This window comes from Rhinolophus hipposideros (assembly GCF_964194185.1).
Source record: "Rhinolophus hipposideros genome assembly, chromosome: 5".
NCBI lineage: Eukaryota > Metazoa > Chordata > Mammalia > Chiroptera > Rhinolophidae > Rhinolophus > Rhinolophus hipposideros.
Genome location: NC_138051.1, coordinates 61,160,466 through 61,232,554, shown reverse-complemented (window position 1 = coordinate 61,232,554; position 72,089 = coordinate 61,160,466). Strand labels below are relative to the sequence as shown.

Genomic DNA, 72,089 nt, shown 5'->3' with positions numbered 1-72,089 from the left:
GCCAATTCCAACAGGAAGCCAGTAGGCAAGAGCGTTCATTGATGCAATTCATAAGGTCAGCCTACTGGGGCACAGAACAAAGAGAGAAAAGGTAGAAATTAGGTCTGGATGGGCAAATGAAAGGCATCAAAATAAACAGCAAGTACAAAGCCTTGAGATAAAAGAGCTCGTTCAAGGAACAAAGGGCCACAGCACTAGAGCTTAATGCACGAGGTACAGGATGAGGGCAGAAAGGAAGACAGTCCCAGGTCACGTGGGGTCTTGTATGCCGTGGTGAGGTGTTGGTGTTTCATTCTGTGCCCAATGGGAAGCCTCTGGAACGTCTGGATGAGAGATAAGATCAGATTCTCCCACTTTTGAGGCCTGCTCTGCGTGCTGTGAGAAAGAAGTAGGCACTGTAGGAGCCATAAGGGTGGAGGCAGGAAGAAAGCAGTGTAGATGGCTTGCAACTAACACACCCCAGAATTAAAATGTGCAGAGAAATTAGACTTCCACTTGGTCGAGAGCTCATCTATTCCTACCCACTATAGGGAAACAAAAGGAAGCCGGGGATAAACTTTAGACCAATAAAATAATTTTTAAATAGTCCTTTCAGGTAAAACTCAGTCTCTTTAGATAGACATGCTTAGTCTCTAAATTGCGGCACTACTACTGCCACCCAGGACAATGTACAGAGGGAGAGAGCATGCATGACCTTGTGGACTTGAGGGAGAGTCCTCAAAACCATGCAGGGTCCTCTGGTTCCTCTGGCTCTCTGGCAATGTCCCTTGTCCCCCATGTCATTAGCACAAAATAGTGTCACTAGGGGCTGTGGCTGAGGCTGCAGCTGGTGTATATCTCGGTCTGTACCAAGCTCTGAGGTTGGTGGGACAGTGAGTCCATGTTTCACTATTGTTACCTTGGCTCTCACTGGCATTTCAGACCCATCTCTGTGACTCGAAGTCTCCATCTCAACAGACTCTGTCAGTCCTGCTGGCTCACAACTCTGTGTTCATGCCTCGGGAGAAGAGAGGAAGGCTTAGGGACACAAACTACACTCTCACTCTCCTCGACCACATCTCTGAATTTAATGTCATGTGGTCACCTTCCAGGTTGGCCAAGAAGTGGTAACTTTTTCCAGCTTCCCAGACTAGTAGAAGCCAGGAAGGAGCCCCTCTGCCCTCTGTATTCCTCCAGGCATTGAACAGACTTCTCGCTCTGGGCTGTAGGCCCAAGGGATCAGAATCCCTAAATGACCATCTACCTCCTCTGCCTCCTTTCTGTCTTCCTCCTCCAAAAATTTATTTGGGCAGAAGTGCAGGCTTCATTACCACAGCCCCAATTTCTAAACTCCAGGCTTATCACTAAGCATTAATGATGAATAGTATAAACATTCTGTACGTTATGGGAGAAATTTATAATCTAATCTTGCAGTCCTGATCCTTGCTACGTAAATGAGAACTAAAAACATTTGTAAAATCCTGTCTCCCCCAACCAAGACTAGCTTCCTAGCCTATTATCTTCCTGTATAACCCTATTTTTGAATGTCAAAAGCCAAATCTTACTCTTTCTTTCATTTCGCATTCTTTTATCCCTCTCTGAGCAGTGATATTCTGGAAAAAAAGAAAAATACATTCAATTTTTCCAAACTATTGCTATCATACACCTGTTAGGAAGCTATCTGAATGGTCTGGATGTGAGAATAGCGTAGTTTTCTATCTGGTGGAAGTGGAGTAGAGAGCAGGAGTGAGAAAAATAAGCAGGTTTAGGAAATATTTCAGAAGTAAAACTAATAGAATTGGCTGATGGATTAGATGGTAGGGAGTGAAAAAACTGGGGAACCAAGAATGACTCCTAAGTGAGTAATAGACTGATGGTGGTCCACTCTACTAGAATGGGGAATACTGGGGAAGAAACGGGTTTGGGGTCAAGGCTTCTGTTTTCCACTTAGTAAATTTGAAACTCCAATTAGAAATCCAAGTGATGAACTCAAATAGGCCACTCAAAAAGGAGGTCAGAGAGATGATAAAAATTGGGGAGTCAGTAGCATACTGATAGTGCCGAAAGCCCAATGCACCTTATGAAGAGAGGCTAGGTCCATGCACAGACTGTATCAGGACTGGGAGCTTCTGGAGTCCAACCCATGTCAAGTCAGAGGCAAAATCCCAACCCAATCCAAACCTATGTCAAGGCAAGCTCTCAGATTCAGTGTAACATTTAAGGTCCAGACTCAGGCACCAAAAACCCGTCTTGCTTTTAGAGGAGAGAGAAAGTGGCTATGTTGAAACCAGGTCATCATTTTTGTACAAGCTTTTGTCCCAGAGAAAGTAAATACTTATTGGAGACCTGTTGCCATGGAGAAGACTCCCAGTGCAAGCATGAGACCCACAGAAAACAAGGTACTCCCTAATAACTGACTTTCCTATCAGCCAAGGATCTTATAATGAGCTAACTTTTCAGAAGCCACCTAGAGGGTGGGCTCTCTAACTATTCAAAAATCCCTATGGTTTAATTTTTGGCCATATTCTGTAATAATTTTGTTGTTGGGTGGGAACGGGGAAAAATGGATGCACAGGCCTCTTTAACCTCATGGGGGAGGAGGCAGACTGGAGCGGCAGGGTTGACAGAACTAATACTATTTCTAAAGAAATAGCCCCACCTGCTGAAACAAATGTCCATCTGGCTTCCCTTAGAATCACTCTTCTGAAACAGTAAGTTACCTCCTCCATCATCAGCGAATGTAAGACTGACAACTAGGAGATAAGCTTGAGAAGAGTTTAGGGAAACCTATGTAAATGTCCCCTACAAGAACCACAAACATATAAAGTGGTAAAGAGAACATGATTTCAGAAAAGAGAACATGATTCAAAAATCTACATGTTTATGTAGGTAGGGTGAAAGAGAAAGATAAAGAGAGAAGAGAGGAGGAGAGAGGAAGGAAATGAAGGGAGGGAGAGGAGAGAAGGACGGGAGAGAGGAGAGAACCCTTTTTCAGGAATTATTACTACTTAAGTGTAACCCTCTTGCTCCCTCTGGAGGTCAAGGGCAGAATAACATGTTTGTAAAAGAAAAATAATCGGTAACAGAAGCCTTGGCTTCATTGTTCATCGCAACTTTCTTTTTCACTTTAAAATACATCAGTTTTAAAATAAAAGGAAAAAAATGAAGGCAAGAAATTAAAAGTCCTCTGGCTTTCTGGCACTTTCTACATACTCTTAAATGCGAAGCCCAAGAATTGGAGGTGCTTTATAAGCAAAGCCAGACCTATAGCACTAATCAAATAACTAAGATGGGCCTTATAAGGTGGGGAAAGGGTACAATATTGCATTAGGCTTTATTAATCTATTTGTCAAAAAAACTCGTTGTTTATTTGAAAACAGGAGGATTCTTTAGGATGGTGTTTGTCCTCACCTCAATGTAGTCATTCTGGGAGAACAGTGTCTGGACTTTGTTTTAGGTTTTCTGTATTTTAACAAGGATATCATTGCTGCCAGGCAACTTTGTTCACTAGATGTAAGCACATACAAAAGTTAAATTACCTCATAATTCTAACGACTACTCTGGCAACAATCACACAATTACAATTCGTCTACCTAGATCCAGCAGCTGAATTAGGAAACAAGTCAAGGAGCCAAAGACAATGAACCTTAATAAAGCCAGTGCTAATGAGGCTATTCTTCAAGGTATTCGATACAGTGGTTCCAAAGTAGCATCGAGCCTTATTTTAGAAAGCTTCGCTTCAGCCTAATGATTGTACAATACCACTGATACTGACAACAGTTGGACAGAAAGAGCAATGCTTCATAGTTGTGGGTTCAATTTGGGCAAGAGTGTTCTATAAATAAATGGCCAGCAGGTACATTTCTTTAGCTTTCAAGATTATTGGTGCAATAATTAACTATTCTTTCAAAAGAACAAACACCAACCTGGAACATTACTTGTGGCCGCAGGCAGTGAATGGCAAGCATAGGACAAACCACACCATGACAAAGTACAAAAATGAAGTTGTAAGGTGATTTCATACAATTTAGTATATGATTAAAGTGACCTTTCAAATTGCTAGGGCAAAGATGGACTTTTTAATAAATTTTGCCGGGGACAACTGGGTAGCCAATTGGAAGAAAAGGTAAGTTTCAATCTGTATTTCATGCCATAGAAAAGAATAAACTCTTCATGTATCAGATTTCTAAGTGCAAAGAAATAAAAACAATACAAGAACTAGAAGTAGATAAAAGTAAATTCCTTTTCAACCTCGGTGTAGACACAAAGACTTAAAATATAGGGGCAATTAAAGAAAAGATTGATAATCTGACTACATAAAAATAAATATAATGCATGGCAAAACAAACAAATAAACAAATAACCCACCATAAGCAAAGACAACTGACAAACTGGGAGAAAGTATTTGCAATAGACATATTCCTAATATGTAAAGAGCTCTTCAAAATCAAGGACGAAAGGACAAAAAAAAAACTAGTAGAAAAAGGGAAAAATGATATGAAGAAACAATTCACCCCAAAAAATATAACACGGTCCTCAAGTATATAAAAAATGTCATAGTTAGAGAAACGTAAATTAAAACAACAGTGAGATACCATTTCTTATCTATCAGACTGACAAAAGTTAAAAAGTATAATACATTCTGTTGGCAAGGCTGTGGGGAAATACTCTTGTATATTGCTTGGAGAATGAAGATTGGTACAACAATTTTAGAAGAAAATTTGACAACACTTAACAAAAACTATACATGCACTTAATTTTTGCCCCAGCAATCTCACTTTTAGGAATCTACTATAAAGTTAAATTTCCAACAATACAAAATTAATATGCACTAAGTTATTCATTATAGCATTGTTTGTAATTGCAAAATATTAGAAGCAACCTAGGTGCTCAATTCCATATATATAGGAGAGTGGTTGGAAAACAATGATATATATCCACACAATGGAGTACTATGCAGCTATAAAAAAGAATGAGACCTCTGTGAATTTATATGGAGTAATTTCCAAGATGTATTAAATTTAAAAAGCAAAATGCAAAAGAATATCTATAGTATGCTACCTTTAATGTAAGACAGAAAGGGATATGAATATATATATACGTATATATATGTATATATATACGTATATATATATATGTATGTATATATGAGACTTCATTTGTACAAAGGGATGAACCATAAATAAATAAGATTGCCCATAGAGAGTAGGAATAGGGCAGAAAAAAATAGGGGAAAAAAACACAGCAGTGGGTGGGGAGTGGGAGGGAGCAAAACTACCATTATACTTTAACTCTGATTCTTAGAACTATACAATGTTTCACATAACCCAAAAATAAGTAAATGATTAAAATGAATTAGGAGGTGGGGGAAACCCAAAGTAGAATAAACAGCAACAAGTGAACTTAATTTAACTGTATTACAGAGGAACAATATACTCACATGAGGGAAGTGGAAAAGCAAGAGCTATTCTAAGGAAAGGAATTTTCACTATCTACTATAAAACAAAGCAGAGACAAAAAGAACTGCGTACAAATATTGTACTCTGCTTAGTAAATTTGTTTTTCACTGGCCTATAGTTAGCAATTCTGAAATCATCTTATGTGAATACTTGTTCTGAACAAATAAGTAAATATATTATGGATAAGGGGAGCTGGTTTCTCACTATCAGAGAAAGACATTGCAAATAAGGGTAGAAGGCAGGGTGCCAGTGGAATAGAACTGGAATTGAGGTATCAGTATGAATTCATAGTTTTTTATTTTTTTAAAGATTTTTATTAAAATATAGCTAACATACAGTATTAGTTTCAGGTGTACACCATAGCTATTCAACATTTATACACATAAAGAGGTGATCACCTTAAGTCCTGCAACCATCTGACACCATACCATGCTATCACAATATTACTGACTATATTCCCTATGCTGTACTTACATCTCCAGGACTTATTTGTTTTATATCTGGAAATTGGAACCTCTTATTCCCCTTCACCTTTTCCTCCCCTTCTTAAATTATCCATTACAGTTGACATTCAATATTATTTTATATTAATTTCAGGTGTACAGCATAGTGGTTAGACATTTCTATAGTTTAAGAAGTGATCCCCCTGACTAGTCTAGTACCCACCTGGCACTATACATAGTTATTACCATATCATTGAATATATTCCCTGTGCTTTACTTCACATCCCCATGACTATTTTGAACTGCCAATTTGTACTTCTTAATCCCTTCACATTTTTCATCCTGCTCCCCAATCTCTCTCCTATCTATCACTCCAATAAATCTAGTACCCATCTGATACCATACACACTTATTAAAATATTGACTATATTCCTTATGCTGTACCCTACATCCCCATGACTACTGTGTAACAACCAATTTGTACTTTTTAATCCCTTCCCCTTTGTCACTTGCCCACAACCTCCCTCCCATCTGGCAACCATCAAAATGTTTTCTGTATCTATGAGTTTGTTTCTGTTTTACTTGTTTATTTTGTTCTTTAGATTCTACATATAAGCAAAATCACATTGTATCTGTCTTTCTCTGTCTGACATACTCCACTCAGCACAATACCCTCCAGGTCCATCCATGCTGCCGCACATAGTGAGAACCCATTCCCTTTCATGGCCAAGCAACATTCCATTGTGTATATGCACCACCTCCTCTGTATCCATTCATCCATTGACAGACACCCAGGCTGCCTCCGCATCTTGGCCATTGTAAACTATGCTGCAATAAACTAAGTAGTGTTTGGGTTTGTTCAGATAAATATCCAGAAGTGGGATTACTGGGTCCTTCTTTGTCTCTTGTTATAGCCTTTGTTTTAAAGTCTGTTTTGTCTGGTATAAGTATTGCTACCCCAATTTCTTTCTTTTTTTTTTTTCCATTTCTATTTTCATGAAATATATTTTTCCCATGCCTTTACTTTCCATCTATGTGTGCCTTTCAATCTGAAGTGAGTCTCTTGTGGGCAGCATACATAAAGATCTTGTTTTCTTATTCATTCAGCCATCCTATCTTTTGATTGGAGCACTTAATCCATTTACATTGAAAGTAATTGTTGATAGGTATGTAGTTATTGTTATTTTATTATTCATACTTTTTATCCTTTTTTTTTCATCCTAAAGAAGTCCCTCTAAGATTCCTTGTAACACTGGTTTGGTGGTGATAAACTCCTTTAGCTTTTTGCCATCTGGGAAGCTCTGTATCTGTCCTAGATTTTAAATAATAGTTTTGCTGGGTAGAGTAATCTTGGTTGTAGGTCCTTGCTTTTCATCACTTCAGGTATTTTCATCCCTTCTGGCCTGCAAATTTCTGTTGAGAAATCAGCTGACAGTCTTATGGGAGCTCCCATGTAGGTAACTAACTGCTTTTCTCTGCTTCTTTTAAGATTCTCTTTGTCTTTAACCTTTGGCTTTTTAATTATGATGTATCCTGGTGTGGACCTCTTTGGATTCATCTTGTTTGGGACTCTCTGTGCTTTCTGGGCTTGTATATCTATTTCCTTTGCCAGGTTAGGGAAGTTTTCTGTCGTTATTTCTTCAAATAGATTTTCAATTCCTTGCTCTCTCTCTCTTCTCCTTCTGGTACCTCTATGATGCAAATGTTGGTATGCTTGATGTTGTCCTGTGGCCCCTTAAACTATGCTTTTTTGGGGGATTCTTTTTGCTGTTCTGTTTGGGTATTTTCTGCTATCTTATCTTCTAAATTGCTAATTTGATCCTCTGCTTCATCTAATCTATTGCTGATTCCCTCTAATGTATTCTTTATTTCAGTTATTGTATTCCTTATTTCTGACTGGTTCTTTTTTATGTTTCCTATTTCCATTTTTATGTTTCCTATCTTTATGTTGAAGTTCTAACTGAGACCACTGAACATCCTTATAACCAATTTTTGGAACTCTGTGTCTGGTAGACTGCTTGTCTCCATTTTGTTTAATTCTTTGTCTGGAGCTTTGTCCTGTTCTTTCATTTGGGATACGTTTCTTTGTCTCCCCATTTTGGCTGCCTCCATGTGTTTGTAGGTAGGGCTGCTACATCTTCCAGTCTTAATAGAGTGACCTTATGTAACAGGTGTCCTGTGCGGCCAGTGACAGTCTCCCTTGTCACCAGAGCCAGGTGCTCCAGATGTGTCCCTTGTGTGGGTTGTGTGTGCCCTCCTGTTGAAGTTGAGTCTTGGTTGCTGTTTGCAGTTCAATGTGAGGGACTGACCCTTGAGCTGATTGGTTGTGAGGACTGGCTGTGATTACCTTGGAGGAGCTGTGGTACAGGGGCTGACCCTTCAGAACACTTTAGCAGGGCTCTGGTGCCTGCCCAGTCTGCCCTTTGGGTACGTGATCTCTGGGGACAGCCAGGTGATGCTCTGGCTGGGTAAAGGGTGTATAGGGACTCTATATTTTTTCAAGTATTTCTGTAAGTCTGCACTTATTTCAAAATAAAAAGATGTTTAAAGGATTTTAGCGATTCTATGAAGTGAAGACATGGCACATTTCTGAAGGGTACTACATCTGTAATATGTTTTTATAATTATTGGGTTGAAGCTCTGCAAATACTCGTGTAAATTCTGTAGGAAGAATATTGGACACCAGAAAAAACATGAGCAGAACAATATTGTGTTTAAAATATCATAAAATAAAGTACAGCCTATTTGTCTATTTAGCAGATTTGGGAATATAGGAACAAAATGTGCTATTTGTGCTATTTATATTCACAGAGATATAACCGTACTTTCAAGTCAGTAAGTAATCACTAGATGCATACTATGCGCTCAGAATTGAGCTGGGTCCTATGACACTCACAAAATTTCGTTGGACATCTACTATGCACCACTGTAAATCCTTTAGGTTCTACCTCTTGGAGTTAATGCTTGCATGGCCAGCCTTAACCAAAGGAGGCAGAAACCAGTGGATAAATGCTTCCCCATTTTGTACCATAGGCAAACAGTTTTGAAACACATTCTAAAAATATCCCATCAATATTGAACAGTAGTCATCCATAAGAATGGACAACTCAACAATGTATCAATGTATTTCCCTTCCTCCTTGTTCAATTCCCCTGATCCCTCATTCTAGCTCAATGGGATCACTTCCAAACAAACTACTTGCTCACCAGTCATTATATCTGGGCTCTGCTTTGGTTGGGGCAGGAGGGAGCAAAGCAGGATGGGGGTTGAGGGAAGGGATGATGGAGACTCAAGCTACGGAAAATATACAGCCTTGCTCTTAAGTACAATTTCCAGACACAAATATAAAATAGACTAGTGGGAGTATATTACTCAGTACATAAAAATAGTCATAAAGATGTCTGCAAATGAGAATTCTACCCTGTGAACAATCTGTTCCAGACAGAGGTAGATTATGAAGTGATTCCTGAAGGAGTAATAACTCTTTAAGAGAGTGTTAGAATAAGCAAAGAGGGCATTCCACATCCATGGAGAGACAACTAAGGAGCCAAATCAAGTTGGGTTTTCTTTTTGCCACATGGAAAACAAGACTGTCAAAAGACTTCAGCAGCTCTGTTCAAGGACTTCCTACGTACACAAGCTCTTAAGTCCATCATTAGCCAGGAAAAAAGTGAAAGAATTTTGACGTGGGAAAGAAAAAGATGTATTTCAGGCTTGTTTATATGAAATATAAGTTCTACATTTTTCTAAGGGAGAGATTTCCTTTGTGGAATACCAGATAGGAAATATTTGGTTTATTTATGCAAGGAACAAAAAAAGCAGATGAGCCTAAACAAAAAAAGAATTGAATAAAATTTCCATTCTATTAGTTATGGAAAATAAATTCAGCCCTACCGATACTTAAAACAACTTTTAACAAAACAGCTACCTAACAATTTATTCCAATCCCAATCACATTATTTTATATTTCACACAAAAAACTTTTGTTGTCCTTTTTTCTCCATTTTGCCCTTTCTTTATGGCAATAGTTGTTCATTTTCTTTAAAAGATATATTAGCTACTTCCCTTAAGAAGAAAAAAAATAGGAATTGTGAGCTAAGACTATGGTTAGCCAGTGCCCAAGTTCCTTGCCAGTCTGAAAACTCAGCTGGAAATATAGTCAGCCACTAAGCATAGTGTATCTTAAACCTAGACTTTGAGAATCTGGTAAGATTTTGAAGATTTGCAAGAGAGCTACACCTGGAATGAATAACCCCTCCCACATGTGGTAAACACATACCCAAAGGATTTTAGTGTAAATAAAAAATAAAAAATGTTTGACTCAGAGAGTTCACTCTTATCACCCACATTTAACACTCCTGATGAGGATGACTTTTAAGTTTCTAAATCCCAACCTCATAAGACAAATTCTCCTCAACATGTCAAATAATGTTGCTTTCATTTATCTTTTTCAGTTTCTCAAACAATGGGATGCAAGCTTTTAGGAAATATAGCCACTACATACAGTTATACAGTTTGTGCACTGCATAACTGGCCAAAGGGGATGTGAGGCCAAGGAGGTTTGGCCCCAGGAATAGCATGCATATAAATATATGTATGCAAAATTGTTCATATCTTTGTGGAGCTCAAACCCTATGAAGCCCAGATCACAAGTTCAGACACCCTGCTCTATTCATTCCTATCCAAATAAATGAAGCACATTACACAATAATGATTAAAAATTTGTTGCTGCGACAATCCTACCTCGGGCACAAAACTAATTACAAATATGCCTTTTCAAAGGTAAAAGAAAATTTATCTTTACCAAGGCAATTAACTATTCTGTCCTCTGCTACCAAATATAAGATTTTTATCTAAACAAGATCTTACGACAATAGCTCTCGAGTATTTTCTCTTCTGTCCCATGAAAGATCACTCTCTGTCTGGCCTTCATAAATTTAATAAAGAACTAACAATATCGAAACTACATCCAGACGTACAAGTCTCAACATGTATAACTTCGTGCTATCTGCTTCCTATCATTTTGAAGTTTCATTAAAATGCCGGGAATTTATCAGTGGAGACTATCAGTGATAGTAGCTTAACTCAGTGAAATGACACAGGAAGATACCCTTAGATACACACATTCACCTGCTAAACCCAACTGATTTAATTAAAAAATATGTGTATAATAAAAGGGAGGAACAAAAATATCACACTTAATTTTAGGATGAAGCTGTAAATTCAAACTCAATTCTGAGTATGTGATATCATCCCCCCTATGCTTCAGTATAAAGAAAGGCTTAACGTAATAGTTAAATGATCTTCCCAATAAATGGGTTTTGTTAATCTTTAATTTTTCATAAAACACTCCTATAGTAATGGTGAAGAGACTTTTAAGTGTAAACCCACAATGCCAAAAAGAACAGAAGAGTACTTCTGTTTCAGGCAATTTAGTGGAGTGGGTAGCTTAAGAAAAACTACTGGGTCAGATGCCTAGAAGTTCTGGATAAAATGTTTTATAAGTCTAAATTCATAGTGGGCATTTAAGGAGAAACTCTCCATGGGCCAAAAATGAGCCCAAAACTTGAATCCATTGGGGCAGCTAAATGCAAGAGCTAACAGCTACCACTGGAGCTTCTGCTAAATTGGATTTGTACGTTTTCAGTCTTTATACAAACAGGGGCACTAGAGAAAAAGCCTAGGGTTACAGTCAGATGAGATGAAGCCCACCAATAACTCCCGCAGAGACAGATGAACACGAAAGGAGATAGTAAGGAAATGTGCCTGTTTTACTTTAACTCTGGAAGAAGGGAAGAGTTTCCCCTGGGAGTTCCTTTTGACAAGCTGGCCCTGCACAAAGGTACTACTGTTGGGTGTGAAAAACTTCAAGGTGAGAGTTTAGTTTAAAACACTCCCAAGTGACTGGCAGAAATAAATGCAAATACTGAAGAACTCCAACCTGGGAAATTCAAATCTATCTCTCTAGTGACAGAGGCACCAATTTTTCTGGGACTGCTATTAAACAGCTTTGTAAAGCCATACCACTTACTCAGAAAGTCTGCTTATCCATACTGCCCTCAATTTCCAAGAAAAGTAGGAAAAACAAATGGAATTCTGAAACAATTTAGCAAAGCTCTCAGAGACTCTCAAAGCTCTATGGTCTAAGATATTCTCATTGGCTTTAATGACTCCTCTGGGGTTCAAAAACTCTTGCTTTATGAGTACATAACAGGCCTGTCCAGGCATTTAGGAATATGACATCTGATTCTAGACTCCACACACTACTAGCAAGAAGACATGACCAAATATTGCAAGAGGCTCATGTGATACACCCAGTCTTATCAACAGGCATGAACAAAATCCCCCTAAACCATGCATAACCTAAATCCCAAAGATTTGGTCTTCCAGAAGAAACAATTTACTGATGAACTGGTTAAAATATACAACCAAATTAACTATTGGGATTATACACATTTTCCTCTGGGAGGAGCCATCCAGCTTTCCTTGGTCCCATTTCCTTGTAATTAAATCAGATGATTTTTCTGGGTAACTTTTATTAGATGACTTTTTAGATGGCAAACAACACAAGGATAGCTAGCTAGAAATCTAAAACCCCCATCATAGCATATCTAGAAAAAAACACTCCTGTGTCTACCAAAACTAATACTTGGTACCTTTTGTAGGAACTAGCTTTGCTGCCCGAACTTTCACAGATATAGAGCTTGGAAGAAAACTAGGGAACAAATGGTGCAAATTTGGAAGCTATCTCACTTTACCCAATTTTACTGGTAAAATCCATTTTTTTCCCACTTTAGATCTGTCTAATTGTCTTGACTCTTAAATTTTATCACCTGAAATAAGACTCTGTAAGTGGCCACAAATCATAAAACAAAACAAAAAAACTATTTGACAACCTCATTGGGGTATTCTGACCAAAAACAGATGATTGAGTGGCCACAAATGACTAGATTTATAACACAAAATTGGATTTGTAATACAAAATTGGATTGTAACACCATCAGATCTGTAACACAAAAGTCTATTGGCTACTACCTGCATGCAAACTGAACAGGGAGTTGTACCTTGGTAAATGGATACCTGCCCTCAGGATAGTCTGACATCATCCAGGGTCCATTTTCACTTATCAATTTCTCTTACAAAAAGAGATTAGATAACTTAATGAAAGGAGAAAAAATTGGACCTTGATTTGAGAACCGAAACCCTAAAGACTCATAAAGAATTCTGGATTGCTTTTTTTCCTCTAGACTCTTCATTTACAAGAGGCGTAAAAGTAGAAGGCATAGAAGTAGGAAGACATCTGACAAAGAAAAGCAAAAGAGCTAGACAAAGCCATGGCTATAGAACTCCACATCTGAGAGGGGCAGGAAATTTAACTGAATAAGAGCCCATTAGATATAATATTGGTGTCTTGAGAGAGAACGAGTACCATTTTAAGGAGAAAATGGTGTGCTGTATCCCTCTCTAGCACAAAGAAATCATAAAATTAGGTAATTTAGCTAATGATCCCATATCTGGTACTGCATACTCATGAAATCTGTTCTTCTGGCTTAATTTGGGCACTCTTGGCTCATGACTTAGAACACTACAACATTTGATGGTTGCTAGATGGGAGGGGGTTGCGGGAGGCTGAGTGAAAAAGGTGAAAGGATTAAGATGTATAAATTGGTTGTTACCAACTACTCATGGGAATGTAGGGTACAGCATGAGGAATATGGTCAATAATACTGTAATAACTATGTATGGTGTCAGATGGGTACTAGACTTATTGAGGTGATCACTTCATAAGTTATAGAAATGTTTAATCACTATGTTGTACACCTGAAACTAATACAATATTGTATGTCAACTGTAACTGAAAAATAAAAAAAAAAATTAAAAAAAAAGAATTCTACAAACTGATCATAATCCTTCTCTTGGCACTTGTCTGTTACAGGGGCTCAGATGGGTGACCACATATTTTAAATGCTGCCATGCAACTGTTGTCCCATCATATGGTTAAACAAATACCAATGAGAAGAGCAGAAAAACCCAACATGCATGTTGAGGCAACCATCTGGGAAACCTGCTACATTATCATGACGCCATAAACAGCAGTGAAGTTCTGAAGGAGTTGTGACTCCTTCAGCTCAAGCCAAAGAATGGGAATAAGGAGATGATACTGAGACCTGAAACCATTTGCACCCACACGGTTTACTGTCAACATTAACAATTTTACTAGTCGATTGCCTTCATTCACATGGCATTAATATTCTAGGAAACCTGCCCAGAAAGCTAAAGTCTAAATTATTTTCTTGTTCATTTCAAGAACTTCGTCAGTCATTTATCTGAAAACTAGACTACTACTTAACTAACCCGCAGCAACAGATAGCACTGAGTTTACTTTTCAAGATTCACTTTAAAACCCCAGTACCAACTTTGTCGAATCACAAAAAAGCCCTCAAATCCAAAAACCCATCTTAAACCAGACCCTAAAAGAACTGAAATAAACTACCTCTGCTCTCCCTCTCCCCAAGACACTAAGACTCTCAACATAGTGATTGTCCTTTCTGAGTAAGTAATAAACTCAGCGTTGCTTGATCAATAGGATAATTTTGGTGTATTTTCAGGAAGCTAGCATTCGACAATAGATTAGAAAGCTTAAATTATAAGGTACCATACAAAAAGTCCCATACATTAGGGTAGCATGATATAGAGGTTACTACACTGATATTCCCCCAAAGTAAACTTTAAGGGATACTAATGCCTTGGGATTTTTAGTGTTATTTTTTTTTAATTAAAGTTTATTGGGCTGACAATTGTTAGTAGTTACATGAAGTTCAGGTATACAATCCTGTATGACATCATCTATAAATCACATTGTGTGTTCACCACCCAGTCAGTTCTCCTTCCATCACCATATATTTGATCCCCTTTACCCTCATCTACCGCCTCCCTACCCCCTTACACTCTGGTAACCACTCAACTATTGTCTATGAGTTTTTGTTTCTCATTTGCTTGTCTTGTTCTTTTGTTGTTTTTGGTTTATATACCACATATCAGTGAAATCATACGGTTGTCTACTTTTTCTGTCTGACTTATTTCACTTAGCATTATAATGTCAAGATCCATCCATGTTGTCACAAATGGTCCTATTTCATCTTTTCTTAATGCCGAATAGTATTCCATTGTGTATACATACCACAAATTCTTTATCCATTCATCTATCAAAGGACATTCTGGTTGTTTCCATGTCTTGGCCACCGTAAATAAAGCTGCAATGAACATTGGAGTACACGTATCTTTATAGATAAATGTTTTCAGATTTTTGGGGTAGATACCCAGGAGAGGGATTGCTGGGTCACATGGTAATTCTATTCGTAATTTTTTGAGGAACCTCCACACTGCCTTCCATAGCGGCTGCACCAATCTGCATTCCCACCAACAGTGTATGAGCTGTATTTCTCCACAGCTTCTCCAACACTTGCTACTATTTGTCTTGTTGATGATAGCCATTCTAACGGGGGTGAGGTGATATCTCATTGTGGTTTTTATTTGCATTTCTCTGATTAGTGATGTTGAGCATTTTTTCATACGTCTATTTGCCATTTGTATGTCCTCTTTGGAGACATGTCTCTTCAGGTCCTCTGCCCATTTTTCAATTGGGTTGTTTTTTTGTTGTTGAGTTGTATGAGTTTCTTGTATATTTTGGATGAGAGTGTTAAACTTTTAAAAGGGGTTCTATCTTCAAATAAATCTGGGAAATATAAGGATGAATAAAAGTAAACTGGTCTTGTTGGTACAGGGACTTAGTCTACACTATGAACATGGTCCAGTAAAATTCTCCAAATTTTATGGTCCAGTAAAATTCTCCAATTTTAGGATATGTAAAAGAAATTGACAACTCTAAACTTTACTATGGTAAGGTCATTTTAAATAATCTATTAAAATCTAGCATTTTTAATTTTAAAAACATTAAGTAGAATAATATACTCTCAGAATAAAGAATAGCCCTGTAATTTAATGAAAAACTCATCATACTGTCCTGCTCCTGTGTTCTGTAATTTCTTTGTAAGGGCATATCCAAGAGAGAATATGAAACACATCATTATGCGCAATGTGCATATCCACAGATTGAAAATCAGCCTGAAGGCTGAGGCCATTTAACAACCTGAACTCATACATAAACATCGAATATAACTAAGTATTTTCACATGCAGTATATAACTGAAAGTTATCAAGTAGTTGGCTTCTCCATCAACGTGGTGTTGAAGCATTCATTGACTAGGAGCTTGAAATTGTTATCAAAAAATATAATCATTCTTTTTATTATTATTTTTAGTTTCAGATGTACAAAACAGTGTAGTAGTTAGACATTTCACCCCTCACAAAGTGATAATCCCTTCCCCAATGTATTGCCCCTCTGGCATCAAATGCAGTTGTTACAATTCCATTGACTCTACTCCCTATGCTGTACTCCATGTCCCGTGACTATATACATATTAAATAATAGTTGACATACAATATTATTCAGCTCCAGCTTCAGGTGTACAGTGCAGTGGTCAAGCATCTAGACCATCCATGAAGTGGTCTCCCTAATAAGACAGGTGCCCATCTGACACCCTACAAAATCTTTACATTATTGATTATATTCCCAAAACTGTCTTTCATGTCCCCATGGCAATATTGTACTTACCAATTCATGGTGTCTAATCCTTTCCCCTTCTCTCTCATATCCACCCCCTCCCATATAGCAACCATCAGTTTTCCTCTATCTCTCTGAGACTATTTGTTTACTTTGCTCATTTATTCAGTCTTTAGATTCCACATATAAGTGAGATCATATGGTATTTTTCTTTCTCCGTCTGACTTATTTCACTTAGCATAATGTTCTCTAGGTCCACCCATATCATTGCAAATGGTAAGATTTCATTCCTCTTTATGGCTGAGTAATACTCCATTGTATAAATGTACCAGTTTCTTAATCCAGTCATCTACCGATGGGCATTTTGGTTGTTTCCAAGCCGTGGCTATTGTAAATAGCGCTGCAATAAACACAGGGGTGCCTATATTTTTTTGAATTAGCGTCTTGGATTTCTCTGGATAGATACCTAAGAGTGGAATTGCTGAGTCATAAGGTAGTTCCATTTCCAGTTTCTTGAGATAACTCCATACTGATTTCCATAGTGGCCGCACCAATCTGCAATCTCACCAACTATGCACCAGGGTTCCCTTTTCTCCACAGCCTCACCAGCACTTGTCATTTGTTGATTTATAGCCATTCTGACCAGAGTGAAGTGGTATCTCATTGTAGTTTTTATTTGCATTTCTCTAATGTATAATCACATTCTTGACAGGTTGGCAAAATAACTTTGAAAATGGTTCAAGTTACAATTCAAGTTATAGTCTATTAAGCATTAAGGTTATTCAACTGGAATCCTCTCTAATAACATTAGATTAAGAAACATTCCATATCAAGCTATTTGCCTGTGAATTATTATTGGCATTTTCAAATGTATTATCTCATTTGATCTTGACTAAAAAAAAAAAAAATTCCAGAAGACATTGACATACCTCATCCTCTACTGCTTCCTTCCCAAAGAAGAAAAATTGGCAAAAAAAATTTCCTTCTTACCACCTTCAAACTTATATTGCTCCCATTCTCAGAAGACTCGAGTTTCTGTCAAAAATGATACATAAGAATTTGCTCACTACACAATATCCAAATAAAAGAGGATTTAAAAAGGCAAACAAGGCCCTTGCAGGCTCAAAGCCTGATTTCACAGAACAGCTACACTTGAACCTAACATACACTATTTCTATTTTCCAGGATTTTATCTCTAATGCTTGCATATCCTAACATTAGTATTAATAAAATGAGCAATCATAAAAAAATAAAAGCCCCTGTAAAGGAGCTTTGTTTAACCCTTGGAGTAAGTCTTACTTGGCCCGTGAATAAATTTCAACCGCATATACAGATTAACTCTTTTTTTTTCCTGACCTTGGAATACAGATGAGAAAAGTAAAACTATAGCTTAAAGAGAGCATCCTCAGAAATGAAACAGACATGGAACTTAACTAAGCCAGTTCAAGACACCATTGTTCACAAAGTCCAGAAAGGTGACAGTGGTGCTGATACCTTAGAATTTAGTATTTTCTAGGAACTGAAAAGCCTTATTCAAAATGGTTAGGTAAGAGAGAAAATTATCTCCAACAATAAGATGTCCAGAGGTAGGATGTGGTCTGTCAGGGCTCTAGCTTTGCTTTTCTGAGATTCCCTTGGCTCCGCCCTCCTGGCTATTCATCCTCAGGCTATGAGATGGCCACAAAAATCTAAGCATCACATCCAGCAAATGGCAAACTCCAGAAGACAGTGAACTGAGTCTCATTTTTAAGAAAACTTATCAGAAGCCGCCATCTCCTCACTGGCTCAAATTAGACCCCGTTCACTGGCCATGTCATTCACTGGTTTGGATTGCCATGTGTCTTAATAACCCAAACTTGCCCCTAGTGAGGAGTTAGCTTCCCCTGAAGCACATGCCTGCAGAGAATGAGATGGGGTACTTAAAAATCTGGGTTCTGCTGTGAAGGATAAGAATGTTAAGACCAGACATCCGTGTTTACTATGATGATAGTAAAGGCAGGATAGCCTTTTTTTCCTGCTCCCCCATCTCAGTAGACTGAGGACGCGAATTAGTACCTAGTGACACCCACACAGTTTACTGTCAACATCAACTTTACTATTTGACTGTATTCATTCACATGGCATGAATATTCTAGGAAACTTGCCCAGGAAGCTAGTCTAAATAACTTCATTGTTCATTTCAAGAAACTTCCTGAACACTGAACTACTTAACTTACCCTCATTTCACAAATAGGAAAATCAATGTCTAGAGAGGTGGAGTCAGATTCCCAGTCAGGGGCAGAGATAAGACTTGAAGCCATGTCCCTTGACCCCTGCCCAGAAGTCTCTCACAACACTATGCGTTGTCTCAGACTAACAATAAGTTTCAAGCCTCAATGAGTTAACAATCAGATTTGAGAGACAACATACCAAATGCAGTGATTATCCTATTAAAGGTAAAGAACCTCAGAAATCACTTTACTCATTAATTGAGGCCTAGAGATATATGGTTCTTTGCTCAGTGTCAGTTAACTGGTATAATAAATGCAAAAATAAATATACAAGACAAAACGTGACTTAACTGCCACAGGAAAAAACTCGCACTAGTTTACTTATGGAAAAACAAACAAACAGAAACTATTGTGAGCCAGAAAGACTACAGGATTTGAGGGGAATCTTGAACCAATAGATGGAACAAGGCATGTTCATGGAACAGCTGATTTGTTAGTTTCAGGATTAATTGGGTTGGGGAAGGAGACAGCTAGAAGCCTTTAAAATTTCTAACCAAATACATACTTGATTCTGTGGAAGCAGAGAGATACCTCAAGTTTCAAGAAAGTTTCATAGAAATGCCCAGGTCACAATATGCTGAATCTTCCTATTCAAGTAACCTCATTTCTATGACATGCTTTATTAAAAACATTGTGAAGCTAAAACAAGTTTTTCAAAAATTCCTAACTATAATACTTGTTATACTTCAAAGTGAAGCATACTATTGCTGAATTTAAAATGACTCTCTTAATTATATTTAGATTTTTTTAAAGTTTCAGGTAAATCAAACCTCTATTTGGTCAACTGACTTCTTATATTTCCATTTTTCATGTTTTCACTTTTAGGATACAACCAGTCTGAGTTGTGATACCACAATGAAAACAGGCTTAAAAGTAATGTCACACACAGCCAAAGGCATAGAAAGGAGGGACAGCTGATCCCATTAGTGGCCAAAATACTGATATTATCCCATTTGTAATTAATGAGCCAGATAGACAATAACAAGAATGAATATTTTAGATCTGTTCAAGTATTTAATTTGATCTTGACTACTAATAAATTTCCAATTTAAATTTATTGTTAGTTTCAATGGTTTTAAACCAAATGCAAAAGTTGCTAGATACGCAATAGCAACATATCTAAATCTGTAAGTAGAATATTCAATTTAAAATTTTACTTTTAGAATTACACAATTACTCAGTAGGACCACTCATTTAAATTCCATCCCAAATTAATTTATCTTACCCTGTTTCCCTGAAAATAAGACCTAACGAGAACATCAGCTCTAATGCCTCTTTTGGAGCAAAATTACTATTAGACCTGGTATTATATCATAATTATTATATTGTATTATACCTGGTCCTATATTAAAATAAGACCAGGTCTTATATTTTTTGCTCCAAAGGACAGGAGCTGATGGTCCATCTAGGGCTTATTTTCAGGGAAACATGGTATTAGTAAATGATCCACATCAGAATTTGTTGTCAGTCATACATCAATAAAATCAGGAAAAAAATTAATTTATTGAAAGAATTCTGTAAAAACTATGAATCAGAATACCCTATACAACCCTAAAATGAGTTAATGTTCACTCAAAAATGTTAATTTCATCATAACTAAATCCAGAACTATGCCTTTTTATGCATTGAGCTGAATGAGAGACATCTGACTTGAGAAAATTGTTTTCAAAAGCATCACTTACTGTAATAACCTGGATTCTTTATGTAGTACCCAATATCACAAGACTGCAAATACTGAATTCTGATATTTCTTAACAGTATTTGTTGCAATATTCTGATAAGTGAAACTTTAAGAATTAAAAGTTATAATCCAATTTAACATACATTAATAGGTTGCAGAATTTTTATACTCACACTGAAAAAAATCATGAGATTTTAAATTAGAACTGCATTCAAATAGTGCCTATTTTTGCCATAGTTGAGTCCGTTCACTTGAAAGATATAATGCTTACCTCTCATACATTGTAGTTAGGACTAAATGAATCATTACCAATAAAACAACTTAAAATAACTCCAACTGGTATTCTGTGTATGGCAGCTGTTACAGACATGGAATCTTCATGAAAACTTTTGTCAGTCATTCTGATTTAGGCAGTATGTAGTAGAACCCTGCATGTTCCATCGGAGTGATCAGATTTTACAATACTTCCAATGGTGGCGCTGAGTGATTACTGGCTGATTTGGGGGAGAGGGAGCAGAGTTCTCCAGGATGTTAGTGCTATACCTTATTCCTTCCTAAGCAATCTGTATGTAGTTAAGTGGCCATATTGATCCCCCTTAAACTAAATAATGGAACAAATGGGATCTGTTAAAGGTAAAATGATCCCATACAGTTTCTGTAAGCCTCTCATGTGACAGAAAATTGGTTAGTCAGATGTCCATATTGACAATCCTGAGAAACTGTAAGACGATCTGTTTTCTGAAATATCAAGTCTCTACCTGTGCAGCCTACTTTTAAATTTCTGTATGTATATTTTCCAATTACTTAAAAACTTGAAATTTATGTCATATAAACTAGAAAACAGAAGGCTTGATTAATGAGTACTATTTTCCTCTATCACCTCAAGTAAGAGAAAAAGATGTGACTCTAGCCTTTTGATTACACACATCAAGTACATATATAATGACACAACTATTAATTTGAATGTTAAATACAAATTAAGCATTTCTAAATATGCAGCTAGAAAGCACATTTGTCTTCAGCCTTAGTGAAGTGCTGAGTTTATTTTGTTCTTAGAATATTTTTCTAAAGCATCACAAAATTACTACACATCCAAACTCTTCAATGGTAGAATATTTAATATTTTAAAAGAGAGACATTCAAAGAAAACTGTTGTACATTATGAAACTGTAAATCTAATGAATTCACACAGCAGGAGAATCTAGACAAACTGGGACATTACAGAAATCATCTATTACATAATGGATAGGTGGTTTATGGGTTCTCTCCTTGTAGCTAATACAGTTCTCTACTGCTACCCCACACCCACCCCACTTTTGCTATAAAGTAAAAACTCTGTGTTCTAACTCTTTAAGGAGTTACTAAATGTCCTTATATATTAAATGTCCCATTCCGATGATTCCTACCTGTGAAATACCACACAATAGAAAGTGTGGGAGGATGCGAAGTCTGTCCTCTCAAAAACATAAATGTTATGATTTTAACACATCAAGTATACACTGACTTTGTAAAATCAATTAAGAACTTTCTGTACATGAAGACAAAGGTACACTGAAAACATACACTATAAAAGATGTTTTTTCCTGAGTAGAATACTAACTTTATATCATATCAGATGAAGCTTCTGTGAATTTCAAAATGTAAAACACCAAGACTTCTTCCAAATCAAATAAAAATCAGGAATATTCACCTTCACATCCAAAAAATAAAAAATAATCCAAGTATATGTCCAACAAGAATGACGTAAAATCTAAAATGAGTGACCAAATTTTCAATAGGTAGACATCTCTTCAATTTTCAGGAACCCTCAGTAAACTTCAGTTTGAAACAACCACAAAAAATACTACATATTAAAATATAAAAAACATTTCTAGGATATTAGACAACTGGGAAAATTAAAAATGTAACTCATGGTAAGTAAGAAAAATATAAATCATACACTGAAAATAGGAACAAAAAAGGCAACCAACCTTTACAGGAATCTAGACAACACCATGGACTTATAAAAACTTCCCAAATCAGTAGCTTATCCTGTATTATCATGTGTAGAAAACGCTAATTAAAAGAAGGTAGGTTTTGTTAGTTGCATAATCTAAAACTACAAGAAAATTTTGGACTACATTTCTAAAAGGACCAGAGTTGTTAGTGAAATACACATTTCTTGAGACAATGGGAAAAGTTCCCATTTATGGGAAATATGTTCTTTTCTTCACACAGTGAAACTGAGAAAAATTTTATCAAATGAGAAATCTTTTTCTCTAATCTCCTTAAATAATGCCATCCTTGGGAAGTGTAATTTTTCAACTCAGACTTGAAAAGGTTATTATTAAACAAACATACACAAATCTTATTGGTTGGCACCAGATTTTTCAAACATTAAAGAATTGTTTAAAACCACCATACTGTTGTTAAATCACATTTCAAGCTTCTTACATACTGCTATTCTTCTTTTCTGAAGATAGGCTGTTCAATCTAATGCTAATCGACACTGGATCCTGCAATGTTCAAGTCACAGTTCACTTCAAACCAAAAGAAATTACCCATCTTCTGTTTTTGTCAATCATGTTAAGATATTTACAACACTTAACTAGGATTTATCTGCAGCCAAAGGACCCACAGAACGCTGTCTTACGGCGTTCTGTGGAAAGTCTTTGTTTGTTCCTTCTTTCCTTTCAGCTTCCTCTTCTGAAACATCTTCTTCGTCAGCCTCTTGATCTTCCTCCACTTTTTTCAACGGTTGAGAAGATTCTGGTAATAATTTTTCTTAAAGATAAAGACCAGAAATGGTTTTGGGTGATGCATTAGATTTGCATTCATGTCAAATCAAGACGCGATTCATACACCCATACACTGCTTTGGCATTTATTTATCAATATGTTTGGATTTCTAAAAGGAAAAAGTTATCTTTAAGAATAAGCGATACCGTAAAAATAATAGTTGGTTTACAAGATCCATTTTACTTACCAAATTCATTCTAATTACCCACCTATTTATAAACCGAAGTGAAATTAGGAATCAGAATGCTGTGAATATGGATGCTGTCAGAAAATATACTACATTCAATTGACTATCTTATATTAATTTGTTATTGAATCTTTAGCTCATAAGCATACTGAAACAAAATTCAATATTACCCTTGTTTCAGTCCCAGGTGAACAGGAATCAGACATTTACAGGTGAAAGTTATACTCCTATCCATGTTTTCTTTTCAAGTCGTTTCATAAATGTTCTTCCTCTTCCCCACATAAGTAATTTTATTAAGGTACAATTACGAACAATAAAATGTACACATCTTTGAGCTGTGCCCTCTTTTAAAAAAAAGTACAAATCTTCACTGTAGAGATCAATGAATTTTTAAACATGTACACACACACACACACACACACACACTATTTTTTTAGAGGGCTTGTTTATAGTTAAATTTAGAATACACCATGTTAAACTGAGATATCACAGAACTGGGCCAATGACCTTTACTCTGTTCGGTGATCCTACAGTGCTCCTAATCCTAGGCAATGCAGAACGGAGGAGAAAAATACAGTGTAAGGTAGGAAACAATGGGAAGAAACTGCCACGTAGTAGACAATCTGCTGTTTGGTATGTCTTGCATCCCTCTTTCTGGAGGAGAATAGCCCCTTTCCTACACCACACCCCATGTGGTTGTGCTGAGCGCTACAGTTTACAGCAATGGTTCTCCACCAGTGGTGATTTTGCCCGCCAGGGAACACTTGACAATGTCTGGAGAGATTCTGATTATCACAATTGAAAGGCAGGGCTACTGGTGACCAGTGGGATGTTGCTGAACATCCAACAATGTACAAAAGACAGTCTGTCACAATGAAGAATTATTTATCCATAAGTGTCAATAGCATCAAGGTCGAGAAACTCTGGTTTACAGTGACTATTCCAAAAAGTGAGCCCTTTACACAAGTGGAATACACCGGAACTTTTCCAAAAGATGGGTTAGGGGTAAGGAGAAGGTACACTTCTTTCTTACTCTGGGACTGCGAGCTATAATCATTTTATGCTAAAGACTGGAAACAGCCAAAGATAGAGTAAGCAAAGACAGAACTGAGCAATTCAGAAACATGTAACATCTTAACATTTGAGCCCCAGGACCCAATCAACTCTGCCCTCAGATTTCCTTGTTACATGAACCAATAATTCCTATTTTGCTTAGAGCTACAGTGAGTTGGGTCTTTCTGTAGCAACTCAAAATCTACGCCAAACACACATACTGAAAAACAACTCCAATCATGTGGCCTGCTAATAGAAGGGCAACGTCACATTCAAGTACGGACTAATATCTATCAGTTGTGTCACAGATTACTTAACAGACAAATCTGTTGTCAGGGCTAAGGTTTTTAAGTGAAATAAATATAAAATGTACATTCAGCAACTTTTAAATTGTCTTTTTAAGTAATCTGTGCTTACATTTTTTTCCCATAGGTCAGTGGCCCTTGGTAGATACAATGATTCCCTCGCCTATACATGTCCTCCATAGTATAAATACAACTATCTAAGAAATGAAAACCTATTAGTTATTCAACCAACAAGATATACTGTAAATGCAATCTCCACTGATTTCATTTCAGTTTTGATCCCAATAAATTCTAAGTCATGAAAGGCAGCACAATGAAAATGTCAGGCCGAGTCTGATTTAAGTTCTACTCTCAGCTGTCATTTCTATGTGACCTTGGGAAACAGTTCATCTCTCTGAGCCTCAGTTTCCTTAACCACAAAAATAGAAAGAGTATCACTTTTATGTAGTCTGCTTTCGAGTTGCTGAAAAGCAAACTTGTGACAGAAAATGAAAGTTCTTTACAAACAGCAAATAGGAGGACTTCCATAACAGTATAATTTTCAAGACTGAAAAGAAATGATTGGTAGCTAATTCTATTCAGGCAGACAGCAGTATTTCAAATTATATAAACTGGTAGTACAGTGTTAATGCCAATCTTAAATCAACTTACAGGAATTGCTTTTCCCAATATCCTACCAGAAAAACTTAGACTTGGATACCATACAAAGAAGAATCTTCAAATGTGATATTATACTAATAAAGGACTTACTTCAAAAGTAGAACATATTCAACTTTTTGACTCAAGTACATTCGAACGGATCCATGAATATCATGAATTTTCAAATAAATTGATATCAGATCAATGTTATTAAATATCTAAAGTTATATACAATGTTAAAATTCTCCACATTATAAAAGCCAAGAAAATAACTCTGTTCTAAAGTCCATTGGGCTGTCATCCTTACATGAAATATATATCCCCCCCTTCCGATATAAACCACCACTCCATATTTAGAAACCTAAGCTGGAAGGGAGGGATTAAAAAGTACAAATTGTCAGTTATAAAATTAGTCATCATGGGGATGTAAACTAGAGCACGGAGAATACAGTAATACTGTAGTAACTAGGTATGGTGTCAGAGGTGTACTAGACTTAGCAGGGTGAACACGTCATAAGTTATATAAATATCTAACCGCTATGTTGTACATCTGAAACTAATATTATGTTGAATGTCAACTGTAATTGAAAAATAAATTTAAAAGAGAAAGAGGGAGCAAAAGAGATAAAGAGGGAGGGAGAAAAGGAGAGGGAAAAAAGAATCCAAAAGAAGAAAATAATAAAAAAATAAAAATATACTTACTGAAAGGGTATGGCTGTGGTCTGCGCCTTTTTGAAGGACAAAGGACATCTGCCACAAATATCATACACTGCAAAAATAACCATAAGAAATCTAAATAATAAAGCTCATGCAACTATATGAAATTATCAAATCTTATAATATTTGTCTTCCTAGTACCCTGAAAATAAAATACTTACGAGTCCTAAGAATAGTCCTGAAAGCAGAGTTGCTAAAGCAAAAACTGTGTATGATCCCCACACTGGTAATCCAATGTCTTCAATAAAATAGTTATGGCAAGTCTAAAATCAAGAAAAAATAAATAAACTAAAAACCTGGTCATTTAAAAAAAGTAATAGCGTCAAAAATGTTTAAAATAGAAATAAAATTTTAGCCCATACCCTGATCCACATTGATAGCTGAAAGAGTGCTGACATACTACTCATCCTAAAATAAAAGAGACATTATTGAAAAATGAAATAAGATACACCGCTTTGAAATAAAACATGTATATGTGTGTATAGCTATGTCTTCTATTTTTCACTCAATAATTTCTCCAACAGGCCAGATTTTATTGCTGGTTTTAATCAAGATTAGTGATACAGCACTAATTTCAAGCCCACAATAGAAAGACTTGTTAATGTGAATTAAGTTTCTGAATTATTGCCACTATGCGATGTCCTCATAAATAAAACACGGTAATTTTTTTCCTTTTCTGCTCTTGCTTCCACATTAACCTTTCCCCTTTCATCTGATGATTTCTCCAATATACTCTGAATAACAGATTACAGGCTCTGCGTAACCAGTTGGTTAAGGTTAGGCATACTGCAAAGCAAATGGATCCAAACGAGCAGCGAAGAGAGCTGAAGGAAGAACTGGAGGCACTTACTGAGCTGATGGTTCCCACCTAAGAATTAACCCCCTTCAGTATTAAAATTAAAATAAAATGTACAATAGCATTTGTTTGATATAGTTTAACGATACACAAAATAATATATAGGAAATAAATGCTAAGTCGTCATACGAGTAAAAGTAATTATCTTTTTTCACGTAATTAAACCAAAATAGTTTAGATGGGCATTTAGAAAAAGGCATGATCCAAAAATAAGAAGCGTTTGTTGTTTCCCAACTGTTGTTCCTCTAGTGGGAAGTTCTTATACCAACACATAAACCAATTCACACATAAGACAAAAGTCCTGTATGCATACGACCTAATCCAATTTCCAGTCACTGGGTTGCTGAACCTGCGGAGCTGACACAGGGAATATCCCTTACTCATTACACCAATAAAAAAGGTATGGACTGCTGCCCTGAGGATTCAACAGAGACTTAAAAAGCAACCCACTTCTTCTACTGAAATGGTGAGATTCATTTATGAGATGAGATTTCAAAAAACAAAAATCAGTTACATTTTCAGTTCAACATGAAAGGAACTTTAATCATGTTGCTTCTGTTGTTTAAAATTCAAAATGGGATGAGGAACAAGGACTTGAAACATAAAGTACTGTGTAGCATCACTTTGAACCAGACTCTATCATGTATACCAGGTGTCTTAATTGGGTTAGGTATGGTGATTCAGTGGGGGGATTCCGACAGCTAAAGGACAAATCAATTCAGAGATTTTCACAGGAAAAGAAGTGTGATGAAATGGTGGAAAACATAGACTTCTATTTCAAAATAATACTTAGGACTGATTTTTCCTCCACTCCCCAAATTCAGCACATTTTTATTTCTTTTATCATTGGAATTCCAAACTCCCATCCTCTAAGGCCAAGTGTGCTGAGGGACAGGAAGAGATACTTAGCCACACCAAGGGCTAACAGGAAACATGCATGCTCTCTCTCATCCTTATTGCTGTATAACAAGCTGCTACCCTCTAGTTATACATAAAGCACAGTGGTTAGTCATGCCATCAGGGTCACTGTCCAACCATACAATTCAGACAAAAAGTTATCAGACAGGTGGAATAATTCAATCACATTAAATGAAGAACTAAACTCTAAAGGTGGGATGAGTAGGTACATGTTTGAGGCTTCTTATTCAACTATTAAGCTCAAATGATAGCTTTACCCATTACACTGCTCACATTCTTAAGGAGACTTTTTTAGGTTTTCATCAGACAAATGACCATATCTACAGAGCTAAAACATTCCTGAAAAGGTATTCAACTTAATTCTATTACAGGTCTCCTAGTTTAACAAGGATCAAAGTATCTGTTTAACTTAGAAGACAGAGTCAAACCAAAAATATTACATAGCAAATCTGAATACATCTTAAGAATTCAAAAATTAAAACTGAGTATGAATGCATTATTTATATACACAGACAAAATTTCCATTCCAATTAATTCTGAAATAAATAAGACAAAAATCCCTCATACTTACAGAACAGAACGTGGACCAAACCATGATGAAACAGGTTCAATACTCTTCCACTCTTTTTCACTTACAAAGTTTATGAAGTCCTTCTTAGTCCTTGGGCCCTGATAACGCCTAAATTCACCATCTTTACAACTAAAGAGAATCAGAATGAAATATTAACCAGCACCAAGTAAACTTTGTATTTGTTTTGCTATTTCTTTAACTTCATTTTACAGTCATTCCTAATATGCACAAGTAGCAATCATACCAACAATCACAAGTAGCCCTCCCCAACTAGATTGAAGGACAATGACTTGGAGGTGATGGGCTCTGGAAAAACACACTGCTCCCCAACATTCCCCAATACATTAAAAAAAAAGACAAAAGAAAAGTGAAATACAGACAAAGAATTGCCAACATTATTCTTTCCATAACTTTCCATGAAGAGAGCAGTACTCCCTGGCATTGAACCCACCAGCTGGATAAACATTAAGGTACAGGACAGGTACACAGATTCAAGATTTCCTATCCCCAGTTTAGAAGTTAAACTCAAAGACTTGATACTGAAGACTACAGAATCTTGTTCGTTCTGACTTAATACCCAACCGTTTCACCTGCTTCTGTCCCCAAAGCTGAGCTACCATACTTTCTTAGATAATTTTGGAACATTCCATGTTTCTATTTATGACTGTTTATGAAATTGCCCTCAGGATGGAATGTACTCTGCACTTTTGAAAATTCTACCTCCAACGTTGCATTTAAACCCCGTATTCTCCAGGAACCACTCCAGCCCAGTGATTTTTCCCTTACCAAACTTCCTATAGAACTTACCACAACTCTGGGCTCAAAAACATTTACTATGCTGAATACTATCAAACCATTTCATGTGAGTATAACCTTCCAAAACAATTATAAATCTTTGAGATCAGGGACTGTTTCCTACATCACTCATCCATCTCAAGGCACCAATAACTAAATGAGCCTTCTAATACACCGCATTTTTGCCATGCATAATGCGCACGTTTTTTGCCCAAATCTGTAAGGGAAAAATAAGGATGTGCATTATACATGGGTAGTACTAATTCCATTATCGATATAAAAATGTTTTTAATTCTTGTATTTATGCTTATGAGTTAAAAGTGTAACTCTAGAAATCAACAATGATATCCGTTTGCAAAATAATACCCTGGAATACGATAACCGGTTTTGTTGAACTTAGATGAACTTGCAACGACGACGAAGAGTTCTTGGCCTTCTATGATGCATAAATATTGTAAATTTGTTACTGGTACATAAAATTTCTAGTCCCTTGTACCTACCTGTTCTTGTGTTTTGTAATTATTTGTTATATAAAATATTTTGTAGCATAATTTGTTAAAAAAACAAATGCTAAAATTCCTTTATAATACAAAAAACAAGTACTTAAATGTAAACAAATAAAAATTTGAATTAAAAAATTAAAAGGAAAGACTTTTATTTTCCCCCCTGAAAGTTTGGGCTAAAAACGTGGGTGCGCATTATACACTGCAAAATACGGTACTTACTGAAAATAAAGGTCTTTAAACAGGATCCAGGCCAGAGGCCTACTCTTCTAATTACACTATGAAGCATCTTTCTCCGTAACTACAAACTCTTCAAATACTTACTGATAAATAGTAGGAAGAGCAGTTATGATAAATCGTCCACTCAGCCCTACAAATGATAAAAGAAATATTAGAAATAAATATAAGAACACACAGGAAGTTTAGTATGGACCAATCATTTACTACCTAAAAGTTGATTCTGAATTATTTAAATATTAATAGGAAAAGAATATGAAATTATACCCAAATAGTTGAGCTTTAAAACATAAACAATTTTAAAAATCCAATTATGAACTTAAAGCAACTACAAAATACTACTACACATTACCTCAATTAAAAAGTGAATATAATACACACACACACACACACACACACACACCAGGGGTGCCAAAAAATGAATACAAGTAAACACTTTGTTCAACGTTGCTCAAGCAGTAGTTCGCTGTAATCAGAAGTGTCTGGATGCTGATGGTAACCACTCTGAGCACCTCTTGTAATTGCAGAAGTCAAACGTGACGGTATATATTGAGTATCACAATTTTGATACAGTTTTCCTTTCTTAAAATGTGTTTACATTTTTTTGGCACCGTGTGTTTGTGTGTGTTCTTGTGTGTGTGTGTGTGTGTGTGTGTGTGTGTGTGTATTTGATCAATTATACCACTGTGTGATAAGACTACTAGTGATGAGTCAAGAGACACCACAATATAGCAGTAGTCTTAGAAAGGTCTAAGATCAAATCAAATTGTATTTGACATTCAGAAAACAAAGGCTGAGTTTAAGGTGTTAAAAATGCAAAATATTGTAAATCATAAGACGGGCAATAACAATAGCAGCTAACATTATTATTATGCATGTGTTAAGCACTAATATAACAGATTAATGTCTTTATGCCTCAGTTTTCTTATCTGTAAAATGAGGCTATTACCTATCTCACAAGGCTGTGTAAGGATTACATAATAAATACAAAACACTTGGAGCATACCTGTAATAGGTGTTTAATAAATATTAGCTATTATTACCATTCGGAATAGGGGCAGAGTCAAGAATCCTGGTATACTGATCAAGAATAGGTAAGATGAGGGTAGACTAAGGAGCATCCTTAGGGCAGGCAGGGTCTACCAGTTGTCCAGGGCGCCGAGACAGAAGTGGACTTCACCTCACAGCCACGTGGACTTTGTAATTAAAAGCCCACGTCCTCAAATCACAGGTATTAAATTTTGAACCCAATTATGGCTATTCAGACCACTTGTCAAGGAACGTGACACTACAAAGAACCTCAACCACATGCTCCTTATTCTGAAGCTTGGTATGGATATAAATGATGGCTTGGCCAATGTCCATCCAGACCACAGTATTCTAGGACTTCTCAAAGGCATCTTACATGGTAGCTGGGGCTTGGGATGCAAAGCAAACAAGGATCGGAGGCAGTTATGTGGAGAAGAATGGGGGGAGCGTGATGTCTCCAAGGTCTCTTAGAACAACACATAAAGAAATGAGCTGCACAAATAACCAAGGAATCCACTGTTTGCAGCCACTGCACACTGAGTCCCCATCACGGAAGTGGGTGAGTAGTTTTAACGAGATGCAGACCGTTATGTTTTCAAAACCTAATGAAAGGTACAGTTAAGACCAGGTAACATGGAAAACAAGATAAACACAAACCCAATCTGCAAAGAAACAAAACTAATCACAGATTTACAGTACCTGGCTGCTCTGTAACATCTACTTTTGCAACATTAACCTCAAGATCTTCACCCCATTCGGCAAAATTTTCCCATTCTGGTTGAAGATTCTGACAAGCAGGACACCATGGAGCATAACTGAGAAATATAGTTTAAAAAAAAGAAAAAGTTAAGCACTCTAACATAACCATATTGGATAAATTCTAAAATGTGTCATTCCTGGAGAAATTTTATACTAAAAGCAAGACAGCAAAGTGGATAATTCTGTGAAGATGAAAAAGTTTTAAGTGTGGGCCTAACACTCTGGCAATCGAGAACTATGAATTGATGCTAATCACGTAAAAGTAATCCTGAGAATAAGTTCTAAGACACAATAACTTTCTCACATGCAAACTAGCTCTTTTAAAAAAATCTTTGAATTTCTCTATTAAAATGTGGCCACGAGAAAACTCAAAGCCAAATTTGGAGTTCATCAGTTTTAATAATTTTACACTGCAGGAGTAACAAATACAAAGTGCTAGTATGAGAAAAATAGGAAGCACCAGGGCTATGGTGAATCCACTACTCAGCATGACTGCCACAGGGGATTGCTGGCCCAATATGGCAGGCTATTCTTATGTAAAAGAAGCTGAAAACTTCTGAACTTCTGAACTTTTACATAAAAATGTTACCTCAAAACTTATGCCACACAAACACTAGGCAGTCCAACAACACCCCTTGGTCAGCCTGTTTCTAAGACCTTGGATTTACAAATCCATGGCCAAGCATATTAGCATTTTAATTACTCCTCTAGTATTCAGCATTTTTCAAAGCCCTGATTTTCCTCTAGGATTTAATTTTTCCACTTTATTGTATATTATCTTATAATTTGCCTCTGTTTTCTCTTTTTGGAGGGGGGAGGGACCCAGGAAGAATAAAGTATACCTGCTGAACACAATAGTAGTTTTGTATTCCATTATATATAAAACTTATTTTATTGAAAATAAAACTCCTAAAAGTAATTGGCATTGTGGAACAAGACTAGTACCACACATAAAAGCCGAAGTTCGTAACAATGAACTGTACTACAATGAAAATACCTCTCTAACAAAACTTCTGATGGGGGAGATTTAATGTAGATAACTGACTTGTAATAACTATCATTAGCACTACTAACTGATCCCTTTTTCAAGTTCCTTTTGTTTCTTAAGTGTTTTTAAAACACAGCCTCAAAATCAGTAGGTTACAGAAAAATAAGTACTATCTTATACTCAAATTTCACAGATGCTCTAATTCAAACCACTCACTTATACTTCACTTTTGACTGATGTTATTTCTGTAGTTTGAGCAAACTGAGTTTTTAAAAATCTCCTTGAGTAATGGCTTGACTGTATTTTGCATATAAACTCATAATCACTGCTGCTTGACACATTACTTACGAAACTGAATATTTTATAGGCACAATATAAGACAAGTTACTCATGACAACAAAAATCAAATGCTGTCACTTGTTGTATTTCCTCTCGTCTGCAACTTCAACAGTGCCTGAAAATTCATTTCACCAATTTACAGATTATATGCATACTATAAACATTTCTCCCATCTTATCCTCTATGTAAATGTGCTATGACTTTCTTGATTTTATGACCCATGGGTTAGTGACTTAGCCTTCTGGATTTTCCCTTAATGATGTCCACCTTCACCTGCCTCCTCAACTGGCAACCCAAAGATATAGGAAAACACAAAGAGGGGTGTTCTAACAATCACCGCATGCCTACGCTGTGTTAGGCTCTGGGGACTGAAAGGAAGCAGTAGACCAGTATCTGGACAGGTTAATTAGGTCTTTAGGTATCTCTCTCTTATATGTAAAATGTGGGAGATAAGATCTATCTTATAGAACTTGAAGAGAATTAAATAATGAATTTAAAATGTTTAGCAGTGTCTAGTACACATTTAACACTCAATGATGGCTTTTTTGCTTTTTACTGCTATCACTAATACCATCAGTATCAATAACAGTAACACCACCACCACCAATTTAGCGACTAAAGCCAAGCCAGACAGTTTTTCTACCAGTGCAGAAGGGACCTTACAACGGAATCACCAGACACATGATTTTCTTCGAACAGAGTTTATAAGCACACTCATACATTAATTTTATCTTGTAATGCACTACCGCTTAGCGGTAAGAGTCACAACCCGGGACATTTCAGTACGCTGCAAAAACACGCAAAGGAAAAACGAGACGTGGAGAAAGAGAAACGCAATGAAACATTAAAAACCCGATAACGAGAACGAAGATTTAAAAATAACCCATCTTGAACTTACTTAGCAATTAAAATAAAAATATACCTACTCCATAAAATAAAATTTAAAAAGAGTCCCAAGTTCCAACACTGTAAATGGGCTACCGTTTAAGGATAATCACATACAGGGGAAGAGAGGTTCTGCTCAAAGTCCTCTTTTGTCAAGTTGGGTGAAAATAAGTCCCGAAGTCCGTTTGTTGAGAGACCATTGTAAAATAGATAACTGTATAGGAACTAGTCACCCCAGCCACCCCCACCCCAAAGCCATGAATCAGAGTTGAGAACGGGACGGCAATCCCCGCCCTAGACCCGACACTACAGAGCGCACACTTAAAAAGAAAATACTCCCCGGCAAGAAACGAGGAAGGGGTGGGACCGCAGAGGAGTTGGGGAATCTGGCCGTTTCGTAGTCGCTGCTCCGCAGTCTGGAGTGGCAATTCCCCCCGGAACTTGGGGCCCTCACTGCGGGTATGGGGGTGAAGTCGCGTGTCCACACTTGCATCCGGGACCTCGGCCCGCCCAGCCCACCGAGGGGCCCCGAGACAACCGCCCCTTGCTCACAATTCTATCATCCACTCTCCTTCCAGCAACTCTTTCCAGTTCTCGTCCGTGACGATGCGCACGTCGCTCCGCCGCCCGTGGGTCCAGGGAGCCCCCCAAAGCAACAGCAGCAGCACTGCCACGGGATCTACGAGGCTCCTGGGGGGCGCCATGGCCACAGTTCGCCCACCCCACAGCAAGCGCGGCGGCCCCCACCTCCCCGCGGCAGCTCCTCACTTCCGCCTTGGAGGGTTGATCTGCTCATGCGCACGGCGAGGCGCGCGCGCCTAGAGGATTCTCAGTGCGCATGAGGAAGCCGTGTCCTGGTTGGCTGGGTAGGGAACGAGAGAAGCGCGCCTACCCTTAGTGCGCATGACCGAAAAGCGGTCTCTCACCACCGCAGGGTGTACCCCAGCATCGTTGGGAAGGAAAAGAGCGGACAGGGCACGTGTAGAAAGTGAGCACGGGCTTGGAAGAGTCCAGGGTTCAAAGTCTGGACTCTTGATTGGCATTTTATACTGAACTCCAGCCAGTTGGTAAGTTTACACTAATGCAGTTTCCAATTAAATGACCTGCAGAGTTTTTTTATTTGATTTCTTTGTAAATTTGATGTTTGTATGAGTCAGAATATTGGTTTACATCTGGGAGATTATATTCCTGCAAGGTGCACATGGGAACCTTATTAGTTACCCTTTATATTCTGTATAATGGTCTGAACACAGGTTACACGGGCGCACACCTATGTAAAACATCGAGCTGCACATGTTAAGATTAGTGCACCTTATGCACTTTAGAATGTATGTTATCCTTCAATTTTTTAATGCAGTTGTTAAAGAGATGCTAGATCAGGAATCCAAGTGGAACAAGACACAGGCTTGTAACAAATATTTGAGTTTTTTTCTCAAGCATTTGTAAGTACAAATGCAATTCAAAATGTGCACCGACTTGAGAAAGTATTAATCAGTCAAATGAAAATGGTTGCCATTATACCTTCTCATCTCACATTCTTTCCTAAACTCACTCCAATTGGCCCACTTCCCCACCCTTCGCTTTCTAGTGATCTGCATGTTAACAAAACCGATGTTTTCTTCTTAGTATCCATCTTACTTGACTGCCAGCAGCGATTTAGTCACCATACCCTCCCTGAAATGCTTTGTTGTCTTCCCCTCTGTGGAGCCTCATTTACTTGTTTTTTCTCCTTCCTCACTAGCTGCTCCTGAAACTTCTTGGCTGGTCTTCCTCTACTTGACTTCCAGACATTGGCTTGCCCCAGGATGCTGTATTGGTCCCTTCTTTCTTTTCATATCCACACATTCCTTCAAAAACCTGAATTCCGGCCTTAAAAGCCATCAAAATGCCTGTTCCAGCACCCACCTTTCTGGAAGCATTAACATATATTTAACTTTTTGCTGGACATCTCTTGGATAGCTAATTAGCAGCTCACAATAACATGGCCAAAAAATAAAATTCTTGATTCTCCCTCTCCTAGTCTTCCATTTCAATAAAAAGTCCTATCAGGTTGCTTAAGACAAAAATTTACATTTTAATTCTTTATTAGTCTCTTGACTCCCTCCTCATGTACTCCATCAGCAAGTCCCATAAACTCTACCTCCAAAACATATCTTGAATTTGACCACTTATTTCCTTCCCCACAGCCAGCACCCAAATACATCTATCATCTCTTGCCTACACTACAAAAATAGATTCCTAACTCATCTCCCTGTTTCCTCTCTTGATTCTCTAAATATGATCAAACCACTTCTTAAAACCCTCCAAGTGCTTCCTACTGCACTTAAAATTAAATCCATACTCCTTAAACTCATTATTGTCGCTTAAAAAGTCCATGATCTGAAACCTCCCTAACTGCTACCTCATGTAGTACTCATTCTCCTCCTGCCTACCCTGCTACACTTCAGTGGTTCCCTGAATATGTCAAACTCATTGTCACATTAGAGAATTAGCAGTGGGTGTTCCATCTGACTTGGTTTCTTTCCCTCTGAGAGCTCGTTTTTCATTGTTTTGGTTTCTTTCATTAGGTTTAGGGAGAGGAGCCACTGATGATCTAGCTTCCCTGCTCCATCTTACCATGAAAGCTCTCAAGGAAATACTATTTGAGTTACTAAAACCAGGTAAACCCTCCTAACTAATCAAATAAGTCACCAAGTCCTGTGGTTCTAACTCCTAAACTGATTTCAAACCTGTCTCTTTATTCCACTGTCACAGCTTTTATATATGCCATATTTTTTTCTGGAGTCTGCAGGGTTTCTTTGTGTTTTTTTTAACATCAATATTGATATATAATTCATATAACCATATAGTACACCCACTTAAAATGTACAATTCAGTGGTTTTTAGTGAAATCCCAGAGTTGTGAAACTATCACCACAATCAAATTTAGAACATATTCATGACCTCAAATAGAAACCCCATATTAATTAGCAGTCACTCCCCATTTCCACCCAACCACCCTTTTCACAGTTCTCAGCAAACATCAGTATACTTTCTGCCTCCTTGGTTTTGTGTACTCTGGATATTTCATGTAAATGGAATAATACAATATGTGGTCCTTTGTGACTAAGTTCTTTCATTTAGCATAATGTATTCAAAGTTCACCCATGTAGCATATATCAGTACTTCACTTTTATCACTGAATAACATTTTGTATGAATATAATGTTTGTTTATCCATTCATCAGTTTATGGACACTAGAGTTTTGTCTATACTTTGATTATGAACAATGCTGCTATGAACATTCATGTACAATTTTTTGCGTGGACATAATGTTCTCATTTCTCACGGGCACACACCTTGAAATGGAAGTGCTTATGGTGCAAAATCTAAGAAACTATTGCCTAATCCAGGGTCACCTATATTTTTATCTAACGGTTGTATAGTTTCAGCTCATACATTTAGGCCTTTGATCCATTTTGAATTGATTTTTATATATGGTATAGGATAGGGGGTCCAACTTCATTCTGTAGCATATGGATATCCAGTTGTCCCAAAACTGTTCGTTGAAAAGAACGAACTTCTTTCACCATCGAATATTTAGCTTAAAGCATAATAATAAAATAATTGTTCTTACTGCCAGGTTAAGAAACAGAAACAGAAGGTCCCTGAGCTCCACATTTTTTTAAAGTCTGCATCTATGATATTTGTATATTAAAAGCACAGCAGATAAAGTCCTTATGTTTATGGCTCCCCTCTGCCATGAAGAAACCAAAGAACTTACTTGTGGCCTAAAAGCCATCAAGACTCCTAGTCACTCTGCAGAGATGCTAGTAACAATTAAATATTCAAATACAATTTGACCAGTATAATATTATGGAAAAATATATTTGAATATTTTAAATTTAAGCAGTTTTTTCCATACAGCATAGTCCTTTTGTTTAAAATAAATATGTTGGGTTATTATTATTTTGGGAGGTGTCTTTTTATGTTTTTCTTGACTGGTCATAAGGAGCCACTAGGTGGCAGAGGATGCTTCTTTTGATGACAATGAGAAAAAAAAATTCAGTGTGAAACAGATTTTGGAAAACCAAAAGCATCACACTATAGACTTCATAGTAACATATTGGCTAGTATCCCATAGCCCTGCAATCAGCAGTTTGGGCCTGTTGGCTACAATCGAGTAACAACAACATCCAAACCACATTTATTGAATGAACACTGTATCAGACACTAGACTAAGTGGTATCCACACATTATTATGCTGTTTAATTCTCACAGAAGTGGGAGGAGGTAAACACTATTAATCTCTTTTTTGCAGGAAAAAAAGCTGAGTTTTGAAGAGAAGGAACAATGTGCCTAAGACATTGATAAGTAACAGAGTTCAGATTCAAACCAGGTCTGTCTGATTTCAGAGCCTGAGGAATTAACAATTTCATTCCACAGACTCTCAGAACTGGGAGAATATTTGAATTTTTTGGTAGAATAACCACTCTATGATGTAATTAGTTTTAGACATGAAGTGACTTCAGATGTTTTCTAATATTCTAGATGTCATGCTAATATCTGTGAGTTTAATCTTTAAAGACTTTATGAAGTAAAGTTTATTAAGGAATTTAAATGTGTGTAGGCCCAATGTCTTATCTCTTTTCCCATTTAGTGACCATTTGAACCCAATTCCTAATATTCATATTTAATCTATAACCTTAAACCTCCTTTACGTTTTGTCTGTATGCCAAGAAAAGGCGATTTATTAATGAAAGCCAATTTTTCACATCGTGTTTTATAGAACTTTTTCTAGCCAAAAAATTTTAAGTTCCCCAAAACGGTGTAATTGACAAAAACAGTATTATAATGGTATCACTGTACACATTTAGAAAATAAAGTGAAATCAAATGACAGTCATTTTCTGTGGCCGAGTAATATTCCATTGTATATATGCACCATATCTTCTTTATCCAGTCTGTCCATGGACACTTAGGTGGCTTCCATATCTTGGCTATTGTAAATAACGCTGCAGCAACATATGGATACAAATATCTTTTTGAATTAGTCAAATCTTACCACTTGCAACAACATAGGTGGACCTAGAAGGTATTATACTAAGTGAAATAAGTCAGACAGAGAAAGACAAATACCACATGATTTCACTTATATGAAGAATCTAAAAAACACACTAACAAAACAGAAACAAACTCAGATGCAGAGAACAAATTGATGGTTGCCAGATGGGAGGGAAGTTGGGGGACTAGGTGGAAAAGGTGAAGGGATTAAGAAGTACAAATTGCCAGTTACAAAAGTGGTTTTTACAATACACTCATCTTCAGAAAATTACGCCATATACTTGAAAGCCTTGAATTGACAGAAGACATCAGTTACAGCAAAAAGGCATTTTTCTTTATTTCCTAAGTAGCACTTAATAACTACCTTAAAAATATAATGGGAAAAGTGAGAGATTACGGAGACAGTAATATTAGTTAATGTTAAGCTTTGTAGCAATATGTGACTTTTATAAATCTGAAATGGCGTAGTGATCATGTAGAAATTTCATAGGACTGTGTGACTCATAGGAAATCTCATAAAGCTGGGCCTCCTTCTAATTGATAGTTTTACTCAGTGGTTGTATCCTTGTTTCCTTTCTATTTTCCTTTGGAGAAAAAAAAAGGGTGGGGAGTGAGGGTGATATACCATACTTATACAGATGTTATTTAAATAATTGAAAGTGTCTCCAAATCTTCATATTCCTGGATGTGAAGGTGGGATTGATGGTTGAAAGAAGGAAGCTTAAATCTCATATGTTATTGCTTGTTAAGTTATGAATGACGTTATCCTCAAGTAATCTAGATTGAATGATGATATCCTATACTACATTCATATAGTGCTCTATAGTTTAGAATGTGCTTTAAAAAACATCAGCTTTTTTAACCTTTAAAACCATTGTTGTAAATAGAGAAGGGAAAAAAGTGAACAGATTAGAATGGTCATTGGTAGTTCATTGGAAGTTGGTAGTTTGTTGGATGTTAAATATGATATTTATTTGTATTATTATTTAAACTAAATTTTAGTATGTTTAATTTTCATCATAAAGTTCTTCAAATTATAAAAGATAAAGTAAAAATTCAAAACTAATACTCTTTTAGTTTCCTTTTAAATACTCAAAGTTCACATTAGTCAGACTTAAATGTCTAGCATGGCTATACATTTTAAATATGCCAATAAAATGTGAATGTATATCATTAAGAACTTTTCTAAAAATGAAATAAAAATAAATAAAACTTTCAAGAATCTAATTTCTTAGGAATCTGGGAGAAAGAGTTACTATCACATTGATTATAAATTTTACTGACAAGTAACTTTAATATTATTTCCTTAAGCTAAATAAACAGAAGTATATTGGAGATTAGCTGTTAAAGGCTATTTACTATCACTTTATTGATTAATTTTTTTCATAAATGGTTTACTGGCTCCTTTTATCTTTTTTTAAAGAAGTTATATTTACCTATAACAATTTTGAGAGGCTTCTTATGTAAATAGAGATCTCTCTTCTAATTTTACAATTTAAAATACTATGTATTTAGATTGTAATTATCCTGTATAATATTATTTTAGCCTACTTATTTCCTTTAATTGTTGGATAATCTCTTCCATCCATTGATTGTTTAGGAAGAGATTATTGCCTGCATTTTTATGTTTTGCATGATTTGTACATGTATTATTATGCAACTAGGTCACTAAAAGTCAGACATTTTATGTATTTGTACCTTTCTTCCCTTCTCTGAACCTCTACAATGCCTTTTGTTTTTCTACGAAAAATAGCTATTTTTTTAGTTACCTAGTAAACATCAAGAGCCATCATTCCATTAAAAATAGTAGTGTAGGGGCTGGCCTGGTGGCTCAGGCGGTAGGAGCTCCATGCTCCTAACTCCGAAGGCTGCCAGTTCGATTCCCACCTGGGCCAGTGGACTCTCAACCACAAGGCTGCCAGTTCAACTCCACGAGTCCCACAAGGGATGGTGGGCTGCGCCCCCTGCAACTAGCAACGGCAACTGGACCTGGAGCTGAGCTGCACCCTCCACAACTAAGACTGAAAGGACAACAATTTGACTTGGAAAAAAGTCCTAGAAGTGCACACTGTTCCCCAATAAAGTCCTGTTCCCCTTCCCCAATAAAATCTTTAAAATAGATAAAATTTAAAAATGAAATAAAAGTAGTAGTGTAGTTTTAACAAAAAGGGGGCAGCATTGGCCACGGCATTAAGGATAAAAAATGTCATGTTGTATAAAATTGCTTCCCCTTCCCCATTGTACTAGAGTATGGCTAGCTGCTATGCCAATCAAATCTTAAAAGGTCAATGGCTTAACACAATTAAAGTTTATCTTTTGCTCTCATGTAAAGTCTAATGAGGATGATTTAGGTTGGAGGATAGCCTTCAGTGTGGTAATTCAGGTAAGCTGTTTCCATCAGCTGCTAGGCCCTCAGACTTCTCTGCTGGATCGGCTGCATCCAGCTGGCAAATAGGGATGAGGAGATAGGGCGGGTCACACAGGAAGTTTGTATGATAGGCAACACAGTTCTTCCCTTGTTCCATTGGCCATAACTCAGTCATGTGCAAGGGAGGCTGCGAAATGATGTTTAGCTGGGTGACCAGGAAGTAATGCAAAAGGTTTTGTTGAACGTGTAGCAGCCCTTGCCTAGCCCATCCTGTGACGGAAACTACTTTCAGCAACTCTTTCACGTCTTCCTTATGCAGAAGCGATTTAAGTTTGGGACCGCACGATTTTCATGTTGCAGCCCCGCACTGCTACCGTGCCTAAGTTTTGAACCTTTAGACTGTAGTGAATTCTGTTCCTGAGAGGTCTTACGTGTTATGGCTCTGGGAGGCTTTAGAGCCGACCCAACTGTGGCTGGGCATGAAGGAGGGGAAAAGGACATACTGTGGACGAAACAGGGCCTCAGAGTTACTTGACTCGGCGGAGAGCACTGCCCAAATGCCGGGGTGAGAGCTCTGCCACCATCTTTCCAGCTCTCAGTCTGTTCCCATTGCCATTAGTGTGACCTGGCCTCCACCTCTAGCAGCCAGAGAACTCGGCCATGTAGCCAATGTTCATTAGTAGAATGAAAAACAAAAAACTGAGGGTATAGGTTCATTATGCAAATGTATTGACGAATAGTTTGGTGATGTTTGAAATAGCTAAAACATCAGTTTTATCTTTATGCTATAAAGACACCTGAGCCTGGCACTAAATTTGGTAATTGGGTTATTTGGTTATTGAACATTACATTCAAGTGTATTGATCACCTTTTGAATCTTTGAAGCCGACTGAATGGAAATTTGATTTGATAGTTTAAATTTGAAAATATCATAAAAAGGCCTTAACCCCTTTCACAGAGATTAAGAGAAACTTCTTCTGTTAACTTGTTTTATTGTTGTTGCCATGGAGACCACAGGAGGCACAATCTTCATAAATTCATAACCCTCACAAATTAGCTTCTAAGCAATGAATGTTTTAATACATTTATTCACTTTAAATAATTCTTGAAGTGATCTACATTTTTGTGAAAAATAAATAGGGTTTTTTGTTTTGTTTTTATTTTACTTGCTTGAGTTTCATAAATATGCAGTCCAGGATCATAGGTTATAAATATAAAATTAATTGACTGAAATATTCATTTTGTTGGTCTAGAATTATTAATCAGTTCATCACAAAATATGATGGTGAAAAAGTAATGGTGTAAATGGCTTTTTATTAGTTACAGATCATTAGAAAGTGCAATTATAATGAAAAATATTACAGGTAATATCAAGCTTAATGTTAATATTCTAGTCTAAATTTTCTAATGTTTATAGGATATATATATATATATTATTCTGTTCTAAATTTTAGAATAGTAATAATTATTTCAAAATATATACATAAAATGAGAACCACTTAAAGACAAAGTAATTTGCTGTTGTGAGTTGTGTTAGTAATGGTTCTGCCCAGCAATATTTATTTAACTCTCATAACACACTCTTTGCTAAAATGATAACATTTTCCCCCCTAAGTATTGGGCCTTTCTCATGTTTAATTATAACCCCCTTAGAAATCTCTGTAAGAATTCTGGAGAAAATATGGATTTAGCCCAAATGACCTTTTTGATTCTATAAATTCATTCATTTTAGCCAGAAATGACATCTTATGCTTACATTACTGTAAGAGGAAAAGTAAGTTCACATTGTTATTCTCCCCAAAGAATATTCAACAAGATTCTGCATATTAGTTTGAGCTGAGATGCAGCCTCCTGCTGGGGTGCAGAGGGGAGAAGCAGCAGCCCTTGGTGGCTCCCTCTAACCAGCCTTCTAACCTTCCATGCTGGGGAATTACCCACCCCTCCCTAAAATTATTCTCTTCGCTAACGATCTACAAAATAGTTTTTGCTGTAACTAGTAATTAGAATGTAAATTGATTGTTTCCATGTCTTGGCAACCAAAATGTCCTTCGATAGATGAATGGATAAAGAAGTTGTGGTACATATACACAATGGAATACTATTCGGCGTTAAGGAAAGATGATATAGGAGCATTTGTGACAACATGGATGGATCTCGAGAGAATAATGCTAAGTGAAATAAGTCAGACAGAAAAAGCAGAGAACCCTATGATTTCACTGATATGTGGTATATAAACCAAAAAGAACAAGACAAACAAATGAGAAACAAAAACTCATAGACACAGACAATAATTTAGTGGTTACCAGAGGGTAAGGGGGTGGGGGGTGGGTGATGAGGGTAAAGGGGATCAAATATATGGTGATGGAAGGAGAACTGACTCTGGGTGGTGAACACACAATGGGATTTATAGACGATGTAATACAGAATTGTACACCTGAAATCTATGTAAATTTACTAACAATTGTCACCCCAATAAAATTAATAAAAAAAAAAAAAGAATGTAAATTGAGATGAACTTGGGGTCATTGGGGCCTGTTTTCAGTCTCTGCTTTCCTTCCAGAGAAGCAAACAAGCTTTGGAACCTGAGTATGTTATCCCAACTCAGCCATTCACAAATTATGGAAACTTAGACAAATGACTTAACTTCTCTCTTCCTCAGTTTCCTCTTAATGTAAAATGGGGATAATAATAATACTTATTTCATAAGCAATAGTGTGAGGGCTTGTATCTGTAAAAGCCAATTGTTAAATTTTCAGCAATTTTGCAACTTGTTAAACACAGACCCTATTTAAAATGTAATTATATAATTTAATAAGCTGTGTTAGATCAAAGGTAATAAATACTCAAAACTCATCACTCACTACTTATTTGACTATTATCTATGTTTTTGAAGTTATTTGTATCTATTGTATCTGTATGGTGCAAATAGCATATAATGGTGGGCTACTGTGATTTTCTGCCCAACTCCCATGTTCAGTGACATTGGATTGGCAGCTTGAAATTGGCCATGGAGAGGGAGTGTTTACACATGGAGATCGGCAATCACTACAAGACTAGTTTTGTTTGTTTGTTGTTTGTTTGTTTGTTTTGAGAGCTGGCTATTAAACATTTATCAGTAGCCAGTACATAAATATCTATAGTGTTTTTAGGATTTTTCATTCTAAAAAATGTGTTAAATATATGTTATTAAATATGTATTACATATTAAAATGTATATAATATATGTGTGTGTATATAAAACAGAATAGCATGGTTGGCACTCTTTAAGTTCTCAAAATGTGTTAACCATTATTATTTCTGAGTTGTGCTTATTTCATTTTTTGCATCTATATTCTTTTCTTCTTCAGTTCTACTTCTTTTCTTCTTCCCTTTTCCCCTTTCCCTACCCCCAAACCTGAAGTAGTGGGTATAGGAATATATGAAATCATTCTAGTTCCTGTTTCTTTTCTCCTAAGCTCTACAGACTTGATTTTATGCCTTGCCCTACTAGATCAGAGACTACATATATCTGATTTGGCCCTGGGTCCCCAGCATGAAGCAGTGAACCTGCCATATATTATAGCAGCTCTCAAATAATCACTGCTCTGTAGACCCACCTGAGGACAGGCAGGGAGAGTGTTGCAGAAGCTATGCAGACACACACTTGAAATCTTCCTTCTGCTCACTCCAGCTCTCTTACGACCCATTTAATTATAGAAAGTCAAGGCTGCATTTAGGAACTGCTGCGTTTTTAACTCTCTTGCCCTCCCCAGACCACCCCAAGATTCACTAAGGATGTTATAGAAAATGTTCTATAGAGTATATTGGATTAAATGACCTCAAGCTCTCTAAGCAGCAGTAGACCATTCTGTGAAGAAGTATGCAAATATAATGACTTACTAAGGTTTTCCTTCATCCCCAATTCTGGAAGCCCTTCATCGTTGCCCTTCTTCCTCTAATGTATATGCCTAATCAAGAGATTTCCTATGCAATGATTGTTGTCAACCTGGCTCTGGTTTTGAGAACCAAATATTCATCCTGTTTGTCAATTTAATGACCTGCTTTGGTTCATTTTACAATTAGAAATCCCTCTGCCCCATGACCTAATTCAGTTTTCATTAATTTGCCTTTTAATGAAGAACTTTGAGTCTTGGCTGCATTCTATTTTAAATTATAGGTTACCATTTTGCCCTAATTCAAACTAACAGAAGCACTTGAATTTTGAATTGCAGTTGAGCATATAAAAATATTGATTTGCTATGGCATAGCTACCTAAAATTACTTTTAGTAAACAGAATCATTTATAGATTCTGAAATTTAGAACTATCCAAGGGATTTTTTTTGTTTGTTTAAGATTTTATTGGGGAAGGGGAACAGGACTTTATTGGGGAACTGTGTGTACTTCTAGGACTTTTTTTTTTCCAAGTCAAGTTGTTGTCCTTTCAATCCTAGTTGTGGAGGGTGCCATTCAGCTTCAAGTTGTTGTCCTTTCAGTCTTGGTTGTGGAGGGCGCAGCTCAGCTCCAGGTCCAGTTGCCGTTGCTAGTTGCAGGGGGTGCAGCCCACCATCCCTTGCGGGAGTTGAACTGGCAACCTTGTGGTTGAGAGGACACGCTCCAACCAACTGAGCCATCTGGGAGCTCAGTGGCAGCTCAGCTCAAGGTCCTATGTTCAATCTTAGTTGCAGGGAGCGCTGCCTACCATCCCTTGCAGGACTCGAGGAATCTAACTGGCAACCTTGTGGGTTGAGAGTGGGTTGAGAGCCCACTGGCCCATGTGGGAATCGAACCGGCAGCCTTCGGAGTTAGGAGCATGGAGCTCTAACCGCCTGAGCCACCGGTTCAGCCACCGGGCCGGCCCAAGGGATTTTTATGCATGACTTTTGCCACAAACCCCAGTGATCTTCCTAAATGTTCTTCATGATCAAAATAGTTAGTTCAGGACCTGTAACTGCCTTCGTTTCATGCCACTGTGGCTAACTTATCTAAACATGTAAATCTGTTATCTTCAAATAACTATAAACAATGAAATTCTAAGATACGACTTTTCTTTTAATGAAAAAATCTCTTAAAACTTTTTTAAGTCATTTAAATATCTCAAGATTTTGCTGCACAAATCATTTTAAATAGGCCATTGCTTGGCATTAATCCACCATCTGTGGCAATTGGGTTGCTTTTTAGTTTAAAGATGGCCCTCTGCAGGGGTAAGTGAATTGTCTAACATAGCCCCTGGTATTGTCCCAGCTACGAAGCAGATGGTACAATGAGCAGAGGGCAGCTGTGGCAGACCTGCCCCGTGGTTTCATCTGTTTATAGGCCACTCTGTCATTACTGGGGGTCCATAAACAGTCCCTTCTATCTCTGTCTCCCCAACCCCCAATAGAGTCTGAAATGTGAACTTTTTGTGTAACAAAAGATAAAAGAATGACTTCCCCACATAGCTGAAAAAATGTCTTTGAGTTTAGGGAGATGGCCTGGGTTAGGAGTCCCCTAAAGAACAGGTGTTACAATGTGTTTGAATGATGGGCCATCTGCTAGGCTATGGGAACCTGCTGGGTACAGCTGGCTGCCTGACACATCAAAGTGTCACTGATAAATACATCACGTGAAATATGTTAACACCATAGTTGTGGGAAATGATGCCCAGTGCAGTATGAAGCTAAAATTCATAGACACAGACAATAGTTTAGTGGTTACCAGAGGGTAAGGGGTGTGGGGGGTGGTAGATGAGGGTAAAGGGGATCAAATATATGATGATGGAAGGAGAACTGACTCAGTGGTGAACACACAATGTGATATATAGATGATGTAATACAGAATTGTACACTTGAAATTTATGTAACTTTACTAACAACTGTAACCCCAATAAACTTTAATAAAAAAAAGAAGCTTATAAACATTAATGAATGCCAACTATAATTTTATATATATAATGTGATGGTTCAGTGTGAGGTCGGAGGGATAGTGGATGGGGGGAGGGGGGTTCACAGTATGAGGGATATAAATGATGAACGTCTAAGTATTACCTTGTTTTGTACACCTGAAACTAATAAATAAATTAATTAATTTAAAAAAAATAAAAAAATAAAAAAAGAAGCTTAAATTTGAAAAGATATATCTGTAACTTGTTTGTTCTGTATGATATGGCCTAATATGAGATTTAAAGTGTCCTATTCTTATCATATTCAGGAGTATAAGTAATAAACTCTCTATTCATTAATGACTGAGGAAAACTATAAAACCTGTTACTATTTCTTTTATACCATGAAGATCTGAAGACATCAGTCTTTCAAAATGTAAAATATCCTCCTCTACAAAAGATAATGCAATCAAACAGTGTTCTTCCCAAAAGTACCTCTCCCAAAGATCAGATTATCTCTTTAGTAAGAGACTTGCATCCTAACCCAGAATTTTGTAGTATTACCAGGATTCAATATTCTGTTTCATGAATGTAGTACATATTCAAAGTGTATTCACTACATTGTCTTGACTTCTTTGAATGACATTTCTATCTCACAGAAGTTCTTGTTCGTATTTTTGAGGGGACTAGGTGTATAACCATTTGCAGCCATTATATATGTTTTTTTTAGTATGTTATGTATTATCTGAGTGATCTGTCTGCTACACTTCCATCTTTCAGACAAGCTGGGAAATTATTAGTAGCACTGTCTATCTTGAAATACCGTGGACAGAAACGGAAGGAAACACTTGACAACTACTGGGGAAATTTTATAATTGAACTATAATTTTCCTTTCCAAAGGGAAAATAGCGTTTAGACATGGGACGTAAAGTGGGAAATATAAACTGAGCTCAAGCACAACTGTATTTGTACTTCATGGACAACTCTTGGTAATCCTCAGTAAAAGTGGTAAATCTCTTCTCCATAAAGGAGTCATGAAAATAGAGCACAGTTTTTGGTATTCCCCCTTGTCAGATCTCTCCTATTCTCATAGGAATTATACAGGTGAATTGTAATAGTGCACTAACAGTCCTAGAAACCAGAAGCATCATTGGTATTATTGTTGGTTTGTGAACATTTATTGCAAGTTCCATCTCAAAACTCAAGTCATAGTCTGGGGCTTTGCATCTCCCTCTAGCAAAGGGCACGGGAGCTGGGATCAGACCCCTGGGGTCTAGCAAGTTGAGAATGATATTGTGCCCATCTCTTCAGATGCTTTGTGGGCTCCAGTCTCGTCAGTCTGAGCTTCAAGACACGAGTGGTCTAGCCCTTCAGGGAGCAGCAGTTGGGATAGAGGGAGTTATCACAGTATTGGTGTACCTTAGAATTCAATGTCTTTGTGTGGGGAAGGAAATTTTTTATAACAATTTATTGTGCCATTTAATGCCATCGCATTAGGATACTTTATTAAAGTTATATACATGCAAGAGCTGTAACATGCTTAATGGGAAGAAAGGATCCTGTATTTTATGTTCAGTAGATTATGCTGCGTACTTTGAAAAACCTTTTCTTAAAATTTCATAAGTTATCAATGAAAATAATACCTCCACTGCATATGTGTTGACAAGAATCTATAGAGATCTATCAGCCATTTGAAATTCAGTTTTGAAAAGCTTTACTAATCTCACCCACACTTCACTTCACCAGGGATAATTAACATGTGAGCTGGTAAGGTCTACATTCACCCACCTGCCATTTTTTACTGGGTCTTTCTTCTGATATAGCGTGGTATTGTTAAAAGCAATGTTCCCTCTGGAAATAATACATGAAAAACAGTCAGAAATTGTTAGCCACTGGAGTGCTGGATTAGGGATAGGAAACCTTGGAGACGTAAAGCATTCCATGGGGAGTAAACTCTCAGGAGAAACAGCCACCTCCAACATCTTTATTTCTTTCTGTCTCTTCCTGCAGGTTCTGTTTTGCTTCCATCAGGAGAGTCCTGCTTTGTCTCCTGTGGTGTAGGTAAGCTGTTGAGGAAAATTTGCCTTCATTGGCTGATGTGAGCTTTTGTCTGTTAGTTTTTGTTCTTTTGTTTCCCCACATGAGAGACTGCCTGTGGGATTCTCTCACATGAGAGACTGCACGTGAGGTCTTGGTTAGCTTTTAGTTGGTTTTTAGTTCTCTCACACGAGAGACTGCATGTGAGGTGATGGTTATCTTTTGTCTGTTAGTTTTTGTTCCTTTGTTTCCCCACATGAGAGACTGCACGTGAGGTATTGGTTAGTTTAGGGTTAAGGAAATTTCTCCCTCATCTCGTTCCCAGTAGGAGAGATATGGGAGGATGTTGCTTTCTGTCTGTTTTGCCCACATCAGCAGATGAGGTGGAGAAGTAACTAAGTTATATCAGAATGACGTGACAGGCATGTTGCCAGGCTTTGGAAGGTTGTGGGACGATGGTCCCACGCGAGAACAGCAGGTGTTTGTCTGAATGACTGGCCCTTCATCCGGATTAGCAATATTCTTATCACAGTAACTGCCAGACCCTCCAGGAACCTGCCATTCCCTGAGGGGGAGGCAGGAACAAGGAGCTTGTCTCTAAGGTACATTTGAAAAAATATGTGACAGACCTCAGTTGGCAGTGAAAAAAATTACGTCTTTTGTCATTGGTGGTTTTTCATCATTCTAACATTTGGGAAACTTCCAGCAACATGCATCTCACAACACCAGGCGATGCCCTGACTTCCCCACAGTTAGCCTTCTTGAGAACTTCTTAGCATTTTAGAAACTTGTATGAAGCTTGTAACATCAGGAGATGCCTGAACTTTCTCAGCTGCAGATCTAGCAAGGTTTGATTCCTGACCTTTCCACTGTTGTTTCCCCACAGTTTGGTGAGCTTTTGGAATCTACTGTAATAGTTACTATTCTATAAAACTTATTACTACTTTTAGATACTCATTATTAATGTTATTTGTGTGGTTAGCCAAGTGATTTTTGATCAATAGTAAACATGTTGGGATCTCTTAAACCCGTATGTATGTATACTCCTTTGATATGACATTGCTATCAATGTATATAGTTTAGTCTTAACCACCTTTACTTTCTGTTATTAGCACATTCCATTAATTGCCTTTGTCTTTTGCTATTGCACATTGCTAAATAAATTGATTAGATATTGCTAAATAAATCAATTGGTCCCACTCTAGCATGTCCCTTCTCTTTCTTTTCCCCGCTCGTCATTACATGTGGTATGTGGATAGGTAAGAAAAGTCCAGCAAGTTTCAAGTTCAGTCAGAAAACTTTCAAATAGTTGTGAGTGTGGGTTCCATACATTGTCCTACAGCCATATTTTACTAAAGTGATTCTTGAAAGAGCTATAGAAAGAAGGATTCAATGATTACTGGAAAAATTCAAGCTACACATACAAAAAATTTTCATGAAGGCAAGGTTAATTATATAGTGGAACTGGATTTTTGAACAAGGTCATGAGATAGCAAAGTCTTTTTAAAAAAATAAAATTATTAAAAATATGATAGTCTTTTATGACATTGTAGCAATTTGACTACAGGCAGATCATTGGATAATGAGTAAGCAGATCAAAAATGGTTTCTACAGTGCCTATGATTATGTAAGAAATATCTCTGATCTCTTTCAAAAAGCCAGTAAAACATGCCTGTGTTCATGAGAGACATTTGAAGCATAAAGCATTTGGACCCGGACGGTTTTTTTACGCCAACTAACTGCTAAAACGAATGGAAGGAACTATGGATTTCTCAGACTGTTTTCTAAACGTAATAGATTCAAAAAGGAAAAAAAAATCCCCCTTTTTCCATAGGAAAAGGGGGGATTAAGTCCTCAGACTTAAATTTATTCCAGTCTATTTTTTATTCATTTGCCCATATCTTCCGATGCTTTGTGGGCTCCAGATGCTTTGCAGTCGTTCATTTGCCAACGGATTATTTTCTAATACACCATAAAGTATGAAATGAATGGATGAATAATGAAGTGAAGATAACTAATAATTATCTATAATAACTAATGGTATCTACAGTAGAAACTATTAAAGTCACAGTCTTAAATCCCCTGTGATATAAATATTCCTTCTTTTTACTCTGTGTTCTAACATGGAGTTAACATTGTGGAGCTAAGTTGCTACAACTGGTGGCATTTTTAAAAAGGAAATGCCAAACTGTTTTAAGATTTCAAATGACAGAAGAACCAAGGGAGAATCAGAACTTCAATTGGGGTGAAAAGAAATCTCTCACTAAGAGATTGACACTTTCATTCATCTCCTAATTATTTCAGTCGGAAATGTCTCCCATTATATATTCCCTTAGTCATCTCAGTTATCACTGCTCTGGGATTGAACACTGAATTCCTCCTACTCTTTTCTACATATAGTCATCTATATATTACTTACTAACTTTATTTCTGGAGTCCTTCCAATTATCCATAGTCTACTTTATGAAAGAATTCAAGGTGAGTACTGTTCCCAAGGAATTGTGTGGTTCTAATATCTTGCCTTCAGGTAAGTAAATAATGAAACCAGACATCTGAATATTCACATCTTGATCTTCTCCATACTAATAAGCTTTACACTGGAGAACCATGTTAAGTTTGTTACAGGATACAATCTGATGTTTAAAATTGTCCTAACATAACATGCTATGTTCTGGTACGCACAATCAACTTTGTTGACGTCTAGTTCATTCTTTCCTCAAGCCCAGTTGTTTGATGTTTTTAGATTCATAGATTTCATTTCACCATCTTTTTTAATCAAGACACTTTAGAGTAAATCCTATAATTCAGCAGGAGACTTATAAACTAATGTTTCTGAAAGTATCTGTGGTGAAGGATTCTTTTTAAAAATTTCCTCACTGTTAAAGACCAATAGTTTTGTAAAATAGAATTAAAATGAATTACTAGAAAATGATACTGAATATCATCAGCAAAATTAAATTGCTATGAAAACATCTCAGGTCTTACTCTGAATTTCTGTGCGTACTGTTGGGGAAGATCATCAAAAAGACGTGACCATCATTTTGGACCTGAGCAATTGCAGGCTCCTCAGCCCCGCCCCTGTGTTTTGGAAGGTGTGCTTGTGTGCCTTCTGCTCCCAGAAGCTGCTCCAAGGATACAGCCTTGAGAAAGAAATGTGGCGTTGAGACTATCTGGACTGGGTACATCCCTGAAACCAGTTAGAGTCTCCTGTGTATCTGACTGACCCCAGTTAGGGCCTCAATGTAAACATTTAAGGTTTGATGGGTGGGAGGTGGAAATCTGCTTATCTTGCAGCTGCCCAAGACAAGCCTCACAAGTTCACTACTATTTGTACTTTAATCAGTTTTTGTGCTGTACCTTACATGGGCTGGAGTTTCTCCACACCTGTTATCACATACAATAAACTACTTTATTAAGAGTCTGACCAATTCAGGAAATAATGGAAAACTTATTCATGTCTGTTCAGACATTAAATTTCTTCAGTATATCTCTGTTTTTAATATTTTAAACAATAGCACTGTCATTGCTAGTTAATATTTGGCTTTTGAGATAAACTGTACCATACCCAGTTCTTTTTTCTCCAGTGTTTAGGCTTAACCAGTACTTCTGTATCTTAAATTTATATTTGGGGAGTTTTTTAAATTTCCCCTAAATATGGGATTCTTTTCCGGTCTGAAATCCACCCATGGTTGAATTAGTCTTCCAGTTGGTCTATGTCAACTTAAAAATTGTTTCTGCCTCCCAGAATCAGAAATGGCACAGTCTCAGGTTAGGTTCCTAGAAGCAGAGCCTATAATAGGGATTTGAGGCATATGTTTTATTGAGAAAGTGCTCCTCAGGATAAAGTTCTGTAAAGATGGGGGAGGCAGGATAGGGAAGAGCAAAGAGCTGAGCAAGGATGTGGTCTCAGGGGTGAGATATATTGGGCCTGATATATTGGGGAGTGTGTATATACCTGTGTGTGTGTGTAGAGGCGGGAGGTGCTATAGAGTAAAAAACCACGATGCAGAGATGTCCTGCCTGTAACAGACTATCATTGTGTGTCCCCAGGAGGGGGGTATGTAACCTCCCAAACATCCTCGCCATCGGACTTGATGAAAGGGGAAGATATGTGCACAGGTCTGCTACAGGTTGTCTAAGTAGAGAACCAACAGCATCTACTGTCCATTGCTCAGATCCACTGACTTCTCACATTAAATTTACTCCATCTAGATACAGTTAGTCCAAGATTATAGTTGGTCACAATTTCTGGGGAAGCTTACAAGAGGAAGGTTAGAGGAATACAGTAGATTTCTGCTGTGGCAGTTGGTCCTAAGGCTATAACTGACGTTCATTGCCAACCTCATTTAACACCTATTCTTGATGTTCCACATCCTTGGCTACTATTTCCACTAGTCTCAGTGGCTTCCTTGCTGGGGTGACCTGGACCCACATCACCGAAGGATCTGGGCTCCCCTTTCCTATACCTTGTCAGTCTGTGGTTGCTGTGCTTGCCCATTTAGAGTTAAATTGGGTATGGGAGAATCACAAGGTTACCTCAGTAGATTACCTGATTGCCAAATAGGTTCCTCCCACCCCCATTTTGTATCAAGCTTACCTCCTCATAATGATCAGCATCAACTATGTCTGGCATTGTGGGAACTCCTTTGTGTGCCTGCCAGTCTACTGGCACAAGGAGCTTTACGTGACCAGACGGCAGCCATAGCAATAAGTTTAATGGGTATCCTGATGTACCCCCTGTTGGAAACACCACCCCCCTTCTGTGAACAAGGAACTTGTGGAACCACAGGGTCAAAAGTGGTAAGAATGGGAAGCACAAAGTCCCCGGATACATTCTTAGTAATAATGGATAGCTGTGCTGTGCCTTCCATCCCTTGGTTCCCCACCCACGTGAGCCATCTGATTGGGACACAGTACCATAAAATGGCTTTTGGCTTACATCTTGAAAGATAGCACCCCCTCCTCACAGCGTATCTACCTGCAATCTGGTGTGGCAGCTGTGCCATCAAAAGTCTTTTCCATAGCTCTGTTCAAGCAGGCAGCTTTTGTATGATGAAGTGTGTTATGGGACCAGTGGATCTCATTTTCATGTATCCTTTGCCACACCTTCTTTGCCATAAAAGGTTCACTTCATCGAGGGTGGTGTTTTTCAGAATCCCACATCAGGATATCAGACAATCTGGTGAGTCTTAGGATAGCAATGCTCACTAGGCACTGTGGGTAGGAAAGGCAAACCCAAATGGAATTATGTGACAACCTGGGTGTCTGTCGATGGATGAATGGATAAAAAGGAGATGGTACATATATACAATGAAATATTGCTCATCCAGGGAAGGGAATGGGTTCTTGTCATCTGTTGCAGCATGGATGGACCTGGGGGATGGACCTATTGTGCTGAATGGAGTATGTCAAACAGAGAAAGACAGATGCAATGTGATTTTGCTTATATGTGGAATTTAGAGACAAAATAAACAAACAAAACAGAAACAAACTCATAGATACAGAGAACATATTAATGGTTGCCAGAAGGGAAGGGGATTGGCGATAAGTGAAAAAGGTGAAGGGATTAAGAAGTACAATGAACTTCATTGCAGCATAAGGTATAGGAAGGTGGATCCCAGACCCTTCAGTGATGTGGGTCCAGGTCACCCCAGCAAACAAGCCACTGAGACTAGTGGAAGTAGTAGTCAAGGATGTGGAACGTCAAGAATAGGTGTTAAAGGAGGATGGCAGTGAACATCAGTTATCGCCTTGTTGATAACCTATTTGAAGAAATAATGACTGAAACCTTTTCTAACCTGGTGAAGAAAATAGACACACAAGTCCAGGAAGCACAGAGAGTCCCAAACAAGATGAATCCAAACAGGCCCCACCAAGACACATTATACTTAAAATGCCAAAGAATAAAGACAAAGAGAGAATTCTAAAAGCATCAAGAGAAAGGCAACTAGTAACTTATAAGGGAGCTCTTATAAGATTGTCCACTGATTTCTCAATAGAAACTTTGCAGGTCAGAAGGGATTGGCACAAAATATTCAATGTAATGAAAAGCAAGGACCTACAGCAAAGAGTATTCTACCCAGCAAAGCTATCATTTAGAATAGAAGGACATAAAGAGCTTCCCAGACAAGAAAATGCTAGAGGATTTCATCACCACCAAACCAGTATGACAAGGAACGTTAGAAGCCTGCTGCCACCTGCCAGCTCCCTTTAAGGTTCAGCCACTGATAAAGCGTCGTACAATATACTAGTTGGATGAGGCAGGGTCTCAGGGAGTGACTAGAATGCAAGAGTTGTGGTCACCAGGTTAACGTAAATTCTGGTTTGGTGCCATTGCTGAGCCTAAAGCTACTCAGTAAAAGTCTCAGAGCACACTGAGGCCAGTGGCTGCCCACCTGGGGTCTGTGGGACTCTGATAGTTTTCCAGGAAAGAGTGCAATGCGGGCAGGGATGACTACTCTTGGAGAAAGTGCCTCCAGCATTGGGGGAATTGGGTGGGGTGGGGGTCCAATGAGTCATCAGGGCGGAGCTGTGGAGCTCACCAGACCAATCAGATCAGGTTTGGCTGTAAAGCGTGGGGGGTGGGCTCAACACTGGAAAGATGGCACCTATCTGCCAGCTCACGGGAGGAGGACCTCCTCATGGGAAATGGGAGACTGTTCTCCAGCCCTCAACCCAAAGCAACACAACTCAGTCTGCCCTCCGTAAGTCTCGGACACCCGCTGAGTTACTGTCTCTCCTCTGGAGCCCAAGGTGAGTGCCTGGGAGTCTGTGCTTGGGCCCTTTAAGAGGATGTCTGGGTTTTCCGCCACCTTCTGACCCACCCAGATGGTCAGAATCCCCACTGTTTTTCACAGCCAGATATCCTGGGGACTCCTTTTCCTGGCACCAGTTGCTCTGGGCTGGGGAGGCTAGTGTGGGGCTGGGGTCCCTCACTCCTCTGGGGTGAACTTCTACAGCCAAGATATCCCTCCTGGTTCTCAACCGCCACACGGAGGTTTGCGGTTAGCCAGTCCTGCATCTCTCCCCCTCCTACCAGTCTCCACATGGCTTTTTTATATCTTTAGTTATAAAACTGTTCAGCCAGACTTCAGATAGTTCTCCAGGTTGACGGTTACATAATTTTGTTGTAATTTTAATTTGCTTGTAGAAGGAAGTAGGAACAGTGTTTACTCTACCATCTTGGATCTCTTCATTATGTGTCAGTCTTGATCAATATGAATCATTGATGTTCCCAGGGTAGAAGGCTCCTGATGGAATCACCCTGCCATCAGTTAGCTTGTGTGTTTGCTCAAGGAATGGTACCATATCAGGGAGTCAGTTTGGGTTTCTGTTCCTGGGAGGTGAGACATTCAACAACAGGAATGGCTTGATCTTCTGTTGGGCCATATATGGTCTCTATCTCTGCTTCTATGGCTACTCTGTTCTTAAGCCCGTAGGGTAAGCACTGGAGTGGACAATAATGAGGCTGGCTAACATCTACTGGCCAAGTCATCTTATCTATTTGGTTATTTAGTGCTTCGTGGATGCTCCCTGGTGGGCGCTCATGTACGTTATGAAGATCTTATACTTTGTTGCCCTTTAGTAAGTCCATTCACATGCCTCTTCCACAGAACATTTTTATTCCCATATCCTCTCAGTGAGCTGAGCAAGGGTACACGCACACATACACACACCCATACACTCATACCCATGAGTTTACACCAATGCTTCCGTTTCCAGTCCAACATCCTGGCATTCATTCTAGTTTTTCCCTTTCCATGTTTCTAACTCCTTTCTCCAACAGTGAGAAACCTGGTTCCCATTATCCTTAATAAATTTACTTACAGGAAATTTATGATTCCCCTGTGTATAACCTATTTCATATTGCCGTTGTTGACCCCTGCCCTTTATGGACAACCTCCTCATCCCACTTGGGCTCCAATACCTGATCTCAGTTCTTCCTTCCAAATAGATATCCTCCTCATTCTGCTAATGCTCTAATACCTCATTCGGGCCTGCCTTCCTGCATGGATATTTGCCTCACCCTATTCAGACTTCGACACCACTCAGAGGGAGGTAGGGACCTCATGCAGTCCAAGTCTGAACCACAGGGTTTAAACCATCTTTATCACAGCTCGACAATAGAGGCATTGGCCCAGATGCCTCTAATACTATCTCATTAGATAGTATTACCTTGTTTTTTATTTGTTATGTTTTTCTTTAATGTACAGCAATCCCTAGAATCATCCGTGAGGAGGACAGGGCAAGAAGAAAGGATGATTGGCAGGGCAGAATTTGAGAATTTCAATACCATCAACTATTAAATTTCTAAAATTAAACAATAAATGATAAAGATGCAAAGATAAAAAATGTAAAAATGTAAAATTATCATTGTTGTATGCCAGTATCTGAGACATATTAAATTCTCGTTATTGACAGTATTCAGAAGTCCTTGAGTATATATCGAAATATTCAGGTTTACAGATCACACACAAGGTAATCACAAAGGCCGTATGTGATGGATGAGAATTGCCTTTAGTAATCGCTTTTTAATTTCCATTCCACAACTTCACACCATAATAATTACACTCCTCATTTTATTATTTCACATAACCCTAGAAATACTTCAGTTTCAAAAGTCAAGGGAACTTTCTCAAATGAAGTAATTCTTGCTATAATAATTGCATTTTCACCATAAATAATGAGATTATCCTGGTATCTCCTTGGCTTTAAGAGCTAGAAATGGAAATTGAACTGCAGTTATTGCGAGTAGGCCAACCACATAGTAAAGCAAGAGCAGATTTTGAAGTGGGTTAAGACTAGCATCCCCAAATAAAATATAGGTTGTCCAGTTAAATTTGAATTTCAGATAAGCAACAAATACCTTTAGCACAAGTGTGTCCCAGATATTACATGGGACATACTTTTACTAATAATTATTTGCTGTTTATCTGAAACTGAAATTTAACCGTGTGTGCTATATTTTTTTATCTAAGATGTGGCAACCCTAAATAAGAAGATAAGCTAAAAATGTTCTCACTACTTGTTTTTCTAAGGCCACGGAACAATTCCAACCACTTTACCAAGAAAGAGAATATAACCCTGATAAAAACAACTGGCACTAAGGTGGGAGTTTTTCCATTCCAGATGTTATTAACCAGTAAAGGTGGAAGAAAAAGACTAGGAGAGTATCTCATCCCTAGGAGAAATAGAGGGAGATAAAGAGAGAAGAACCAAGAAGACAGAAGATAGGAAATAAAGGAAGGGAAAAGAAAACAAGAAAGGAAGAGGACAGAGAGGAGAGAAAGAAACTAACAGGAGAAGGAAGGTAGAGCCACATAGGAAAGGACATAGCCATTTTCACCCCCTTAGCAGAGGCAGAACGGAGCCAAAGCCCATCAGAAGGGAACCACGTGGCCATTCCATCTCCAGCTTCAGATATCACCCATCTCAAAAATCAAGATCAGATACTTATCGGATGAAGAATCTTATAAACTTAATGTCCCTGGCCCCCCAAAAAGCAGTAACCAGACAAACATTTACGTCTGTGCTTCATACTGTGTTTCTCTGAAAATAAGACCTAACCAGAAAATAAGCCCTAGCATGTTTTTTGAGGATGACATCCCCTGAACATGAGCCCTAATGCGTCTTTTGGAGCAAAAATTAATATAAGACCCGGTCTTATTTTCGGGGAAACACTGTAGTCAAACCATAGTCCCAGAGTGATCTCTTAAGAAAAATGCTTCTGTAATATCTCCCTATATCCACTTGCTCCAAAATGAGCTTCTCTAATGTAACAAACAACTTTTCTTATTTGTGGCTTAAGGAAATTACTGCAATAAAATATACTGGAATAGAATCATAATAACATCCCAAAAGATCCTACCAAGAAATCAGATATTTTGATACCATGTGCCACAAATAATACCCTAGAACTTGAGTGTTTCTACATAGAAGCATTAAACATTCCATTTATATTGTAATAGTAACAATAAGCAATTATACCTCTGGCCGCAGAGTTTAAGCAAGTGAGGAACCTGAAGAATATCACAGAAACTTTAGAAAACATCTGACCCACATATTTCTCCTAGCACATAAAGAAATTAACTCTACTAGGTCAACATCTTATGTAAATCGAGTTTCTAAGAGGTTTGGATCAGTTACAAAATCACGGTAGCAGACACTGTCCGTGTCCTGCCCACAGACCCCATCCTCACAAGGTTACTCTAACATAGTTTTTTCTGCCAGCACCTCCGTTTCGTGAGGACAAGAGCTCTTGCTGCCAGTACCAGCAAGATGAAATTTTACTACCGTGGCTTTGTGATGGTCAGCAGGCGGGAAAATGAACACTCCCTGAGAGCAGCCCCCATGGACTCCCCTCACTCTTTAGGTGGGATAACTCTGAGGTGTGAGTGAGATCTAAACTGGCTCCCCAGTTCCTCCCGTGGGATTAAGCTCAGCCCCCCACATTGAAAGCTAGCTTGCTAATACACCCTTGATTGGCTGCCTTCCCTCCTTTGTCTCACTTCTTCACTCTCGTTTTGGTCCTTTTTACCTCCTAAAGCAATAAATTACCTGCACTTGAGACATTGTCTGCTACTGGGGAACCCAAACTAAGGCAGATTTCTAGAAGTTGGTTGTATCTCTAAATTTCTGATCAATATAATAGATTATTAGGATGCATTTGGTTAATAAATCTCATTTTACTATAATAATATATAGCAATAATTGCTATTTCTATCAATGTTTTCAAAGAACTTTTATATATTATGCTAATTAAATATTCTTTCATTTACATTTTCTTTTTTAGATGAATTCGTGAATTAGTAAAATATCAATAAGAAAAGTGAAACGTTGCTTTCAGTAGATAGTTATCACTAGGTTTCAAAGATAAAACAAGAATGAAAACGTAACTACTTTTTTCTTTTTTAAGTGAGGTAAGGCAGACATGGAAGAGACTGAAGTCCATTTTAAGACTCAGGCATCATTTAAGTTGCTAATTACTTCTTATGGAACCTAAATGGGCTAGCTTACTTTGTCCTACTAAATCAATGACTAAAAACTCTAGAATTGGAAAGTTCTAGGGTTTCTCTGAACTCTAAAAATTTCTTCTTAACTGGTTTCAGGAAGTGTTTCCAGCACTCCACTTCTCAGGCACAAAAGGATTTAGGAAAATTAGGAGGAAGAAGACACTTTATTCAAGCCCTCATGAGGTAGACGGTTAATATAATTTTGGTCACCCTACCCCTTGGAACACTCTCCCTAGAGTATTGGGAAATTCTCCATCTGTTGAGTCCTGTCCTTCCCATGACAGTAGCCAGAAATTTTCTCACTTTCCATGCAACTAGGCACCAGCATGTATAGCGGCCACACTACCAGACATACTGTGGGGACAGAGCCCCAGAGAGCAGTTTCCAGGCTCTCGGCCTCACATGGAAAGGTGCTGGCTCAGGTAGTAAATGGCCATCAACTGTGATTGGATGGCCATCAGCTGTGGCTGCTTGGCCATCGCTGTAACCAGTGAGCCATTGGCCACTAATATAACTGCTGTGGCTAGGCTAGCAGAAAAAATGAGGGCTAGCAAGAAGATGGCAGCTGAGCCTGCAAGCTGCGCAGTGAGGGTTGAGAATTGTGTGGCTCCTGTTTCCTGTTTCTCTAATCCAGCCGCCAGCGAGAGTATAGTGGTATGACTCCCACATCTATGGCTCCGTGGGTGTTCCTTTTTGGCCTAGCCATATCCTGAGTTCTTATGTGGGGAGCGAGAGCAGAGACCCCGAAGGAGACCCTGCATGACACCCTGCATGATACATGGTGCAGCGAGCAGGGTACGGTGCCGGCCAAAGCTCTCCGAAGTGCGGTGGAGCAGTTTGTGCATGAGTCTGAGGAAAACCAGGAGGAGCAGCTGCTGGAGAGCTGGACCCCTGTGGAGGGGTGGGAAGACCTGGACGGTTCTCCAACCAGCATAGGTCAGAGAAAGCAAAGGTCGTTGCGGCCCTGTGGGCTGGGAAGTGCTTGCTGAGGCAGCCTGGATGCAGGACTTGTAGTCCTAGGAGGAAACACTGCTGAGTCCTCCTTGGGAGATGAGGGTGAGGTCAAGGTCGTCCCTCACCCCCAGGACAGCCCTGGTGAATGACTATGGACTATGGGGAATTGCCTAATTTAATGGACCGCTTGACTGTTCGCTTGGGAACATACCACCATGTAGTGGGACTGGCGGATATTTGCTTTTGTGTCTTGACCAGCCGATGTGGAGAATATGTGAGAAAGACTGGCTGTGCCCAGAAAGACTAGTGGTACCTGCGAAACCCTGGCTGTGCCCAGGAAGTCTGGCTGTGTCCAGAGAGAGTGGCAGTGCCCTGAGAGGCCCTGGCTGTGCCCGGGGAGACTAGTGTACCCTAAGAAACCCAGGAAGTCTGGCTGTGCCAACAAGTACTGGTGGTGCCCTGAGAAACTCTGGTGGTGCCCAGAGAGAGTGGCAGTGCCCTGAGAGCTCTGGCTGTGTCCAGGATACTGCACCCACCTCAAGGCTCCTCGCACAGGGACTCTCGTGGGAGACACTTGTCGCGTAGATTGTGAGGCGAGACCCTGTAGGGGTGGAGTGTGGGGATAGAGCCCCAGAGAGCAATTTCCAGGCTCTCAGCCTCACGTGGAAAGGTGCTGAATCAGGTAGTAAATGGCCATCAACTGTAATTGGATGGCCGTCAGCTGTGGCTACTTGGCCATCAGTTGTAACCAGTGAGCCATTGGCCACTAATATAACTGCTGTGGCTACGCTACCAGAAAATGGGGGCTAGCAAGAAGATGGTGGCTGAGCCTGCAAGCTGCGCAGTGAGGGTTGAGAACTGTGTGGCTCCTGTTTCCTGTTTCTCTAACCCAGCCGCCAGCGAGAGTATAGTGGTGTGACTCCCACATCTATGGCTCCGTGGCTGTCCCTTTTTGGCCTAGCCATATCCTGCGTTCTTATGTGGGGAGTGGGAGCAGAGACCCCGCAGGCCCTCCCACTCGACACATACTCACGAAACACTGCAGTTCAGAAACGGGTGACTCACCTAAGCTAGCACTACCCAAATTCATTCTGGAGGAAGTGACTGCAGAAACATGGCCTTCCAGAGGCAGCGGGGGCCAAGGCTCTGCTATAAATTATCATTTGTTTTCGGGGGCATCAGGGAGCTATGGTTTCGCCTCCATCTGGTGACTCCACAGGATCATCCTGTTGTAGGCTCTGCTTGTTGCTTGGGGCTTCATAACCTTCAAAGCTGATTCTCTGGTCCTGGGGAAGAGTCTGTGCAACCAAAATTATTCGCTACATTTCTTTTCTGCTTAAACTAGCTAGAGTGTGCAATTCTGTCGCTTGCAAACTAAGAACTAACTGAGACACTCTTTATATGCAATGCTGCAATGTAGGAAATTTAAAAATGAATGAGATTTTATCCTCAAGGAGCTTATATAGCACAGTGGAGAGAAAAAAGTAAATGATCACAATACACAATTAGATTCTGAGAGGGCAGAACAGTGTTGTCGGTAGGCGCAAACCATTTGGAACCATCCTGTCTGGGGTTCAAATACTGGCCCCACCATTGTTAACTTTGTTTCTTTGGACAAGTTACTTAACCTCTCTGTGCCTGCTGGGTTTTTTTTTTTTTTTATCTGTAAAATGGAGATAATACTATGACTATCTTACAGGGTTTTATGGTGGAGAGTCCTGATTTTCTCCTCACATCCATTCTCTCCTTTCTGGGCACATTGCTTATCAACTGAAGATTTTATTTGCAATCTTCCTTAGAATTAACTTGATGCATCTGTGTGACTAAGTCCGAATCAGTGGAATGAGAGCAGAAGCAACATGTGCAACCCTGGCTTTATTGGTTAAAAGCAGATATCTTATCCTGGGCTTGTGTACTCTTTCTTCCCTTTCCTCACAGGTGTTTGAAAATCGTGCTCACAGGTGATGAATGGTGATGGTGAGGCTTCATGTTGAGGGTGGCAGAGCCATCCTGCTGGCCTGGGCTGATGGTTGGTTCTGCAGCACAGAACAACCCATCCAGCATCATTGCATTGTTGTAAGAGAATTTAAATGTCTGTATTGATCAAGGCCCAGATAGATTAAGCTAGTGATCCATGTCTGCACTCAAAGTGTTCAAATCAGGATTTAAAACCCTGGGGTGTCTACCACAGAACTACGCATGAGTTTCACAATGCAAGTCTTTGTTATTTAAATGTTTCACACTTATATAAAAATAGTGACACCTTAATCAATATTATCATCCCTGAGAATTTAGATTTATTAGGTTCCCCTGAAGGTCAGGAGGAACCCTCCATGTCTATCCCAGGCTTCCCTTGTCCTCTTACTGAAATGAGCTACCGGGAACAGGAAGTAGGTGGCCTTGTCTAGTGTTGGGGCCCAGGGAGGGAATCATGAAAGGGTCTAAGTCTCACTGAAAAGGCTGTCTGTGGGGTTCGTGCAGGTAGGAAGAAAGTGAGGGCAAAAGGCTCAAGGAGCTTTGAGCCCAGGACTGGCTGGCTGTCCCTCCAGGGGTATAAAGAACAAGCGAGGTACAGTGCCTCCTGGGAAGATGGAGGGATGAGAAGTAGCAGTCACAATAGGGAATCTCAGACCTATCACAGCAAGACTATTTCAACCTTTGCTTCAATGGTATGTACTACATACTTACTTTTTCCTTCCATTTTAATAGTGAGATCTCCATATCACCTCCTTGGAGGAGGTTAGTTCTTTTATGTTAACAGCTCATATCATTTCACTATATTATGCTTGCAAAGGATTTAGTCATTTAATGGTTCATTTGCTCAGAATGACTTTTAATACCCCTACAGGTAGCTTCTCCAGGCTTAATTGCATATGGATCTAAGGTGACTTTTGATTGACAGCTCTGCTGTCCAATAGTGGGGACTTCTAGGATTGCAAGGGAAGGGAAGGAGAACTAGGGTTTATTGAGTACCCACTATATGTTTGACATTTTAAGCATATAATTGTCTTTACTTCTACTAACATTTTATCATCTCAGTTTTCAGAGATGAGAAACCGTAAGTTTGAAGAGGTTACGTAACTTATCCAAGATCATAAATTTAGCAAGTGGCATAACTGGTGTTCCAGCTCCACTCCTCTGACGCAAAACGCTACGCCCTTGCCCCTGGACTCTGCACAAGCCCAGGAGGATGCTCCCATTCAGCCTGAATGGAATTTCCTCTATAAAATGGGGATGATAAAGGTTTAACTCATGTAAACGGAGGAAATGAGGTCAGGTAAATACACTTAGCACCCGTGGCTGACAGTAGCGGATGTGGAAACACATGCAGATTTTCTGTCTGTAACCACAAGTGAACAGTTTTAATGGCTTTTCATTTTGCAGTGAAGCCAGAGATCTGTGAAACTGATTGGTCCGTTTGGTCAGCCTCCCTGAGCTGTCCGCAGACACTGGGTTAATAGCTTCATTTTGATAGTAAGTGAAGAATTATCATAGCCAAAAAAAAAAAAGTGTGGCTATTGACTTTTCTTGGCTGCTCCAGAAGGTAAACAAAAGGAAGTGAGTGGAAGTTACAGAAAGGCAAACGACAACAATATGTCGAGAGAGAGAGACGTCCAGTTTGTCAGATGTCTCCTCAGGAAGTAAAGGTCACTGAATGCACCCAGGCCGACTGGGGAACCACCTGCCAGGGGCGGTGTGTGACAGCCTCCTGTACTGGGCAGGACACTGGACTACAGTGTTCTAATCCTGTCTCGTGGCCAAGTTTCTAGGGCTTTTTTGTGGGTTGGGGAGAACAGTGCTGTTTCCTTCCTGGGTAATCTCAGGACATCCCAACATTGACATTTATATGAATTATGCTTGATGGGAGACTGTTTCCTTTTTCAAAAGCCACTTTGCCATTTGTCTTTCCCTGCACCTCTTCGGGGAGGAACCGTGCTGAGCAGCTGCCCCTGGATTTCTGTCCTGTCCTCCAGCTACGAAGACACCCCCATTCCTGTGGGGGCAGCCGCTTGGCTCTCCTTTTAGAAATTCCCTTCTGTGCTGCGGTAATCACACCCTGGGTACATTTTACATCTTATTTTTAGGAGCAAAGTATAAAGCATCCTAGCACTAACAGCAGTTTCTGTGGCAACCTGTACCGCCCCCCTTGCTTGTCCAGCTGTGCAGAATTAAATTCAAAAAGAGGCCACTTTACATCATATAAAGGAGATCCACAGCGAAGGTGCTTTTTAAATGAAGGTTCTCTTCTAAGTTAAGTGGGAGCTAGCCAAGAATTAGGTTGGGGGTGGTGAATAAAAGAAAAAGAACCTTTACTTAGAACTAGAACCATTATAATATCCCAGATATTCACAGGCATGCCCTAGCTGCCCTGATTTTTTTTTCCCCTGAAGGACATGATTTGAGACACAAAAATAGCATTTAGACCAATAAAAACTAGGTTTGAATATTTATATCAGAGGAGTTTGTTGATGAGTTTCTCTTCCAACTCCTCCTCTCATAGGATCTCCCTGCATAACCTTCCAGGCTAGACTAAATTATAAATCGACATGCTTTTCACATTCATCTTGCATAGCTGTTTTAAGCCAACTCTCCCAGATCCTGGGAGAGTTCAGCCAATTCTCCCTTCCTGACACAGTCAAAACAAGCAGAGTTTCCCAGGGTCAAGCCTAAGGGTGGGCCTGTAAAAGCAGCACCCTAAGAGTGTGATTTGGGGGACACTAAAAGACAGCTAGTCCAAAATAATCTCCTCCAAGATCGTGTCATGCCAAATTATCAATCATGGTAACTACTGCTTTGTGTTAAGTCATTTACTTCCATATGGTTCTGGGAGGAATGACGTTTTACAATCAAACTCATATTTTACATTCTGCTAACTTCTAAGAAGACTTGATCTGACCCCTGGTAAAAAAAAGCATTTCTCCTAAGACCATTAGTATAGAGGCCCTACAAGTGAGTAAATATGACTCTGAAAGTGGTCAATGAAGACTTATCTCAAAATTGCTCCTCTAAGACAGGAAAATTGGTCTCAAAACTTCTTGATTAACCTTCCTTCCTTTTACTGGACGGTTGAAAGTAGAGTTTTTGGGGGATTTTTTTTGTTTGTTGTTTGTGTGTGTGTGTGTGTGTGTATGTGTGTGTATGTGTGTTTCAGGAAATCATTAGTAATCCAGAAACAAACTAAAACTCTGTAAAACATTTAACAAGTAAGCTCGAGTCACTCCCATACTGCAATGTTGTAATTTTTCATTAGTATATTACTCAAGCATTACTGACTTTAAGGGACACAGAACTGATTTTTTTTTAACCCAGACTAAATTTTCCCTTTACCCGTACGTTTTGGTACTGCTAAAATATCAGCAAAACAGATTTAGCTTATAACAGTATGAGACTTATTTTCTGTCCCCTTGCATTCAAAGACAGCTGATTCTAGCAGCAGAAATGGACCCATGTTTTTAGGGTCTACTCCAACCCAGGTATTGTAATAACTGTAGAACTAAATTACATGACCAACAGTTGGCACACTGTCATGCATATTTGTCTATATTTGAACACTAAGGGAAAAGTTGTGGCAGAAGAATGGAGGGAGTTTTATTCCTGAATTTTTGTATCTCTATTAGATGTAAATTATCAATGTCAGGGGACACATCTTATCTATCTTGGCAACCTCATTACCTGAGACTACCTGACAGGTGACACTTAGGACATATTTATTAAATGAACTGATAATAGTAAGACCGGTTCTTCAAAGTATAACCTCGGATATCCAGTAAAAATTCACCCTGGTGCTGGATTTAAAGACTGTTACTCTATCACAATTTTGAGACTGGTAGTTCTAAGGAGATATGAGAGGGGAGTCAAGATATCTCTGCATCTTCATACCCTTCACTGTACCTGCCCCAGCAGCTGCCCATCTCATGTCAGCGTCCTCTTATTTGGGTCTGAAAATAATTAGGGGGTTTGTGTAATCTTTTCTGGTTCAAGTGATTCAGGCTGGGGAGATGATCATAACAGGTGCTGGCATTAGAAGTAAGTACAGTCAGGGACCCCTGAGAGAAGCCACAACCAAGACTAGAGTGGGTGACAAGAATGCTAGCATGCTCCTGCAGACAGCACAAAAACAATGAGCCCAGAAAAGCTTCAAGAATAACGGCTTTCTCTCTATTTCCTCCTCGCCTAACCCCAGAGGATAAGACTTTCTGCTTTACCCATCACTGGAATCATGGCTCCTTTGTATTTCTCCAGTAGTAAGAGCTCCACAAGATACTTAAGCGTATTTTTTTATTAAAATCTAAGAGAATGGTAGGGTAGACAGTATATACTGATTAGGTGGTTTCCAAGCACTTGGCCCATTGAATTGAACTTGGCATGTGTTTTTGGTAGAACTTTTACTCGTACATCACTTCTACCTCCCCAATAGCCCCCCTCCTCCCCTCCTGCCCTGAGAATATTTCACCAAGGGTTCTGTGGATCGCTGAAGAAACGAGACTGCCTGTCTCTCAGTCTCTTCCTTTTCAGCTGAAATGATAACTGATTCTCTGACTCAGCTTACTAACAGATATACTGGGAATTTTGCACACAGACTTTCTTGAAATTAAAGTTCTTCCTTTCCTGGTAAAATTCTACGCATACGAAATCCCTTCTGTTGTTGCTTCTCTGAAATTCTCTTATTCTTTATCTAAATGCCCCAAATTTCCTAACTCCAGGCTTGACGCATCTTACCTGATGAATGTTACCACATTTAGGGGAGGACTTGAGCCTACTCACATTTATTTTAACCACCAATATATTTAGTCATATTCCTGGCTTTTTATTTTAAATTCTCTGTTTCATGATTTCCCATTTGCTGTTGTCTCTCCCTCGTTGCTGACTTGTACTGGATGACCAGGTTTTCTTTTTCTTTCCCTCTACGGTAAGGACACTTTTTCTGTTATGGGACAGATAGTAAACATTTTGGACTCTGCAGGCGATACATTTTCTGTCACAACTCTTCAGTTCTGATGTTACAGGGTACAGGCAGCCAGAGACAATGCATAAATGAATGAACATGGCTGTGTTTCAATTAAATTTTGTTTATAAAAACAAGCAGCAGGCTAGATTTGGCCTGTGGCCATAATTTACCAACCCTTATTATAGAGGATTAGAAGTTCTACATTGTTTTTTGGGTTTTTTTAACCAACATACTTTACATTAATAGAATATACAATTCAACTTCTAACAGATAATCTAAATAATATTATTTTTACACAATAGTTTATTTTTCTGATTATGCATGAGCAGTCAGCAGCTGCTTTCCCAACAGCACAGTCTCAGGACCCAGGATTCCCTTATTGGTTCTTGTCACTAACGTGTTGCCTTTACCTGTACCTACAAGCTCATCCACACCTCAGTCCATGGAGAGGGGGAAGGGGAACTGGAGGGCATGCCTCTTCTCTCTAGGGACACAGCCTGGAAGATGCACATATCCCCTTTATCAGAAGTTAGTCATAGGTCACAGCTGGCTGATAAGGGAGCCTGGGATATGTAGACAAACTGGGAGGCCATGTACCTAGCCACAAATCCCATTACTACAGAAGATGGGGGGGCTACTTGGGGAGGGTGTGGCAGTCTCTGCTACAACTGATACTTTGATTGTCTAATTTGTTTCAAGGATTAATTAGAATCTATAACCCTTCATCCAATCAAAACAAAATCTTTAACATATATTTATTTAGCACATTTAAAATCCAATTATGTTTTTTCTTTCACTTTAACGTGGTTCCATTTATTTAAAAAAAAAAAAAAAAAAAAAAAACTTAAGGTAGCCAAAATGAATACACACCTGAAAGTATCTTCTGAGGAAACAACTCAGCTAACCTAGGGTATTAATAAGCACAAGGTGGTTTTAAAGAATAATTTCTTGTAGTTACCTTTTAGCTGAACATTACATAAAAAGTTACTTTATTATACACCCAAGTAGTTTCTCAAAGGGTTGCACCATTTCTTGGCTAAGGGAGTGGAAACATCTTAGGGGCTTTTCAAAATGCAACACTATCAACCCCTGGAAAAATACTCTAATACATGGCCTTTTTTTTTGGAAACATCCTACAGACTTTAAATTCTAATAAAGTAAATATCAGTCTTTAATATCCCACATAACCAAAAAGCTCTTTGGGGTTCCCCCATTTTTTTTAGAGTAAAGAGGTCTTGAAACCCAAAACTGAGAAAAGCACTGCAGTTTATCCTTAGCCAAATTTGATCAGTTTCTGGCTCTGAACCCATAAAGCACCAGTGTGATGGAATTACCAAAAACTGCCATATAAGGCCTTGGCTGGGCTGAGCTTTTCGTCCTTGATAGCCCAGGAAGGTGATTTGTGGTGCCCTGTTGGACTTGGACCTCTTAGCTTGTTTTCTCCTGTTTTATTCCCCCATTTTATTTTTTCCCTTCACTCTTATTTTCTTTGTCTCATGGTTTTCTTTTTTATTATTTCCCTTTTTCTTATTTTTCTTTGCTTTCTTTTCCCATTTTTCGTTTGTTCTTTTTCTCCCTCATTCTTTTATTTTAAATTTATCAATATTTTGTTTTATTTTTTTCTTTTTCATTATTTTTTCTCATTTTTTTCTTTAAATTTTTCAGTATTTTTAGTTAGTATTGTTAGTGTATTTAGTCAGTGTAGTTAGCATAGTTACTGTTTATTAGCATAGTTGGTAATATTGTTAGTATATTTAGTCAGCAGAGTTAGTATAGTTATTATTGTTTATTAGCACAGTTAGCAATATTGTTGATACAGTTAGCACATGTAGTCTGCGTAGTTAGCATAGTTATTGTTTGTTAGCACAGTTGGTGAGCATAGTTGTGTTGTCAGTGAGCGTAGTTAGCAGGTCACCATGTCACATGACTTCAAAGACATCTCTGTTGACCCAGAGCCCCACAGTGGCCATTACAAACTCCTGGAAACAACTAGCAAGGGCAGCTTTGCCAAGGTGGTGTTGGGCCAGCACATTTTGACGGGGACAGAGGTGGCCTTCAAAATCATAGATCAACGGGTTGCTTACAGACTTCACAGACCTCTACTGTGAGAAGTCCACGGCATGGCAGTCTTACACCACCCTAACACCATCCAACTATTCCATGAGATCAACACGACGGACTCACTCTTCCTGGTTATGGAGCTTGTGCCTGGAGGGGACATGCTGGACCACTTTCATGACCACAGCCGCATGTCAGAGGACAAGGCCTGCGGTGTCTCCTGGCAGCTGGTTTCAGCAGTGCACTACTGCCACCAGAAGGGCATTGCTCACGGGGATCTGAACCTGCACAACGTGCTGTTGGGCACTCAAATTAACACTAAACTTACAGACCTTGGACTTGGCACGTCATTCAACGGCCGTCAGTTGAGCACATTTTGTGGCAACCCTGTGTATACAGCCCCAGAACTCTTCCTGGGCCAAAAATATGATGGTCCTTCTATGGACACATGGAGGTAGGAGTGCTGCTGTACAAGATGATCACAAACGCTGTCCCTTTCAAGGAAATGACCTGGAGAGAGCTGAAGCAGAAGGTACTCAGCAGGGAGTAGGTCGTGCCATTCTATTTATCCTTTGAAGTAGAAAACTTCCGAAAAAAACTACTAATCCTCAACCCCCAGACGAGAGAAAATCTAAAAGACATCATGCTAGATCCTTGGCTAACCGTGGGCCAGGAGGAGGAACTCAAGCCTTATGTTGTCATAGACCTCTGGGTGACACAGGAGATGCCGAATCTTGGTTTGCATTGGGAAGACATGAAGGACATGGTGTCAAACAAAACATACAACAATATTGTGGTCACATATCACATCTTAAACACACAAAAAAACAAAGTCCAGTGTCACACCATCCAGGTAAAGCATTTCCATTCTCCTAACCTCCAGAGCTATAGACCTCCCCAGCCCAGGAGGTTCAGCCAGCGTGCTCTTGTTTCCAGCAAGCAGAGCAGCAGCCCATGGACCATGAGTCTGCCAGGCCTTCAGCCATCCCGGAGTCCAGCACCACCACTTCCAGTCCCAGTCCAGACTCCAGGACCGCCACTCCCGAGGACAGACCAGGTCCAGCACCACCATCCTTAGCCCAGCCCCCCTGTGTCACCTTTGGGATTCTCCCTCCAGCCACAGCACCACCAGTAGCAGTGGCAACCCAGAGGAAATCAGCCAGGGCCAGCGGGAGGGTGGCTAGGAGGTGCTTGAACTTTTTAAGAAAGCTCTGCTGCCCCATCCAAAAAGGGACACTGCAAATACAATCAGGTAAAGTCCTTTAGATTTTGGACATCAAGGCAGGGCTACAACCAGACTCTGGGGAGGTCAAGCTGGATCCCTGCATTTTAAATGCTGAACTGGACAAAGCTGAGGTCCAGGGAGCCCGACCACATGGTGGGGGAGATCAGCCAGAGGCTGTAAGCAAACTGCAGGTGGCAGCAGTGCAAGAAGTACACACTGTGTGTGCCAGGAGCCCTGGACGAGAGGACTTAGTCCAGGAGTCAATGGACTAAGTCAGTGGAGGTGTGCAATGGACTTAGTCAATGGAGGTGTGCAAAGTGACGTGGTATTCTCTGCATGGGATTCACATCCAGGGTATCTGGCATCGCCATGGCCTTCAGAAGCACTGTACCCAAAATCCCTGGTGAGTTTGAAGGATGGTTTGGAGCCCTCTTTGTATGTTGTACCCTCTTGGTCTTCTGTTCCCTTGGCTTTGAACCCTCAGCTCCCTTGTCCCTTTTTCCTTTATGGCAGGATGGTGTTGCTTGCTCACGTAGCACACTTGCTGCCTTCTTCCTGTGGTTGAGTTTTGTAGTTTAAGACCTTTCTGAGA

At 38.7% G+C, this 72,089-nt stretch overlaps 1 protein-coding gene across 1 annotated transcript; it reads right to left on the bottom strand.

The window, feature by feature from the left end:
* Positions 1-17,159: 17,159 nt before the first annotated feature.
* TMX1 (thioredoxin related transmembrane protein 1) lies at positions 17,160-34,814 on the bottom strand. Its single transcript, XM_081048354.1, has 8 exons — positions 34,567-34,814; positions 31,743-31,858; positions 30,102-30,147; positions 28,480-28,608; positions 26,497-26,542; positions 26,296-26,397; positions 26,120-26,186; positions 17,160-23,219 (listed from the first exon to the last, which is right to left on the bottom strand). Exons 1-8 carry the CDS (start codon positions 34,716-34,718, stop codon positions 23,044-23,046), a joined length of 834 nt encoding a protein of 277 aa, XP_080904480.1. The 5' UTR covers positions 34,719-34,814; the 3' UTR covers positions 17,160-23,043.
* Between the last annotated feature and the right edge of the window lie 37,275 nt (positions 34,815-72,089).

Excerpts from the sequence above, each read along its gene's own strand:
- TMX1 (XM_081048354.1), bottom strand. The coding sequence starts at position 34,718 with ATGGCGCCCCCCAGGAGCCTCGTAGATCCCGTGGCAGTGCTGCTGCTG. Across the intron at positions 30,148-31,742 it reads AGATGTTACAGAGCAGCCAG|GGCTGAGTGGACGATTTATC; the intron begins GTACTGTAAATC and ends TATCATTTGTAG. Across the intron at positions 26,543-28,479 it reads TTTGGTCCACGTTCTGTTCT|GATGAGTAGTATGTCAGCAC; the intron begins GTAAGTATGAGG and ends CTTTTATTTTAG.